This window comes from Acomys minous (genome assembly GCF_964271855.1).
Source record: "Acomys minous genome assembly, chromosome: 13".
Classification (NCBI taxonomy): Eukaryota; Metazoa; Chordata; class Mammalia; order Rodentia; family Muridae; genus Acomys; species Acomys minous.
Genome location: NC_140495.1, coordinates 42,710,058 through 42,781,933, shown reverse-complemented (window position 1 = coordinate 42,781,933; position 71,876 = coordinate 42,710,058). Strand labels below are relative to the sequence as shown.

General features: G+C 44.7%; 1 protein-coding gene across 1 annotated transcript; it reads left to right on the top strand.

The window, feature by feature from the left end:
* The first annotated feature begins 14,690 nt into the window (after nucleotides 1-14,690).
* GCLC (glutamate-cysteine ligase catalytic subunit) lies at nucleotides 14,691-57,070 on the top strand. The gene is made up of 16 exons (XM_084753468.1): nucleotides 14,691-15,134; nucleotides 34,787-34,899; nucleotides 35,850-36,032; nucleotides 39,114-39,227; nucleotides 40,734-40,792; nucleotides 40,905-41,038; nucleotides 46,425-46,499; nucleotides 46,849-46,965; nucleotides 47,789-47,927; nucleotides 48,353-48,465; nucleotides 49,033-49,125; nucleotides 49,411-49,515; nucleotides 54,284-54,365; nucleotides 54,444-54,547; nucleotides 54,617-54,737; nucleotides 55,599-57,070. The coding sequence occupies exons 1-16, from the start codon at nucleotides 14,985-14,987 to the stop codon at nucleotides 55,808-55,810; spliced, it is 1,914 nt and encodes a 637-aa protein (XP_084609594.1). The 5' UTR covers nucleotides 14,691-14,984; the 3' UTR covers nucleotides 55,811-57,070.
* The last annotated feature ends 14,806 nt before the right edge of the window (nucleotides 57,071-71,876 follow it).

Genomic DNA, 71,876 nt, shown 5'->3' with positions numbered 1-71,876 from the left:
CACACGCAGACACAGAGAGACAGAGACAGAGACAGAGACAGAGAATGATAGATAGATTAAATTTAAAACTACTAATGGGAGACAGGTACTGTAGCACATGCCTGAGATTTCAGCAGTTGGGAGACGAGAAGAAAGGACAAGGAGCTCAGGGACAGCCTGTGCTACAGGACACTGTCTCGAAACTAAATGAAACAAAAATAGAAGAGCCAGAATAAAAACTCAGAAGCCTTCTCTTTGAACACTGACCCCTTCACAACATTTTGGGGAAATCAGTGATAAAGCACACAAAATATTTCAACCTGTTGCCCTTGGAAGAAAGATGTCCTTCCATCTCTTTGCTTATCTCAGCCAAAAGGCTCTGTAAAAGGTAAAAAAAAAAAAAAAAAAAAAAAAAAAAAACCATTAACAAAAAGAAACAGTCCTTCCATCCTTATATGGGAAAAGTCACAGGTGGCTCAAGTCCCAAGCATGGTTTCCTTGGCCTGTTATCCTGAGCAAATCCTATTCACTCAGAGCGGCGGCCATTACCCCTGCAACTACTGACTGTCTTGCCCCAATGCCTCCCATCTCTTGAAGACGGCCTTACCACATTCCTCAGGTAGGTTTCAAACTGCAGGGCTCAAGTGATTCTTCTAAGTGACTCCAACTAAAGGCATGTCGCCACACCCCCGTGGACTTACTGTTACGTGACAGGAAGGATGTCTTTGTGGCAGATGACAGAGTTCTAATGTGTGTCACTGAAAGTAGAGTAGGTTGATGTGAACTGAAGTTTCAAGAAAGAAAAGCCACACTTTGTTCTAAAAATTCTACGAGGCCAAATGACTGCACTTCACGATTATGGAGAATTGAATATTATAGACCAGAACCTAGTTATCTTGATCTACTTTTAGTTTTTCAACTGGTGTCTTTTCTTCCTTTCTTCCTTTTTTTTTTTTTCTTTGCTTTTGGATATTTGAGACAGGGTTTTTCTGTGTAGCCCTGGCTGTCCTGGAAATTGCTCTGTAGACCAGGCTCACCTCAGATTTGAAGATCTGCCTGCCTCTGTCTCCCTAGTACTGGGACTAAAGGCGTGCACCATCATGCCCAGCTTAACATTCCCACCAATCCAAACGCTAAGAATGCCTTCAGACAGCATGTGAAACCTACAGCAGAGTCTCCCCGCAGAGTCTAACTATGCGTTTGGTAAATGCCTTGAGTTATTACTTGCTCTGTTCTGTAACTAATAAAGTCTCACCTTACCACTTCCACCCTGGAACGTGGTACTTACTTGGGGCAACCTGAATCTGTTCCTGAGCCATGATTGCTCATATTTGGCTACAAAATAAACTTCTATTCCCTGTGAGCTGAGAGCTTTTTATGCACCAAACACTGTAAATGTTCTGTGCCTCCTGACGTCCATGTAAGAAGCTGAGAACAGGTGATGTTGGCAGGTGCTGGAGGGCAGAAAGAGGAAAGAAACATGGCAGGCAGAACCTTCCATAAAAGACTAGGAGACTACCTTTGGCTTTGTTCAGAACCACTCTCAGACCACCTAGGGAAAGCACTTGAGATAGGTACCTCTTGCCCTCCTACAAGAGGCGTCACCAGGCATCCAGAAACTACACATGGTAAGTACTCTTCAGTCAACCCAGGAAATCTCCCTGAGTGTCCTTCTAGCCATAGGAAGTGAAATGGTCAAGGCTGGAAACTACAGCAGGGAGGTGCGCTCAAGGGCCTGTGCATAAACCCAGAGGAAGTTCCCCTATCCAAGACTCTCAAAAAGTCAGACAACATAACCAGGTAGCGAAGTGGAGGGTGGGGCAAGGCTGCGGCCAAGCAGGCGCGTGCTCGGAAGAACACTGGTGAGTTGGATATTAAAACTTGATCAAGTCTGCACGCCTTCAATTCCAGCATTCGGGAGGCAAAGGCAAGCGGATCTCTATGAGTTTGAGTCCAGGACAGCCAGAGCTGTTGCACAGAGAAACCTGTTTCAAAAACAAAACAAAACAAAAAAAGTTCTGATCAGGAAGTGAGGAATGCTGGCTTCCACTTGTAACCCAGCACTCTGAAGGTGAAAAGAGGAGGATGGCTTAAGCTCAGCGGTTCAAGACTAGGTAAACAGTAAGGCAAGACCTTGACTCAGAAAAAAAAAAAAAAAGAAGAAAAAAGCGCCAGTAATTTTTTTCCCCTGATAGATGAAACCAGGAAAGCAAAATTATGCCATATTTTTGTCATTGGAAATATGTGAAGCCTAAAATGTACTAATTGTGCATCAGGTTAATTAAGATTTGAGGGATACACTGTGTTTTTTTTTTTAACTAATACATTAATCATAAACAACAGTTATAAAGCAAAGCCAATTTTCAAATATAAGCTTCAACGTGTGTCAGAACAGAAGAAATATATTTCTGTCATCTAACAAATTGTAAGTTATTTGACAAATAAAATATTTAATACTGTAGAGGAATTTTAATCTAGCAACATGGCTGCTCTGGCAAGGGATCATATCCAAAGACTTTCTAGGTCTATGTGATCAGCTAAAATGAAAACATACCTCACATCTTTAATCTCTCTGGCTGGAATACAGACATGCCCTTAGTACACAACCTTAATCCCAAACTATGTAGATAAAGTTAGCTTGTAGAAGGCAGCAGCCATGTTTGAAAGTGCCAAATCAGTGAAAGATTCGAAAGAATGAGTGAGAGACAGAATACATCCAATTCTCATGAGGACAGGAAAGAGGGGCAACTTAAGAGAGCAAGAGAGGGAGGATGCAGTTTTACCGGGACAGTTGTACAGAGACAGGTTGCAAGGGGAGACAGAAGGAGCCAGAAAATTAATGGAGCAAGATTAGAACAGATTGTTAGAGTTAGTTTGAGGCCAAGCAGAGCAATTCAGTCAGAAGCCAAGAGAAACCAGTTTGAAGCCGAGAGGAGTTTTGAGCCAAAACAGCTAAGTTGAACCAGTCAGCAAAAGTTCAGAAAGAGGTAGAAAGGGTGAGCTTATTCAGCAGGAAGCCTGTAAGATGGCAACTACATCTGTCAAGTAAAAGATACTTTTACATAATACTTAATAGTTGTAAGATTCATTGAAACCCTTACATTTTATTATGATATAATTTTCTTTGAAAATTTTTCCCAGAGGTAAAGAAAGAATATAGAAGATCTTGGTCAATATTCTTTCTTACTTAAAAAAAATTCTAGAGATAATTGTGGCAGTACACAGTACATGCCTACATAGTAAAACTGTCTGTTTAAAAAGAAAGTGGAGTAATTCTAGGTGCTTAATGTGGTCACTATTAACAGGTTGTCATCCTACCCATCTTTTTTATATATTTAAGTATTTAGGATTTAAACAGCATTCAGTGTTTAAAGAAATGAAATAAGCTTTGAAATTGATATGTCTACACACTGTACAATTATACCATTAAAACAGACATACCATCCGGGAAGTGGTGGTACACGCCTTTAATCCTGGCACTTGGGAGGCAGAGGCAGGTGGATTGCTGTGAGTTGGAGGCCAGCCTGGTCTACAAAGTGAGTTCAGGACAGCCAGGGCTACACAGAGAGACCTTGTTTCGAAGAACAAAAACCAAAACCGAAAAACCCCCAGGCGTATCGATTACTTAGTCCAATTTGCTTTCTGTTGCTGTGACAAAACACTGCCCAAATCCAATCTGAGGACGAAAGGGTTTATTTGGCTTATCGATCACAGCCGGTCTTTGAGGGAAACTGAGGCAGGAACTTGGAAGCAGGAGCTGAAGGAGAGACTACAGGGGACTGCTGCTCACTGCCTTGCTCCAGGATCACATTCAGCGGGGTTTCTTGTACTGCTCAGGCCCACTTGCCCAGGGAGAGTGCTGGTGTGTGTGTGTGTGTGTGTGTGTGTGTGTGTGTGTGTGTGTGTGAGAGAGAGAGAGAGAGAGAGAGAGGGAGGGAGGGAGGGAGGGCGGGCGGGCGGGCGGGCATGCTGGATCCACCTGCATCGATCACCAATTAAGAAAACTCCCTCAGACACATTCCTGTGGACAGTGGATGGAGGAGATTCCTCAGCTGAGGTTCCCTCTTCCCAGATACACCAAGATACCACAAATAGTAAAGGGGGGTTTTACTACAGGGAAATAACTGAACCTTCATTAAGGAATGTTAGAAATGAGAAGTCCCATCACAAAGCTGTCTTCTATTTACTGTAAAGATTGGTAACGAGTGTCACTTAGTACAGGTAATAAATACAATGAAGACAGTTCCTGAACCTTCACAGCTAAAGCAAACACAGAAAAGCCCGCTTTTAAGCTGACATTTACTTCTAAGACAAGTGGGGGAAATGCTTGTATGTTCTAGAAATGAATTTCCCACTGCAATAATAATTCCATCAAGTCAACAGTTGCATTATCTTAGAAGCATCAATATGCACACAGTTCAGTATCTAGGTTACGCTCCCATGTGAAGCATTTTCTCACAGAGACCTTTTCTGAAAAACATCTTCCCCATTTGTCTTGGTTAGGGCTTCAGTGCTGCGAAGATACACCACGACCATGGCAACCCTTACAAAGGAAAACATTTAGTTGGGGCTGGCTTACAGTTTCAGAGGTTCAGTCCATTGTCATCATGGGGGGAAACATGGCAGCGTGGCAGCCGACATGGTGCTGGAGGAGGAGCCAAGAGTGCTACATTGTGATTGGAAGGCAGGCAGGAGGCACACTGGGTGGAGCTTGCGCATAGAGACCTGAAAGCCCATTCGCAAAGAGACGTTCTTCAACATGGCAACGCCTTCTCCAACAAGGCCACACCTCCCGATAGCGCCACTCCCCACTGTCCAAGATTCAAACACATAGTCTGTGGGAGCCAAACCTACACAAGCCACCACGCCATTAGCCACACCTTCCTCTCCTCGTTCTTTGTTATAGAACTCTCCTGTCGCCCTAAAACACCATTCTCAACCAATTCATTCATGAAAGTCTTCAACACCAGTCCCTTGTCACCCAACAACCCTGTAGGATGACAGCCACCCTGCCTTGTGTTTGTTCCTCTGTCTCAGCTCCCAGCTGAGTACACGTCCAGTACACGTCTCAGTAGTTGACCCCTAAGGAGGGTTCACAGCTTACAGGAACTACTAGACTGTTAGGGAGAAGCAGAGTAACTGCACAGCACAAGTGGTGAGGGGACCCTGACTCTTCTCAGAAGCACTACAGAAAAACGGGAAGGACGGAAGGAAGAAAGATCACTAGCCAGGTGACCTCCAGGACAACTGGCTTTGCTGAGGAACCCTGAGCTCAGTGCTATTATTCTCCTGTGCTATTAAGAAAGCACTGGAAACCAGGGAAGTAGAGATGTGAGGCAGCAGAGAGGGGGATTTGCATTCAGATTCTGTCATTTACTAAACAGGTAAACATTAAAACACAAAACCAAAGACAACCCCCCCACACACACACACACAAACAATGCTTAAACAGCCAGTGGTTACCTTTTCAACTGCAAAATGAGAAATTGCTGATAACCTCGTGGGTGCTGTCGTAATTAAAGGAGAAGGTGCATCAGAGTCAGAACACAGTGAGGGACACACGCTAAGGGCCCAGTGATGGAACAAAGTGATCGGGTACTTGACTGAGGTCTGTAAACTTTCCAAAGGTGGTGGGGGAGGGTTGTAAAAATAGTTCATTCGACTAGATGATTCAGCCTCTTGGTAGATTATTACCTTGTAGAATGAATCTGCTTTTCCCCAAAGAGCTATTACATCTTCAGTAAGCACAGTACTTTCCACGTCTTCAGTAAGCACAGTACTTTGCGTTATCTTGCCACAGACTTCAGTGATAATGCTCTGTGGTGCTCTTACTGCGCAACCTGAGGACTAAGGCATTAGCTCTCTCAGAAGATAAGGACATTGTTCATCCTGCTTCCTATCACTGGGCTTGAGCTCCTCTTGTAGGCTGCTTGAGATAACTTAAATATGCCTGTACAAATAAGAGAGTCCTGGCATACCCCCCCCCCCTTAAATCAGTAATAGCTACAAAGAGCTTTTTTTAGTAGGGACAGTTCTCCATGTTTATGTGTGTTACGTTCTAGAAGCACAATGACCGAGACCAGACTCAGATGTCCCATTTTATTTGTTTGCGGGAAGCACCATTTCATTGTGTAACTCAGGTTGGCCTTCTGCCTCCGCCTCCTGGGTGTCAGGATTAAAGCTGCATGCCACACCAAGCCTGGCAGATTATTCTTTTACTAATCTGTTCCCAGATTTAAGGCTGAGAAGTAAACATATTTAGCCAAATTCTGATCACATTTACACTCGTATTGTGAATGGCAGAGTGAGGTAATAACCATGGGCTCTGGACCACTGATGCAGGCTCTCTCCCTCTGTACTTCTTATCCCTTTCTCTGCTTCTCTTTCTCCTTGTCTGGTAATTTTTTACTATCGCCACGTAAATTTCTAACATCATTCCTCTGGGGCACTGGAATTACTGATTAATAAACGCAAAGAACAAAAAAGCACACCAGTCACCGTTTTTACATTATTTGAACAGTATACATTCCAAGTAGCTGAAACAAAACAAAACCAGCACCCTTTAATCATGCAGCAACATTGCAACCTAAGCTGAGCTGTCAAAAGACATTAAGAGTTGAAGTAAATACTTGCAGACCTATGTGGCTGTTTCTTTTGCCTTTTAAGCAAATTATTATATAAATATCTGAGTATAAAGTAGCTCTAAACTATAAACTGGTCACTACTTGCAAACTGAAACTTGGAAATAAAATTAAAACATACAATTAAAAGATAATACCATGAATCTCTGCTTCCATGTAGAAAATAGAAAGATAAACTATTTTAATAAGGATTCCATTTTCACCAGCAGAACTTTCTACTTCTTGTGAGCACCACTCCCAGATTTACAAACAATTTTGAGCATGATACAATTAATATGGCTTTTTTTTATTTCTTATAAATGTGACATCATCAAATGTCCTAACCCAGGATTATTTGTACTTTTTCATTCTAGATTTACATTCTCTTTGTCTTCCACCATTTTGTGCCAGGGACCACTGTAGGCCTAAGGTTATTGTGTACTTTAAATTCTGAATTCCTGTCGAAATGTTGTGTAAACTCTGCTTCCCAATTGACTCCAACGCAGCTTATAGACAATCGAGTTGAGAAAGAATAGGGCTGGGCTTCCTGTCAGCCAGGGGAGGAAAAGTTAGGAAGAGTTAGGAAGAAGAGAGGGGATTCAGCCATGGCTAGAAGTCCAAGGAAGAGCAGAAGGAAGGAGCTGGAGCCCAGGAGAGCTAGCTACATGGTACAAGTAACACTGGGATGTTTGCTGGGAGAATGTCAAAATAACATAGCAGGTCAAGACTGTATTGTAAAGCTCATTTTAAAACAAAAATATGAGTCTCGATTAGCTGTGTGATAGCTGGGTTAAGGAAGAAACTAAGAGAAACAAACACAGTTTTATAAAAATAACCTCAACAGATGGCTCTTACAATTTTTCCCTAGTAGAAGTGGGTTAGGGACGTCAGAACAAGGATGCTCCCGCAGGCAGACAACTATACATATGGTTCCTTCCGTTCTCTCTCCTACCCTGGCTAGCAATGAGAGCAGAGATGTTAAGGAGCAAATCTGAGGATCCCAAAGTCAAAATCGGCACCGTGGGGGGTCACTCAGACTCAGCTACAACCAGGATCAGGGTTACTGAAGTCCAGAGGTAGACTTTTCCATCTGGATGCTAATGATGACATCCTTCTGTTGTCTTTTCTTCAAGGACACTCAAGCCCTATGGCCAATTTGACCAACTCTTATAGTCCACAAAGGCAGACTCACTCTGCCAGCTCTGGGATTTACCTGCATTGATTTAGCTGTATCTTTTGGAAAACAGTGATATATTATACCTGGCTCACCTCACACTTTCAGGGATGCTGCTGAGAAAGTGTATCTCATTCTATGGTTCTACCTTTTCCTATTTTAAAAGATGATTCCCTTAACCAAATTGTCTACTTAAACCCATTTGTTTCTCTTACCTCATTTCTTAACCCGGCTATCACACAAATAACTGTGACTCTCTGGTATTTGTTTAAACATAGCTTTACAACACAATCTTGAGCAATTTAAGTCTAATCTTAACCCTCTATGTTACTTCTGTCTTGCTCCCAGGAAACATCCCAGCAGCGATACTATACTCCAGCCCCTTCCTCCTCATCTTCTTTGGACCTCTCCCTAAGGAGATCCAGCTTTAGATCCAGTTTCCTGTCTGGACCTTCCCAGTTCGGAGGCTTGAGGCTTTTCAGTCAGCCTCTGGCTCCCGCTTCCAAGAGAGGCTTATTTCTGCCTCCCTCACCCCTGAAGAAACAAATATCGTTTTATAAAAATAACTTCAACGCACCATGTTTTAGCATTATCTCCCTAGAGAATATTATTGCATAAACTATCAAAACCATGCCATTAATTCATTCATCCCAAGTAGATTTGTAGGGAAATGTAGTATGTCAAGTCAACTTATAATATAAAATATTCTGTGACAACTGACACTACTTTTGAAACACTGAATAAATCCTATTATGAATCTCTCATAGACCTGTAGTTAGGTAACTATAATATTTATAAGTGTATAAGCAAGGGTACAGTGAAACCACCGCTGGACCACTCCATGTATAGACAGTAAGGTTTATTGGGAATGAAACTGCCAAAGCTGCCCCTCAGGAGACAGAGAGAAGAGCAAACTGGTGGGAAAAACAAGTAGATTTTATATGACATTTAGCAGCTTTTTGACTAGGGAACTAGATGCCTTTGCCCAAAGTAGGTGACCTTTAGGGCAAATTAAGGGAGGTTCCTGATAAAGGGAGTATCACCCCCCCTTAGGCCTCTGTTTACCCAATAACAATTTTTCTGTTTACCCAGCCAAAGTCCTCTGTTTAGGACACTGTCACCAGCCCTGCCTCCCCCCCTTCCCCCCCCCCCACAATGATGTAACAATGAGGACCTGTCTATTCCTAACAGAATTTAAGAAGGATGTGAGATACCCTACCTGAAAGAAAGTAGTGAAAGCTTTTCTACTTGGCTGACATGTCACACCCAGGAAAAAAAAGAAAGAAAAAAAGAAAAAGAAAGGGAAATTCTCTGAGGAGTCTGGCAAGCTTGGCAGCATGCAAGATCACAGCAGCCATAGCTAAGCTTTTGGCAAACTAAACAACACACGGTCAGATAGATGAAATAATAGGCGTTCTCTATAATGTTCAAGAAGACATTAGCTTCTTCGGTCTTATCCTTCAAAGAAATCTTCATGAGAACACCACGGGCTGAGTCATAAAACCATGAGATTTCACACACCAAACTTCAAATTAAGTTCTCTGTGGCCCAGATCAACACTGCTACTCAGTTAGTTCACAGCTAATGGGTGAAGATATTTAATGCAAATCTGAAAATAATAATGGTCATTTGTAGGAAGATCTCAGCTCCACCTAGACTGAACGGAGAGCCTCAAGCGTACGTAGGCAAGCACTTCACCACGCAACTCCCTTCCCAGCCCGTAAAAGATTTTGCAACTACTTGTTTATAGTTAATAATAAAGATAAACTGTGCCAGCTGTAACCTCAGTCATAATTTACTTTCTAAGATTCATCCTCGTATTTGGGCCTGTAGCTCCTGCTATGACCACTGCATCTAAATTATGACTCAGGAAGGCAAGATTTCTTCACCACGCTTGCCTGTAACTACAGGGCTGTTCCCGATCCTACCAAGGACAATGTAAACACTGGCTTATTCCCAGGATGTGGAAATAGCTCATGATCTGTTATGAACATCACATTTGGTTTTTTTTCCTGGAGCGGGAAGAGTCTTACTTTACAGTGACGTTGAAAGACATCTACAGACTATCTCACTTTTTTCCTTATCCATAAACTTATGGTGGAAAGCATTGGTTTTTATTATGGAGTTAGGGTGGGGGGGGTTGTTTGCTTTTGTATGATGATTTTCTGTGTTACACTACACTACGTCTAGGAGCTGAATTAACCCACAGAATTCAGTTCTTGCAGAAATATGGAATTGCAGAAATTGCACTCGGTATTCTAACCGAAAGATGGCATAAATCAGATTCAGCCTGTCCTGTCCCAAACCGTCATCTTGGCAGCTGTATCTCCTTCCCCAACGTTTCATTAGATAGAAAATAATTCTATAGGGTATGGGAGCTCGCCTGTGTGTTCTGCATCCCGCCTATCAATCTCTACGTCCTGGGAGAACTTGCTTCTTAGAGCATCGTATCTTGCTCTCACATATTTTACAATTTCCTACGGGTCTTCATCACTCCTCACTGATCTTTGTAACTACATGAAAACAAACACATGTCCATTTTTTTTAAATCCAAATAAACTGAAGAGAAAAAAAAAGAGAGAGAGAGAGAGACAGGATGTTTGATGTTAGAGGTAGAGGCAGGAGGATCAGGAGTTCAAGGCTATCTTTGGCTAAACCGAGTCTTGAGGCCAGCCTAAGCCACTTGAAACCCTATCTCAAATGACATCACAAAAGCTTTGCATTTTCATGAAAATAACAGCACATCTCAACAGCACGAGTTCGAATACTACACAGTACAAATAGATTTGCATGTCTTCAACTCTTTTAGTAGTGCTGGTATCAAGAATGTTTAGGATGAAAGGGAAACGTCATCTCTAGACTCTCATAACGGTGAAGATGGAGAGGTCCCGTGACAGTACATCATACAAATCTGTGAAATCCTGTCCCTCTGGCCTCTTCCATCGCCTTGGATCTGAATAAATCCTAAGTATAATAAAAAATGGCGGGTAAACTTCAAACCTCTTCCATATCATCGGTACTTTGCTACCTCACACACTGAAACTGGCTGCTTCCACCGACTAAGAAGAAAATTAAGCTCTTCCCTAGTGAACTCGAGAGCTTTGGAGAAAGGGTGTGTGTCAAAGGAGGTGTGCAAGTTAAGTGCTATCACAGCAGGAATCCCACTGAGGGCCTCACGCAGGCTGTGTGTGCTGTGTGCTGTAGGAGAAAACAAGAAGACTTAAGTCACAGTTCAGTTCCGCACAGGTGTAGTTGGCATATTACTGGATCCCGGTGGCCTCGTAGAGAAAACCTGGTAACTAGGTCCATTTTTCGGCTTCCCCAGGGAACTGAGGCGCGTGGCATAAAGCAGATGCAGCACAGAGTAGCTTATTAAAAAAAAAAAAAAAAAAACACCCGCTGGAGACCATTAGGCACGATCTGACCCTGGGGAGCTTTTTCCCCATACACTCCCCAAGGCACCGCGCCTCCGCTTCCCTCACGGGATCTCAGCAAAGCGCGGACGAGGAGAACGTAATCGCGTGACGCCGGGAGGAAAGGCGCGCAGTCCCGGCTTGCGTATCCGAACCGGCTGCTACGACAAACGGCCTTCCTTGTGGAAGCCGCGGCAGCCTCTGCACGGGACCGGACCCTCACGGGCTGCCAGCCAGCGCAGAGTGCTGAGTCACGGTGAGGCGGCACGGCGCGCCGGTGGAAGGGCGGGCCGGCGATCACGTGGCCAGCGCTCCCACAACAACGGCGGGCGGGCGGCGACGCCCTTAGCGCGGCGGGGCCCGGTGCCAGCTCCGCGTCCGGGTTTTCCCGCGGCCTGTGGGCGGGGCCTGTGCGCGCGCCCGCTCGCTCGGTGGGCGCGCGGAGTATGCGCGCGCTAGCCTGGGTTCGCTGCCAGCCTAAAGCCTCTTCTCTCTGAAGAGCTGACCCGGATGCGCCTGTGATCGTGGCGGAGGGGAAAGCTGGTTCTGCAAGCTGGGAGCTCTTTCTCCACTTAGCATTCCCCGGAAACTATCCCTCCTCCTTCCCACCATCTCCCCGAGCCTGCTGAAAAATACGCTCGTGAGCTGAACCCGACCGGTGGGCAGTCTGTGCTGTGCAGTCTTGGAAACTAGCAGGTGTAAAGAAAGCTCTGGCAAGAAGGGAGCCACTTGGTGAACGTTGGTTTCGTGGCGGCGGCTCTTAACAGCTAAAGGCACTGCAGGGGGCATCGACTTAAAATGTGGCAGATCTATCCACTGGCGCCACAGTGCCCCGGCGTCAAAGTTGTTGTCCCGGGACTCTGAGCCCCTCGCATGGGAGTGGGCGTTGAAAATTCAGACTTAGAGCACGAGAGCTCCCTGGGCGGGATGCGATGGTGAACTCTAGTTCAGGGCAAGGCCAACTCAGATCACAGAGTAAATCCCCGGGCCGTTCGGGTAGCGCGTCGGAATTTGACTGCGCTAGAACTTGTCAGTTACTGAACCGTGCATATCTGTTTCCTCCTGACACTGAGTTGACATAGACCGCTTCATGGTTTCTCTGAGAAAACAGCAGGTGTGTGGGGAAAGTACTTTCCAACAAGTAAACAGAAGTCTACAGCACTAGCTCTGTTTCAACAAAGTGGAATACCGGCCACAGACATGTCAGACTTCTCAGTGGCCACCTTAAAGAACTGAAAAGATCTTGGTAGGGCAATGTAAATAATGGGCTATTTATTTGAACGAAACCTATCTGAAATCTACTGTGTCAACATGAATATGCATTTACATTGACACACATATATCATATGTCAACATACACACACATATGTTTTTGTTGTTGTTTGTTTTGAGAGAGTTTCTTTAGTAACCCTGGCTGTCCTGCAACGCACTCTGTTCCTCAATTCACAGAGATCCTCCTGCCTCTGCATCCCAAGTCCAGGCATTAAGAGTGTGTGCCACCACTGCCTGGCTAAATTTTTTTTAAAGGAAATATTTTTATTTTTGTAGTAAGTCTTTGACTCTGATGTCTCCTGGGTCACTAAATTTTCATCAGAAGACTTCATTTGCATTTCAGTTTAATAACATTTACAGTTGAGAATGCAGTGAGTGCACTTCCCCGACTCGTTCCGTATTTATGTAAAAGTGTCCCAGTTACCAAGAGAAAGAGGAAATCTTAGTGGCTGGGTTATTGCCTTGCTGTAACGTAGGCTGGCCTCAAGTGTGTGGTGGTCCCGTCACAGCCTCCAGTGAGAGGTTAACAGACGTGAATTCAATGTTGAAATGTATTTAGAACAAGTACGTTTAACACAGCTAAAAATTCACTGTTTAAGTCACGTCAGTGGCATTCCAAACGCTTAATGGTTACTCGAGGTTGGTGGCCGGCATGCTGAATCCCGCAGGTGTATGAAAATATGAGATGAGACTTTGAGAATAACCAAATAGTCTTCGGGATACTTTACATATAGGTGAAACATGTATTTCTTCCCCCCTTTTCCCAATGCCAGCTCTTTCCCTCGGAGAAGCTAGCACTAACCACTCCAAAAGAAAGTCAGTATCGCACAGACATAGTGTGTAAGCAGAGGTACACTCAAATCCAGGCCCAATACAGAGTAACCAGGACTCAAACTGAGTGTGTCAGGTGGAAAATCAGAAAAGAAGGACGAATGAAGGGAGGATCAGAACAGAGTTAAGGGCCAAGGAAGGTTGGTGGGGATGGCACAATAAGGTAGGGGGCAGTAAAGAACAGAGGTTGCGGGTGGGGTGGGGTGGGGGGAGAGGAAAATTAGAATGAGGTGGTTTTGTTGTTGTTAATGCCAATATTGCTAGAGATAGATGTCATTATCTGTCTCAGATTCAGGTATCACCTAACTTACATACACCCCACTGTGGAAACCACAGCCGTATCTTCAGCATCCGTGGTCCCAAGCCCTTTGATGGAGACATTCATAGTCACTGAAGGCGGTGAGAAACTATTCCTACTATGCAATCATTGCTTACTGTTTATTGGATGTTGTGATTAGTGTTCATTAAATAGTAAATCTAAGACAGGTGTGGAAGTTCATACCTCCAATCCCAGCGCTCAGAAGGCTGAGGCAGGCAAGATGGCTGCCTGGAGTTCAAGGCCAGGTTGGGCTACATAGTGAGATCTTGTCTCTAAATAACTACATAATAAAAGCGTAACTACAGTCTAGGAGAAAAGATGTAGCAGTAAATGTTCTCTGTCCTCTGTACGGGAATGGATCATCTAGTTACTGCATATATTTATCCAGTTGCAAAACATTAATTGAACAATTAATTACTCAGGGGCAAGGTACCACCAAATCCAGTTCCTGGTGCCTCCAGCACTCAAGAGTAAAGTTCTGAAGGTGGGGAAACTTCTGAAGACAACTTCTCACAGGGCCCACCGGAGATGCCCCCCAAGAGCTCTTCTGCACAAGGAATGATGCCTGCGCCAACCAGAGATCCCACTGGCAATTAGTTAATTTAGAGGATTTACGATGATGACACACATGTCTAGCCCCTTGTAGACACATGGATTCATAGAAATGACCAGCAGTCAACTTTATGCACATCCATGCCACGTGGAGCCGTTAAACATCCATTAAAACGTATTACTCTAACTTGATACAGGTACAAAGAGTAGATATATCAGCAGATTCCCAAGTTAATATTTTTAACAATACATTTGTTTCTCTCTCACCGTTTTGTAAGCGTGAGGTCTTTCCCATCTAAAAAGTAATCCGGTCGGCTTTTCATTAATTCAAACAATGGGTTTTTTTTTTCATGACCCGGAATTCATCTCTTGGGACCAAGACTTCTCAGTCCTTATTCGCAGATGGCCAGGCCACCCGAGGACGCCTGAGACCTCAGCCCCGCCTCTCTTAAGGCCCCGCCCCCGACCCGCCGCTCTGTTTCCCCGCCCCCGCCCCGCTCACCCCCCCCGCAGCCTATAAAATCCGGAGCGCGGCGCGCGGAGCGGCAGGCGCGGAACTGGGCATGCTCGGTGTCGGCGCAGCTCTGGGTCGCAAGTAGGAAGCCCGTGCACGACACCGGCGGAGCCGAGTGGAGCGCTGCCGAGGCGGCCTGGGCCGCAGGTCCGGCGTGGGTGCGCGAGCCCCGGGCGGCGGTGAGAGACCGCGTCCCGGGCTGTCACCCGCGCGGCGGGGTCCAAGTCGGAGCGGGAACGGACGGGACGCCCGCCGCGCGGCCCGAGGGCGCCCCCCAAGGCGGAGCTGCGGCCGGGAGGAGGACGGGGCCATGGGGCTGCTGTCCCAAGGCTCGCCGCTGAGCTGGGAGGAGACCCAGCGCCACGCCGACCACGTGCGGCGGCACGGCATCCTCCAGTTCCTGCACATCTACCACGCCGTCAAGGACCGGCACAAGGACGTGCTCAAGTGGGGTGACGAGGTGAGCCCGCGCGCCTTTGTTCGGCCAGGCCGCCCGCGGCCCCCGCCGCCGGCCCGGGGCTGGGCGCTGCGGCTCCGGCTCATTCATTCACGTCCGGACGAAAGCGGCTGGGGGTGTGAGGGCCTGGGCGGGAGGGGTGTGTGTTTGTGTGTTTGTGTGTGTGTGTGTGTGTGTGTGTGTGTGTGTGTGTGTGTGTGTGTGTGTGTGTGTGTGTGTGTCTATCTCCCGCCGTGTGAACGGGACCAACTTGCCCCGGTTGGCTTGCTTTCAGGTTTCAAACCTCCGGGGCGTTTGCTTCGGCCCTCCATCATCTAAGTTCTTTTCTTTAAACGGCTGTCACATCTCACACCTGTCCGCAAACTTTAGAGATATACATTGAAACAAAATAGATTACTAAGTCTACGGGCTTGTGGCTGTCTTCCTAAGGGACGGGAGGCCTCTTTATCTCGTTTAACTGTAAATGCTTCCAATTTACAGGTTAGGTAAGACCGGTTAGATCCTGCAGCTAAGCGTTACCAGCCAGGGCTAAAAACTGGTGCATAATCTCTGGGGTTGGAGTCACCTGAAAGCGGCAACGCTAAAACTGTTGTTAATTTTATTTTGTGTGTGTGTGTGTGTGTGTGCATTCCCTGTTTTTCTTTTTAAAAATTGACATAAGATACATGAAGTTGACCTTTTGAGGAGTCTGTCCCTTTGTAAGTGTGCGTTTGTTACTTACCATAGATAGCATGCCACTTCTGTAATTTGTCGTTTAGTCAGTATTATCATCCATGGGCTAAGTTTCCAAGTGTGTCTGTACCAGGATAGAATATCTTGCAAAAAGTTAGTTTTTCTGTATCTGATGTTGGTAGTCGACTCTGCCATCTGCAGCTGGAAGAATGACGTTTGGACTAGGCAAGTATAAGGGCTAATTCGCATTTTCTACAAAAAAAAAATTCTACAAAAAAAAAAAGTCTAACATGACTTTTTCAGGAAAGAGACACAACACATTTGACAGTTCTTCAGTCTTTAGTGTAAAGTGTGTTGTGTATTTACTACAGTTGACAGTTACACATTTATATTTTGTGTGTCATTTACAGGGCAGGGACGTTCTTTCTTGGTCTCCAGCTTTCCCTAGGTCCTAACGATGTGCCTGGTATGGTTGGCAGCAGGTAATCGTGGCCTCCCTTCATTGTTGAGCAATCAAAAATTTATTTTTTTTTCAACCTTTCAACATTTAAGTAGGACTCCATACTCCAGGAAAAGAAAAAGGAAGGGCAGTTAGTGTCACTTTAATGTTGTTCTAGGTAGATCTTCATCCACAGATGAAGCACAGCTGTTCACTCCACAGTCCCCTTCCTCCTTGGCTTTTCTCTGCGGAACCAGGAATCTTTCAGACCCCTTCCTTTATTTCTCTTAAAAAAGAAAAAAAGAAGTGCTCCCCCTGTTGGTAGGGAGAGCATGTACAACTACCTACCTGTTTGAAGTGACTTGCTCTTGCTGAGTAAACCAAGCTGAGAGGAGCTTCAGAGTAGGTGGACCTCAGATGCAGTGCACGCATTTCTGTCACGTCAGGCTTGGTGGATACAGAGTTGGTATTATGTTTGCCTGCCTTCCTCCCCACAAAAGATTAAGGGAAGTAGAGAAGACTGGCAGCCCTGTGCCCCTGTATTCTGTCTGTGTATGGGGAGAATGTTGGGCCCAGCATGTCAGCCAGCTAACACTTTTTTCCCCCTTCAAGACAGGGTTTCTCTGTGTATCCCTTGCTGTCCTGGAACTCCCTATGCAGACCAGGCTGGCCTCAAGTTCACTCAAAGATCTGCCTGCCTTTTTGTCTGAGTGCTGGGGGTTAAAGGCATGTGCCACCACTGCCCTGCCCAGTCAGTTAATACTTCCTAAAAAGAAGATGCTGGGCGGGTCTGTTGAGAAGTTGAACTCCAGAGATGTACTCCTCCAATAATAAGTTACCTGGCTAACACTGCTCCTGCATCATATGGCGTCAGGGATGTTCCTCAAACACTCAGTGGGTGCTGAAACTGCATTTCCAAATTTCCTTTTGCAAATACTCTGTCATAAATTAAGTACAAACCTATAAATTGACTTCCTTCATCCAACCTTTCAGTGTTGAGAGTTTACTTGGAAGTAGCCGGACACACAAAGAATTAGAATTGTGAAAAGTTCCTGGCAGACAAGGAGGAAGAGTCCCTACCCTGCTGTTACTTCTGAGATGGCACTTGAGTGAAGCCTTGGTCTCCTCCTCCAGGGGCTCCCTCTCCTCCTCTGACCTTTGGGGTACAGATACTTAGCCTCGATTGCGGCACCTCTACATTTCTTCTGGCAACCTCGTGCCTAAGGATTTGTTGTGTCAGCCTTATGGTGCCAGAAGTCAGCACTAGTCAGTCCTTGAGCACTCGGAACTTCCTGTTGTTTACACTCGGGGGAGTGTCTGAAGGCCAGTCAGGATCTTACCACAGCACCTGTAAGGAGAAGCCTTGGGGAGTAACAGAAGCAGACTGAGAGATAAAAGTGTGGCGAGTGCCATGGGCCCTGGAGATGAGGGTACCCATGCTGAGGAGAAGTGGTTTAGACGTAATGTGTTGCACTGGATAGGCATGGTACCAAATACAACAGTGGTTCTCAACCTGTGGGTCATGGCCCCTTTGGAGGTCACATATCAGATATCCTGCATATCAGGTGTTTACATTTTAATTGGTAACAGTAGCAAAATTATAGTTACAGAGTGGCAACAAAAATAATTTTATGGTTGGGGGTCACCACACTGTGAGGACTATATTAAAGGGTCCCAGCGTTAGGAAGGTTGGGAACCAGTGCTTTACAAGGATGGGGCCATGGACTTGGTTGGAAAAAAACAAGAAGAACTACAGCCAAACCTTAGAATTGGTCATAGTTGTGTTTGGAAGAGAGCCTGTCCCTTCAGACATGTCCCGCTCCATATACAAGGACAGTGTTTCTATCTCCACAGCACACCAGAAAGAACCTTGTGGTTAGTGTTTGCCAGGCTGCCACTTGGGTCTTGAGCCCACTTACTCACTTTCTACTCTCCAAGCTTTTACAGGTTGAGTATGGACAGTTTGGATAGGGCGTTTGTTTGTTTGTTTGTTTGTTTGGCTGCCCCTTGGATCCATGGCTGGCTTTGTTTTGTTTGTTTCCTACACATGTTTGTTTCACCTTTAATATGACAGACCCTAACTCTGCTCACCATTTATTATGCTGTTTCTTTGGGAAATGGACGTTTTAACTTGAAGAACCAAATACTACGTATCCCCAGACAAGGATAATGTGGGAAGGGAGGAGAAGTATTCAGGTTCAGATTTTGTTTATAGCTTGGTGCCTGTATTTTAAAATTCTGATAGAGGAAGCTGGGCGTGGGGGCATATACCTTCAACCCCAGCATTCAGGAGGCAGTCGGCCTCTGAGTTCAAGGCCATTCTGGTCTGTGTAGTGAGTTCCAGGACAGCCAGGGCTACATAGAAAGACCCTATCTCAAATGTGTGTGTGTGTGTGTGTGTGTGTGTGTGTGTGTGTGTGTGTGTGTGTGTGTACATAGATAGATAGATAGATAGATAGATAGATAGATAGATAGATAGATAGATGGATGCATGCATGCAGGGCAGCTAGGGACATAATCCAGTTAGAGAGTTCTTTCCTAGCTTGCATAGGGCCCTTGGTTTACTCTCCACTGTTGGCAGAGAATAAAGACTAGTCTGGGAAATCTGTAATGCATATAGCAATAGCTACTACTTTTATTTTTCTTAATGTTGCTATCTGTTGCACCCAGCCTTTTCAGTTACTTAATAACAGAATTGAAACCTGGTTCTAAAGTTTTAGATCATTTGCAATGCTTGGCATGCTACCAGATCCCCTTTCACAGCACTCACGCTGTGCAGGTCATGGAGCTGTTCAGGACACAGTCCAAAAAGTAGATGTATGAAAGATATTAGGATGTGCAGGGAGTAAGGTTCTCAGAGAATGTGTATTGTTTAACTAGAGTCGTGTCAGGACCAAAGCCTCAGACTCATGGGAAATTGGCAAGGCCTTTCCCAAACTGGCCAGGCTCAGAATTGGCAAAGCCTTCTGGTCTAAGTGTGAATGCTGATGGTACGCACAAGTAGAGTGTTTTTACATCCTAAAACCGCTCGCCTACAGAGACCTCCCACAAAACTAGCTAATTCCCTGCCCCAGTGCGGAGGTCCTTGCTTGTTGCTGTAGTTGGTTCCACACAGAGCAAGCACAGCTTACCTGAGCTCAGCCTTTCTGTATTTGTATCTCTGTTCTTTCTTCATTCAGCCCCAGATGTAGTAAAGATGAGACCTTTTAAAAATAATATATGTTAATAAAAATTTAAACAAAAAATTTAATGCAGGAAAAAGAAAATAAATATCTTCAGGTTTTTAACTAATTACAGTAGTTCTCAAAGAATACGTCCTCCCCAAACCCAGTTCTTCCAAGTTTGCTTCTTTGCTTCGGTAGTGTGATCAGCAAGCACACTACCGCTGAGCTTCATATCCCTGGCCCTTTTTAAAAGGTTTTGAAAAGGCAGTCCTTGGAGTTGTAACCCTCCTGCTTCAGTCTTCCAGGTGGGCAGGGAAGAAGGCCTGTGTCACCAAGCCTTACTTTATATCTCATTTAAATTAGCATAATCATTATGGGTGAGACATACCACACTTAGTTGTTTTGTTTTTGCATTCTGTTTCATTAGCTTGGATGGAATTTTAAAATGGCTCAACAGTTAAGAGCACTTGTTTCTCCCGAGGACCCGGGTTCTATTGCTGGTCGCCATATGGCTTCTCACAGCCATCTGTAACTCCAGTCCCAACACCCTCTTTACTACACTCATGTGATGCACGTACACACAAAATAGTAAAACGACAGTAAATAGTAAGATTGGATTTCAGAATCTCAATTGCATTTCAGAACCACATTTATTGATTTATTAGAATAAGCTATTGAACACATTTTTCCTTTTTTGAATTTTATTTTAAACTTTATTGTTTAAAAAAAAAAGTTACAAAAAAGAAAAATGTCACACACCAAAATCAGACCAGACCCAAAGACCCAGTGAATTTATATTGCAGTTAGAATGATGTCACCGCTCTAGAGGCAGTGGAATCTGGGAGAATGGAGCTAATAAGACTCCTGCCTTGTTTTTTGGAGTTGTCACACAAGCATTGAGAATTCTCCTCACATGATTCCATTCTTGGACCATGTTATGACAGAATAGCTATTCAGAACATAACCTGAAATTTTATGTTGGATTTTATATTTTGACACCTGAATAACTATATATCTACTACTAGGAGTGAATAGAACTAGAAAAACAATTAGTTTCATGCGGTTTAAATAAAATTAGTTTTATATCCTTTCGTAATTTGTGTTCATTACTTGCATTCACTCTGTTCTTATTCCCTAATATTTAGCTTTTAAAAATTCTCTTTCTACATATTATGCTGTACTTACATATACATTTATTGGCATGTTATTGGGTAGATTCCAAATATAAGGGAAAAAACGCGGAGTGTTTTCTTTTGGAGATTGTATGCCCTCATCTAAGTCCATCCATTTTTCTACAAGTTTTGTGATCACAGTTTTGTTTACAGCATGTATGTATGTATGTATCCATAATGTGCATATCAAATTTTCACTATCTGTTCCTCTGTTTGATGGACAGTTAGGTTGATTACAGTTCCTTTCTGTAGTAAACAAAACAGTGGTAAACAGGGAAATATCTCTATGGTAGGGGATGAAGTTTTGTGGGTAAATACCCAGGAGTGAAATAGCTGGGTCATATGGTAGTTCTATTTTTAATTTTTTGAGAAATCTTCAAACTGATTTCAACAATAGCTGTATTAATTTTCATCCGCACCAGCAGTGAGTAAGGGCTCCCATCTCACCACGTCCTCTACTATTTGTTTTAGATTTGTTGATGGCAGCCATTCTGACTGGGGTGAGGTGGTATCTCAAAGTTACTGTTTTTAATTTACATGTATTATTTATATTGTCTGTAGACCCAGCTAGCAATCAATCAAGACACAGACACTTGTTAATTTTAAAATAGTCTTAGTTAATGTGGGGCAGGGCAGATATCAATCCTCTAAACTACCTTCCATAGTGGGGCAGGCATGGGATCCCTACCTCAATCCCATGCCATCTGTTTTAATAACTTAAAAAAATATTTTATTAATTTGTTCATATTACATCTCAATTGTTATCCCATCCCTTGTATCCTCCCTTTCCTCCCTCCCTCCCATTTTCCCCTTACTCCCCTCCCCTATGACCGTGACTGAGGGGGACCTCCTCACCATAACTTTTATCAAGTTACCTCCCATCTATAATCCCAAATACTTGTTAATGTTTTTCATCTGGGCTGGATTTTTTTAATCTATTCTAGCCATGTGCTTCTCCCCTAACTAACCCATGGCAGTCTTTCTCTCTTTACTTTTTCTCTTCTCTCCTCATGATGGTCTCTATTCTTTCTAGAATTTCTCTCTCTTAGCCCCATCTATCTCCTTTGCCCTGCCCAGGTGGGATGGCTTTTTATTAAGCAAAAGGTAAGTCACACAGACAGCAAGCAGTAATTAGCATCAAAATACATCAAACCATCCCCCAACACAAAGTAGTTTTAATTAGGATGTTCCTGATTGCTAGACATATTGAATGAACACTTTTAAAGATAGTTATTGGCCAAAAAGATACGTTTCTTTTTTGAACACTGTCTATTCAGTTCTTTGTTCATGGACTGACAGTTTTACTTCCTTGGTATTTAATTTCCGCAACTCTTGTAAACTCTGAATATTAACATCTTGTCTGAATGAAGACAATTCACTTCTTAATAGCCATTACAAACATTCCAGGTTGTGTTCCTGCCCTACCCCCTGAATCCGTCCGTCCATCCGTCTGTCTGTCTGTCTACCTATATTTCATAGAAAGGCAGCTTGTGTCTGTGTATAGACATGTATTGATGTGGGATGCTGCTCCAGTGTTTGTTGAAAGGACTGGCCTTCCTATGCTCCCAAAGGTGAACTTTCTCACTGCGAGGTGTGGTTTTATTTCTGTATTTGTTGCACTGCCTACTGATTTGTCTTTATCCCAATAGTATTCTCCTTTAATTTCTGTGGAGGATGAAGTCAGGAAATACCTTCTCTCTTGTTTTTGTTTGATTGAGTTTTTTTGTTTGGTTGGTTAGTTTTTCAGTTTTTCAAGACAGGGTTTCTCTGTGTTGTCCTGACTGTCCTGGAACTAGCTCTCTAGACCAGGCTGGCCTGGAACTCAGAGATTCACCTGTTTCTGCCTCCTGAGTGCATATACCACCCCTGCACTTTGTAGATACATTGATTTTTCCATGAGTTTTAGAACCAGTTTGCATAAAAAATAAACCCTCATGAGATTTTTATCTCATTAGGACTCTGTTGGGTCCACATATCTATTTGAGAATTCATGCCTAAACAATATTAAATCTCATGAACGAGTAACTCTCTTGTCTACATCTTAATTTCTCAATAGTGTTTTTTTCAGTTTTGATGTATTTGTCTTGCATATGTAAAATCATATACACTGGTTGGTTTTCTAAATTTGTCTTTTATCCTTCAATCTGTCTAAATTCACTTTTCTGGACACACTGAACTATGATAATCAGTGTAGTTCTAATGATGACTTTTGGCAACTCAGGTCATTTGCCATTGGTTGACCCCCATCACACCCCATTTTGAGTATGCTTCCAATTTTTGAATGACAGAAGTGAATTTTATCTTCTTAGGTGCTTCATGTTTATATGTTCCTGTATGCATTCACAATACTTATGAAATACAATTATTTAAAGAGATGATCCCTTTTCTTTTTTCCCAGTTTTTCGAGGCAGGGTTTCCCTATGTAGCCTTGGCTGTACTGAACTGGCTTGGTAGACCTGGCTGGCCTTGAACTCACAGAGATCCGCCTGCCTCTGCTGGAATTAAAGGCGTGCGCCACCACCGTCCAGCTGAGGGAGGATCTTTTAAAGAAGTTATAGTTACTGAGTAACTCCAGGAAAGTCTGCCATATTTATGCATCCTCTACCCAGCACTCCTGAATTAGAACTTAGTTGGTGCTTCTGCATAACATTAACTTACGTAAGATTGGCTTCTTGAGGAGGCTGCAGCTCCTGAGGGCTTTTCCTGAGTGTTGGGGTTTTAGATTCATTTTTGTTTAAGGGTAGGGAATGGAAGCCTGCCCGTGCTGTTGTCCTCCCAGGACTGCTCTCTTTTGACTGTACTCCGTCCAAGCTGGCTGTCTTCCTGCTTCTAAGACACCCAGTAACCAAGACTCAGTCAAGTTTTTCTTGTTTGTTTTGGTTCCCTTTTGTTTTTGTGGTGCCAGGGATTCGAGTCAGGGCTTTATGTATACTAGGCAAATGCTTTTAATACTCTTTAACTGTCTGAAAATGTTTTAAATGCCATATAAGTTTTGAAGATCATGGAATACACACAACAAATATTTGAATTCATTTCCTTTCCCTGTCAGGACTGGGTTTTAACATTTTCTCCGAAGCAATATGTTTCAAAGGCTACGCTCTGATTGGGTAGCCATGCATAGTAGTAATCTTGTGACGTTTTGTATATAGTAAGTAAAGAAGCCTATTTGAGCCCTATAGCTCTTCTAATGAACAAGGGAAATAAGTGGCACAAACTGCTCTTCAGAAAAATTGAACAAACTTTTCTGACACGGTAAGACTCCAAAAGCCATATTTCCATAGTGGGTTGCTTTCAAATTCAGGAGTATTTATTGAGTATTTCCTGTATACCAAAGGCTCTCAGCCTTCCTAATGCCTTGACCCTTTTTAATACAGCTCTTCATGTTGTGTTGTTGAATTCATGTTTTTCAGGGTTTTTTAAATTAATTTATTCTTGTTACATCTCAATGGTTATCCCATCCCTTGTATCCTCCCATTCTTCCCTCCCTCCCATTTTCCCCTTATTCCCCTCCCCTATGACTGTTCCTGAGGGGGATTTCCTCCCCCTGTATATGCTCATAGGGTATCAAGTCTCTTCTTGGTAACCTGCTGTCCTTCCTCTGAGTGCCACCAGGTCTCCCCCTCCAGGGGACATGGTCAAAGGTGAGGCACCAGAGTATGTGAGAAAGTCATATCCCACTCTCCACTCCACTGTGGAGACTGTTCTGACCCTTGGCTAGATCTGGGTAGGGGCTTAAGTTTCTCAGGTTTTAAAGCCTTTTTCATAGGCTGTACAGGGAGTTGTGTGGTACTGTAAGTTGTTGCATGAGACTTTGGGGAACAGGAGTGAGCAAATATTTGTTCACCCCAGATAAAGCACAGGTGGCAGACCAAAGAAACAACCCCACTGAAGTCCCGCCGGACAAGCCATTGTACTTACTGGGGCCACTTACAAGGGCCTGGGTGACTTTCAGAAAAATGGGCAGCTAGAATGCAGCTGTATCATCGCAGAGGCCACCAGCCGGGGTGTTGATGCATGAAAGCTGCGATCTTGGGGCTTTCTGCAGGACATGAAGGCAGGGAACAGTTCCCAGAAGCCTCCTCTCCAGTAGTTGACTGTTTCCATAATTTTAAAGATGAACCTATGAATTTAGCTAATTTCAGGAATTTCCTGGATCTCAGGAGCAGCTTCTTGAGGGAAGCTTGTCTATAGGCCTTGCTCTGTCCTAGGCCTGTGCTGCTCTGTGGGACTCTTGGAGTGCTCTCTTTATATTGTGTCTGCTATGGTCAGGAATTTGTAGTTTGAATTTCCACAATAAGATTGCAAAAGCATCCTAAAGACAGATGTTCCGGATGACACAAGTGTCCACACGGATCCACTGTTGTCTTTGCAGTTTTCTTGCAAAACCCTTTTAAGATTAAGTAAGTCCTTTGTTTCTAAAAGGTGTGCTGATTTAGCTGAAACCCTAAATTAAGAGACTCCCGAATATTTTCCTTGAAACTCTTAGAAACCATTAAAAATGTGAACTGGGGGAATGACTCAGTGAATAAAGTACTTAGCATGAAGTGTGAAGACCTGAGTTTGAATCCTGTGCCCCATGTAAAAGCCAGGTGTAGCAACACAAGCATCTGTGATCCCAGCTCTCTAGCAAGGGCATAGAGGGCGAAGGCAGGACAATCCTGCAAGGTCATGGACCAGTTAGCCCGGCATACAGGGTAGAAAAGTGCCAGAGACCGTCCCAAGCAAGATGGAAGAGAGGCACTGACACGTGAATGCACCCTCACGTGTACATACTACACACACAAAAAATCTGGGATGTGATTTTTTTTTTTAATCTCACTGGAATTAACTGCAGGACCGTGGAGCTGGTTTTCTTAGGGCGTCGTGGAGATAGGCATGTGCCTAAAGATCTGTGAGGTGAGCGCTCTTCTCTGCAGTGTTTAAGATAGCAATAGCAGCAGTCACTAGAAGCTCGAAAAGTAAAAGATAGGTCCTCATGGAACTCATTCTCTGAGAGCTGCAGGGAATTAAAGGTACTTCATTGTCTAGCACTCTTGAGGGGTCCTGCCTGTGCTGACGGGCCATGAGTTGCCTATGTCTAGGGCATATGATCTGCTGACCCTTCTAATGAAGTAGAGTAAGTCAGGCTTCATGCGCCTCACTCCCAGCCCCTACCCAGAAATCACTCGCTCTGTACTCAGCTCTGAAGAGCTTGCCTGTCTTGTTGCCTGGCTCCGAATGAACTATGGAAAATGGATTGAATGGAAAATGGATTGAATGGACTGAGGTGAAAAGGAGCAGGAGTCAGCCTGGCCACCCCTCGCAACTCCAAGTGACTTGCTTCATTACAACTAAAACAGTAAATGCAACTGCCTAAAGAAATCTGAGGACCTAATACAAAGTGAAAGCTTGTGAGTGTCTTACAGCTAACAGCAGAGTGTACAGTTGGCTGCAGATCCCCTCTCATGTATATGGAGAGGTTTGTAAGCCTGTGTTCTAAATGACAAGAGTACATTTATATGAAGAGGGCTTTTGGGAAAGCAGAGTGGCTAAGGCAATTTATTTGTTAGCGTGTGAGTGGCCACTTTAGGGGGGCTCAGTGTACGAGGCCTACAGCGTTCCCCTGAAGAGGTGATATAGGAGTGCTTTGGAGACCCGGCATGCTTACTTGGGAAGCAGAAGAGCAAGTGTGCCTGCAGCATGGTGGAAAGGCTTGGCTGGAGGAGGACAGTTGACCTGATGCTCCTGCAAGGATAGTGGGGGTTTTCACTAAGAGCCTTTGAAGGGTCTGGAACGCAGGCGTGATTGGTCTTCACAGTGAAGGACCCTGGGTCAGCTTGTTAGCACATTCTGTACATAAGTAGCTTTCAGACCAGACCCAAAATAAAAATCGGGGTGAAATAGTATTTGTGCCACCTGAATACATATTCAGTATGCAATAAATACATATTATCTAGTATTAACCATACCTTTCACTACCACCAAGGTGTTACAGTCAACTTTTGAAAACTTAATGCTCCTGCTGTAGAGCTAGAAAACAATGAGCACCGGCCTGTGATGGCGGTGTGTTCAGTGTCTTTCCTCTCCAGCATCCCATGAAGTTGCTCTTTTCTTTGTATTACTTAAGACAAAACAAAAACACAGCAAAGTGAAGAAGCATGTGGTTCCCAGGTTCCAAAAGGTTTGTCTGTTCTCTTTACTCTCCCCCTCCCCCAAGTAGCTGCCCAAGCAGGCAGCAGGAACTGGTGTTGTGTACAGACTTCACCACAGAGGAACGAGGAAAAGAGGAATAATAAGGCACGCGATGGAGTGCCACTTCTCACAAGGACATCTCAGAACCATGGAGGCACACTTAAGCCTAAGCATTCTTATGCCAGCGGTCTGAGAATGACACTGTTTATTGCATACATAGTAAATCCTCGGTCCAGAGGACAAAGGCTGACAAGCTGAGTATGTGACTGCAGCCTTCCCAGCCAGTCTGCTGGCACACTGACCCTAAGAAAAGGCAAAGGCTGGACCAGCCCTTCCTTCATAAAAGGCTCAGGCTGAGCTTGCTTCGCAGCTAGGCAGCCTCCGCTGAACCCAAAGGCTCTTGACCTTTCAGCATGTCCCAAGCCTGTCTAAAGCAGGCTGGGATGAGTTTAGTGGTCAGTCTCTAACAGCAGGCACCGCTTTGGAGTAGGACATGTGATTTGTGATTCACAGAGTGTCTGTGTTCAGATTCTTGACATTTTGGAGTGCACTGCACTGTGTGTGTTGGGAGAAAGGGTGCTTGTATTACTGTCCCTGAGGCATGAGTCCTGAGCACAGCAGGTGCTTTAGAGTTACCTGTTTGGGGGCCCTGTTACTCGTTGCATGATTTGGTTCCTATGAACCAAAACTCCCAAGTTTCTCCTGTTTCTCACAGGATTTAGGACAAAGCAGATAAATGGTACAAGGGGATGTGTCATGTCTCTGGTGCCTCGGGCACTGAGTGGAGTGCCACCCGTAGAGAGCACGCACGAGTGATCTCTCTAGTAACAGGCATGCTTCCACCTGAGGCCTCAAAGTTTCTTGCACTGCAGGGTTCACAGTTCTCGACTCTTAAGATGGCGACCTCAGCTCCCCTCCAGCTCTGCCTGTTGCAGGCCTGGTGACTGAAAGCGGCCTCTCTCCACAGACTTGTCACTGGAACTGACAGGAGAATATAGTTTGTTTTGGGAAAGTGCTAAGGAATTCGTTTGTCCTTAAGTTTAGATGCGAAAGTTCCGAAGCACAGTTGCCTTGAGGTAAATGGCTACTTATATTTATAATATTGCAAGCCAGTGGTGGCCAAAACAAATAGCACTTTGGTCACCCGATATGCTTTCTTCTTGGGTCTGAATAAGAAGACTAGTTCGGTTCATAAACAAAGTAGAGTTTCATACATGCCAGAAAATTTAAAATAACATGCTGAAAGTAATTGCATGATTAAAAAAATAGCTAACATAAATTCAGAGGCCCAGAAAATAGATGTTTTCTGTCATCTGTTAATCAGGAAGATCAGAGGTGGCTTATTGGGTAAAGGTTGCTGGCACCATAACCCTGGCAACATAAGTGTGACTCCTGGAACCCACATGACGACATGAGAAAACCAACTCCTAAGCATTATCAGTTATTCTAGGTGTACACAGGCACCATGATACGCCCCAAACCATAGATTAGTAAATAAACGTGGAAAAGCTGTAAGCATGAGGGAGGAGAGTGACATTCATGGCTTCTTCCGTGCCGCTGTCAGCACGTCCAGGTCAGAATTCTGCTCTCTCTTAGATTTTGTCCTTTCTAGTTTTAATGTTTAGTTGAGACTAGATAACTGAAATTTTACTTTAGATATATAATAACTAAAATCTAAATAACCATATGGAAAACATGATATTTTCCTTTTGTGAGAATTGCAATCCTATTTTTCTTCTCTCTTTTAAAGTCTTGATTTTTCACATGGACCTCTTCTCACTAAACTAGGCATGAGGAGGATTTCCTTTCTGAGCCAAAGTGACTCACAGAAGTAAGAAGAGAAGTTCACTTACGCAGTGCTAAGATCGATATTCATAGCTAATATGGTCTAAGGTAAACACAGCCAGCTATGGAAACTGCAGCCCTGACCAAGCATGCTGCATGCCAGCCAAAGACCAGGGCAGGGTGAAGCCAACTTCATTCTGATTTCTAAAGATCTAAACTTCCCCTAGAGTATATTGTATAATTCTGTGGCATAAGTTGATATCTTGAAGTATGCGCAAGGAGGAAGGGGGAGCAATTGTCCTATTGTACATGAGATGCTTTAAGATTCCACTGAAAATCTTTCCTTTTTAAGGCATGAGCAATTTATTACAGTATCTTATCAGTTTACAGTGCCATATTACCACAGGCAGAAAACCACAGTAATTTGTACTTGGTACTCCAAAACTGCTAAAGCATTACCAGAAATGCATAATTCTGATACTTATGATAACACTAGAGTCCTCCTTGAACCAAATCTGACCCATCTCTAATTTTGGCATGAAAATTTCTGCGTTAGAATTAAGTCTTAGTCACTGTTCTGCTGTGAAGAGACACTAAGACACTAGTAGCATCGCTGTGGCGTGCACCTTTGGGTGCTTTACGGTTGTGTATCATGCTAGATATGGAAATGGTGCTGTCCACCTTGATGGCTGAGAGTGTGCCCCTAAAGTGGGCTGTTAATATTTTGTGTGTAGGCAACCTTGTTTTCGCGACCCCAGGCAAAGTCCCAGGGTTCAGAGTTTATGATTTAGATGGGAACTGTTGTGCAATGATGTCTGCTGGGTGAGCTCATGCTACGTCTACTGGGCAGAGAGGAAGAGCATCCTCAAGGAAGCTGTGTATATGTTGAAGAAATGTTCTGTAGACACTTGCCTTTGTGTGGCCAGTGTCCCTTCCAGGAATTGGCTTTAATATAAATGGCACATCCTCTGGGAAGCCTCTGAACCCCTAGATTTGGGTAGGCTCTGACACTCCACATACATTTTGAGTACCTTAAAGTAGTTTTCTTGTGTTATTGACTGCCTTTCTAGCTGAAGTGTAACCTTGAGAGCAAAAGCTTCATCTCCCAGCTCTTCAGGGTTACCAGGATTACCTAGCTCAGCTCAGGATTTTGTTGAAGGATAAAAGAACAAAACAACCAACAAAAACTAGTATTAGCTGGACCATGCTTAGATCTAGAAAGGTTTCCCCATACAACAAAAGACTAATTTTTTTGTGGGGGGCCCGGGGGGAGAACTCCCAACCACCAGCCTTGACCATCAGAATGGCTATGGAGTTGTCCAGGGTTGGTGCAAGGAGAAAGCTGGGTCTCTGGGGGAAGGCTGGTGGGTCTAGCGTAGGCTAGAAGACAGCCAACAGTGGCAGGGCTGGTGATGGAGACCTGTCTAAGCTATGGGAGACATTGCCTTCTGCCCTCCTACACGGACCTTCCCTAGAATACAGTCTCCCACACACTGCGAGGGGAGGGAGATCTAGTACTGTGTGGCTCCTTACATGTCAGGGTCAGGTGCGTGTGGCATGGGATACATACTTTTGAGTGTGGAGATTCTTAGTTGTCATTCATACAGAAGCTGACAATGGAGGCTTCTCAAAAGTATAATCTTTCTCTGGAAAGCTTCCCATTAGTCCTAGAGAAATGGCTTACTTGCTCTTTACTCACCTCAAGAGGAAACCAAGAAGGGAGCATTTCATAAAATGCCCAGCCTGCCTCAGCCTCCAGCTCCCTCCCCAAGGCCTTCAACATAAAAAAAACTAAGAGGAGGTGGAAAGTTTAATTTGTACTTCTGGTAAATGCTTCTTACAGGATTCATATAATTCCTATGATTTTGAATGTTATTACTGTTATTTTAACCTTTATTTTAACAAATATTTGCTCTGTGCCAATTCTGTTTTCAGTATATTGCAGAGTATTCACATCACCCTCAATTAAGATTCTTTATTTTTATTGTATAATTTCTCATGAACATGAAGATGCTCATCTTTGCTCAGACCTGCATTATGACTTAGGGTCAAGTCTGGTTGCTCCTAGCAACATGAACACATACAGCAGGGTTCATAATAGTCTTTTGTGTGTGTCTGTGTCTTGATTCAACAGCTCATGGATATTAGAGACTAGATCTTTATTTCTCTGTTCTTGATTCAACTGTTGAATCAACTGGTTTATCTAATGGCATAAAAATTACTCTCAGTTACAGAAGTGTAAGGGATCTAAGTGGTGATCTATAGAGAACGCAGTGTACATTTAAAAGATAGCAAAGTGGGCAAGCATTTTTACTGGGCCTGTTCTCCATATGGAAGGATAATGCATAGGTGCTAGACAGCCTCGTTTCAAATTCTGTGTAGGGAGTTATCTGTGCACTACAGAACATAGGCGTCTGGTGCTAATGTGTGCTGTGTGTTTTGTTTTCCCCTGCTTCAGAATGGCATATGCAGTCATTCTGCTTATGGCATGTTGCTGGGATTCTGACCTTATAGCCCAGGAAGGGTTAGAGAATTGGCATATTCACTTCTCTACTATTAGGGTTAGTTACCAAGACAACCTTCCAGAGGTGCCTGAAGCCATCTACTGCATTGAACCCTACATATGATCTTCCTACACATACATAAGTATTATCAAGTTTAATTGCTGCTCACAGTGAGAGAATAACAAATAATTATAATACACTGTAATAAGAGTTATGTAATTGATCTTTGTCAGTACTAAAGACAGCTTTTGGGAGTGCGGGTAACTGAAACCAGAGAAAGAAAGACCTGACGCAAGGTGACTACTGTTGTTAGCTGCTCCAGGTGCTGCCTAGGTGACCTGGCTGAATCTCCCTGCTCTTAGAAGTCCCTGTTCGGGTGGACTGGCTGAAATTGGTTCTGAGATGGCCATCAGACTGATGACAACACCCCCACCCACCTGTAGCCTCAGTACCCCAATACCTGGGAGTTGCCATGGCAGCCACTAAAAAGAACATAGAAGTAGAAAGTGGCATTTGATGAATCTCTCTGTTCCTAGAAAAGGCATGGATGTTCATCCTTCCTCATCTGGCCTGTCCCACCTCCTATTTCTGTTTCCCTGTAGCCTCCTGGCCCCAGGTGTTGAGAAGGTGTTTTGTGTGTTTATCTAATACTTCCACTTTTATGCTGTTGTGAATTTTGTCTTTCTGATAATTTAACACTTCCGTTCTTGGGCATCTTCTCTTCTCAGTGGCACCCAGTCTTGTTGGTCCCATATTTCTGAGGGGTAAGAATGACCCAGTTTGGTGCAGTGACTGGTAATACCTTGGAGTCACATTGCGTAGAAGGCCTTCACACTGTTGCATTATTTTTTCTTTAGCTTTGTTTCTCTCTGTTGTATTCAAGGCAACAGTTAGGAAAGGGGTGAAATCTGGGTATCATGTAAATCATGGATTGTGGCTTCCGAGTCATACGTAGGAAAGCTTTGGCTTACTATATCGTTTCCTTATCACTCCTTTAGATGACTGGGCCAAGCCACATTTTGGTTAAGGATTCCATTAGTGTTTTGAGGTGACCAGTGCTGCCTGGAGTAATGAAATGAGCAATTCTGTAGGCTACTTTTGAAAGGCAAGAGGACAAAAACCTCATTTTGTTTTATATTCACTTATTTAAGATTGAAAAGTACTCAGGAACTTTTAAACCAAGGCATTATAAAAAAGAAATTAGTTTTTCTTTCTCATGTAGTACATATTCTAGTATTTTCTATTCTATTTGCTTGATGGAACCACAGGATGATTATTTCTCAATTAAGAGTCTGGTTTGTTAGAACCTTCAGGGTTGTTCGCTTGGCTGATTTAAAACAGAATGAGTTTGAGATCTTTGTCCTTTTGCCTTCCTTGATGCTTTAAATTTGAGGCTAGGATTTCTAAAATTTAGGATTTCAGAAAAACTGGGAAACGAACCAGTCATTTCAGTTTAGTCATTAGTATAATGACCACAGATAGTCTTGATTATTTTGCACACAGATAAATGGTGCAGATACAGTAAACTAAGAGTTATTTCTCAGTTTTTCCTTTAGAAAGCTTATTATCTGTTCAAGCTGTCCATAACTGGTGATGCCAGGCAGATGTGTGCAGCCAAAGAGTAAAGGAAGAAGATTCCCTCCAGCTAGGAGAAGCAACTTATGGAGAACTTTCCTGGTCTGTCCATGGAAGTGGGAACCTATAATGACAGGGTGGTCTGTCCATAAATTGGGATCTTATAGTGACAGAGTGGCCTGTCCATGAGGTGGGAACTTTTGGCATAGGACACATAAAGGTGGGAAGCACAGATACCAAGACCAAACCGGAAGCAGATACAACCTTTAAGGCATGCCCCAAGTGACCCACCTTTGCCGGCCATAACTTTAATCTCAAAGGCTCCATGATCTCTCAAAACAGTGCTATCAATAGGGACCAAGTGTTCAAGCACCTGAGACTTTGGGTAGCGTTCCACATTTAATCTGTAAGAGAGATCTATGTATGAAAGCGTCACAGGCACCCTTTCCTTGTGCTCATTTGCAGACGACTTAACATACCTGTGGAGACAACAGAACCAATTCAGGGAGTAAATTTCCCGCACCCCTCAGTTCCAACAGCTTAAGCTAAGGAGTCCTGGGTCTGTGGGTGCTGTCTGGCAGTCTGTCACAGGGACAACCCTTCCACATGCTTCAGCCTTCTGCTTTCACTACACTGATCTAGTACTTACAACATTTCTCTTTCTCTTTCACATACCTAAACCAGTATGTCACCCATTCTTGATAGGAACCTAATTTTGCCAATTAGATGATTAGTAATATTAACTGCAAGTGTTTACTTAGGTGGTCAGTTGGCTAGTTAGTTTGCTTTTGTGTTCTAAATCAACATGCCATTTCCTGTGCTTATAAATGTTTATTCCTCTGTATGTTTTAACTGAAAAACAAGAGCCTGTTAAATTATTACTTCTGCCTGGTACAGTGGTGCATGCCTATACTTTCTGTACTAGGGAGGCTGTGGCAGGAAGATTGTGAGTTTGAGCCCACCTTTGGCTACATGGTGAGTTCAAGGCCAGCCTGGGCAACTAAGAGAGACCCTGTCTGAACAACAAAATAAATACCAATAAATCAGTTAGTGGGGTGGTTGGCGCAAATGCCCACCAGTACTGAGCTAAGTCCACATAATTTAAAGAACAGGTACTGACAACAGCTGTGCACTCTCGGAAGGGAGTAGAGAGGCTGTGGCTGGCTTCTGGATGTGCTTAAGATTGAGGTGCTGAGTTTATGTGAAACATCAAGAGAAGAAAATACAGTCTCACCTACCTTTTCTTTCCTCCTTCCTCCCTTTAATAAAAATAAACCATGCTAGATTATATTGTCTGGGCCTGGTTTGTCTTGTGGACCAGCAGCTTGCCATATCTTCTGCTGCCCTTGGAAGAGTCAGCTAAACATTTGCTTGAATAACGCAGTTCCACATCTTCCCACCTAGATTAGATAGTAGCTATTTTATTTCATCTGCAGATAGTTATTCATAATCTTAGCTTTGCACACCAACTCTCATTGTTGTAAAGCATGCCATTTCAGAGAAAACAAAAGCAAGCTCAAGTTGTACTCTGACCACAAAAAGTCTCTCTTTGCTATTTGACCTATGATTTTTCTTTTCTTTTCTTTTCTTTTTTTTTTTTTTGTAATAAATGGTATTGAATTTCAGGTCAAGGAAATTGACTTAAATTACTTGAGGTATACCAAAACTAAATTGTTGAGTCACAAAAATAATGTCTTTACATTGGTGCATTTATGAGTTTAATGCTTGAAGGATGGTGGGGAATTACAGGGCTGTGGAAGGATCTGACAGAAAGTGTAATCTATCTTGACTCAAATGTCTAGAGCCTCTTTGCTGACGCAGTTGAGGGAGCGAGCAGTAGGATGCATCCTTGTTGCACGTGCAGCCCCAGGCCTCCCGGCTCTGAGGGTGCCTCCGTTAGCGCTTGTCAGATGGACCCCTTGACTTTTCTGTGGGCTGTGGAGCAGGACAGAGGAAAAGAGGGATCCGAGAGTGAGTTCTCATGCTCTCACAGGGAACCGCGGACAGACCGTGCTCTGCAGGTTTATAGTATACAAGAGCTGTGTACAGCACATACGACTTTCCTCGGGTTCTGTGACTCCTCCCACCCTTCACTTTGCTCTGCTCTGTTTCTGAAGGTCATGAGTTCAAGTCTGGAAAAATGGTCATCCCTTTCCTTTATTATGCCCCACAGGTGGAGTACATGTTGGTGTCCTTTGATCATGAAAATAGAAAAGTCCAGTTGGTCCTGAATGGAGAAGACGTTCTTGAAACTCTGCAGGAGAAGGGAGAAAGAACAAACCCCAAGTAAGCTGATGCACCCAGATGTCTAGAAGGCAGGATGACGGAAGGTGGGAATGTTGGCGTGGGTCCCCAGTTAGAGTATCCAGTTCCGGTCTGTCTGCTTGGGAAGTGAGTAGGTTTGAACAGGTCACCTGACCTTTTTGTGCCTTAGTCTCCTCATCTCTATAAAGTGTGGATAACAATGTTACTGCGCAGGCACTTCAAAGCACTGACTATAGTCAGCTACAGTGTGGATGCTTCCTTCTTCTTCTTTTTTTTTTAATTATTTTTTTTTTCTTCACTTCCTTCTTCTTAAAGACACATTTCTGAAATATGGTTGAGATCCACAGCAGAGCGCCACACAAAACTGGAGGCAGTTTTGTTTCAGCAGCAGGATGCTTAAGTAGTTCTTTCTTCTTTTTTGTTTTTGTTTTTCAAAATAGGGTTTCTCTGAGTAGCTCTGGCTATCCCCAAGCCAGTCTCAAACTTGGGGTTCTGCCTGTCTCTGTCTGCCAAGTGCTGGGAATTAAAGGTGTGCGCCCACACTTGACTTTTTTTTTTTTCTGGTTAAATATTTCTTTACCTAGGAGCATAGAGGGGCCAAGAGTATCTGCTTTTCAGCCCGTTTTCTGTTAGTTGTTTGGGAAGCTGCACTTGAGGTCCTTGACGTTGAACTGAAAGCCTGCAAGGTGTCGGTTCCTTCCTGGTAAAGCGGACTAGCTTTGCCTGGGCATAGTACCTGTGTGCATTTTCAGTTATTTATAAATATTTTAACTCAATATATTTAGCAACCTTAAGTACTAAAAAGCTACGAAAGGTTTACAGCTTTTAATAGCCTTTTGTTCATTTGTACCTAAGACCTCTAAATTTTTTAAAGCAACTTAAAAAACAAAAAAAACAAGCAAAAAACTTATAAAAATTGAGTGAACTACGGAAAAAAAAAAGCTGAAACTAAAATGACTTCTTCTCTATAGCCACCCGACCCTCTGGAGGCCGGAGTATGGGAGCTACATGATTGAAGGGACACCTGGCCAACCCTATGGAGGAACGATGTCTGAGTTCAACACAGTGGAGGACAACATGAGGAAACGCCGGAAGGAGGCTACGTCTGTATTAGGAGAAAATCAGGCTCTTTGTACAATAACTTCTTTTCCCAGGTTAGTTCCTATATCAATGTGTGATAGTAGGAGTGTCAGACCAGAGGTGGGGAAGAAAATTAATCATGACCGGGTATCCTGCTCTACAGTTCTCACACTTAAAGGTGGTTCGTACTGTTGGATTGTGCAGCACTATCATGGTCAAAGTTCACGTTAAGGGACTGGAAAGCTGAGCACCCACTCCCCCCTACCAAGTCTCATGTTTTAAATGAGTTTACAGTCTTCTGTTGGCCACCTTCACAGCTGACCTGTGCTAACCTTTGAAGCACTTACATTAGAGCTGCTACAGAAATTGCATGAACTCTCCAGTTGGTGGGTGGTGCCTGTACACATCCGGTCTGGGTCGGGGTGACCTGGGACTGGGACTGGCTGGCAGTGTGGGGAAGAGTGTGGCTCCAGCTCACTGGGGAGGGGCTCAGTCTCCTGGGCTCCTGTCACGGGGCTGTAGCAGTTGCACTTGCACGTTCATTCTCAAAGGAGCGTCTGCCCTCCCACACTCACCGAGGCAGTGTGCGTGTGGATCCCAGCCCCAGACTGCCTTTGAACTTTGAGGAGGGAGCATACTTTCACAATCTGGCAGATTCCAGTGCAGATAAGCGAGAGCACGGGGCACACCTCGGGCACTGCTGCTCCGGCTGGACTCTTGCCAGATACTAGCTGAACAAGCTGAGTCACATTTGTGCTGTGCTGGAAACTTAGGGGTTGTCACCAAATCTAGTTATGACAGTAAGTAAACATAGTGAAAGGGGTACACAAATACCCAACACTAAGTCTAGTGCCCGTATGTAAGGCTGGAGTTGTACTCACAAACCTCATTCATCCGTGCTAGACGCCTGCCTTCTCCACCAGGAGAGCTGTGCACGTGAGCATCCACAGCCTTACGACAGCCCGCTATGTGGATGCTGCTTTTTCTTCTGAGAGCACAGGCATTCGGAATCATACCACTGATCTTAGAAGGGTGTTATTTTAAATAGAAATTATTGTTTTTAAGCTCCCTATTGTAAATCCCACATATAGTAATTAAAACGTTAAGTCAATTATCAGACACTTAGAGACTCTGAGGGTTCTGTTCCAGACCCAGGCAGGCTTTGCTCTACAGAGCTGAGGAGACAATGGAGATTAATCAAATACCTATTATGCAAATATGTAATGGCAAGTCAGGGAATGCCGCGGGGGGTGAATATGGCTATGTGATGGATTCTGGGGTGGAGGGAGGCCTCTCCAAGGGAAAATGACTGTAGTCATGTCCAAAGCTCTAGAGGAATTTCACAGGAGACGGAGTGAAGGGATATTCTGGGAAAGAGGAGTCAGGAGAGCCTGGTGGGTAGCAGAAGACAAGAAGTTGCTGCCGTGACCAGGAAGCTGGGGAGCAGGTGGCTGGTGGGGTTGGGCAGGCTGTCTTGAACTTTGATTGTTATTCTGGAAGCAGGAGAGACCTTGGGAACCTAGGCTGGGTAGGTAGTGTCACGCATTTGCCTTGTAGCCTTCATCTGAACTGTTGGCACGAAAGTGTCAGGGCATGCCACGAGAGGGGACAGGGAACTCCCTAGGCACTGGCGACCTGGTTGGTGACACTGGAAAAGTGGATAGATCATAAAATAACAGAATCAGCTAAGCTGCTGGAGGGGAAGAGGGCTGAGAGGGACAGTGCTGTAGGTAACCCCTGGGAAACTGTAGGGTAATGAAGGGACAGCCTGAGAATTAGGCTGTGGGTACTAGGTGACAGCTTTTAGCAAACTTGAAAATGCCGTGTCTTATATTTTCCTTTCTCCCCTTAACATTAGGAGCTATACATTTCACTTTAGCAAACTAAAGTGGGGCGGGAGGAGGAAGCACACACCAGAGCTGTTTCAGAAATGTAAGAAATGTGTAGCATTGAGGGTAGTGAGTGTGCTTTCTGGGCCACAGTGTAAAGGCTTTGGCTAAATGCTTCTGTGTCTCTTGCCTCAGTTAGTGGTTCTATATGGAAAGTGCTCTCTGGAGAAAAAAGGTTATAATAATATGTTCTATCCAGAAAGTCTGTAATTCCAGACAGGGTTCTCTGTATGGCCATGGCTGTCCTAGAACTCGCTCTCTGTATCAGGCTGGCCTTGAACACACAGATCTGCCGGCCCCTGCCTGGTTCTAGGAAGCTAGGATTCCCCCCAGGATAATATCTGTCACTCTCCTAAAGATAATTTTTAATTTTTTTAAAGTTCATGGGCTCAGAAAAGATACACAATGGCTGCATGAATGCCCAGAAAGCCTTGGTGCTAGGAAACACTTTCCAGACGAGAGCAGCAGCGTCAGCTGTTTACAGGGTGGTGGGCAGCCCACGAGGACATGACTTTATGACTGGCAGGAGTTGAAACAAGTTCTGGGCTAGTAGTTCCTACCGCTGATCTGAAACCCCGTCAGGAGCCTGGCTTGTTTTGCTTTCACTAACTTGGAAGAACCGCCTTATTCAAGTGAGGTGGGAATTTGAGCTTTATAGAGACCTGTTTTGAAATTAGAACTCTTCTTAAGGTTAAATAAGACAGTACACTTGGATCTTGGATATCAGAGTCACTGGTGTAAACTGGGGACATTGGAGACACTGCTTAACCTTGAAGGATTTCTGAGGAGATTGCAAAGACAAAAACCAGGAGACCTGGTCCAGGTTCATACGGAGGTTAGAGCAGTGTAGTGGTGGGTTTGAAAGGTAATCTGAGCATTTATAGCTAGTGAGGAAGCACCATAGGGCACCCACACCTCAGAACACACGTGTAACCACAGGCTCCGTTACACATGTGTAACCACAGGCTCCATTCTGTTGAGGGGAAGCTGAGCAAATGTTTCTAGATGCCTAATGGACACTGATAAAGTCAATCAGCTGGAACAAATAAGTGAGACCCCAGTGCAAGACCGCAGAGTACAGAAAAGGGGCACAAAGGGGCCAGCACTTACATTGCAGCACTTACATTAGTTTGGAAATACTGCTGGGCCCTCTGGAGTGGGGAGTAATGGAAAATACATGTTTTTAACAGTTGCAAATTATGGTGAGACTATCGCTAATTAGTTCTTAAACTGTTTCCCACCTGCTTCTTTCTGATTTGGCTGCAGACTAGGCTGCCCTGGATTCACACTGCCGGAGCACAAACCCAACCCAGAGGAGGGAGGCGCATCTAAGTCTCTCTTCTTTCCAGACGAAGCCATAAACAAGCACCCCCGCTTTGGGTGAGTGAGGCTCAGACTGCCTTCTGGGGCGCAGTGTTTGCTCTAGGATTTCCTCTCAGGCAGGTACTGGGTTCAGAGGTGACAGCAGACACAGCTGCTCACGGTGCTTCCTACACCAGGGTTGCCTTGCTCACTTCAGGGTCGTCCTGACAGTCCCTGGCGCATTTCCTGCACCTTATTTTACAGATCTTTTTCAGTCCTAATTCTGCAAACACTTGTATTGCAGAAGTTCCTTTACTCTCTAAGTTACCACCAGATCTGTCGTCAGCCCACGTTAGTCTGTGTGCTGTGACAAAGTCCCATTCTGTATACACCTAGCACAGGTATCCTTGTGTCTTCTGGGTCTGTAGTTTGTACTTTAATTCTTAAGTTTTAAGTTGTTTTAGGTCCTGCACCAGCTTAATCTTGGCTTTCTTCCTATGAGTTTACCTGACCCAGCATGGGAGCCACTAGGAACTCTACAGGCCCTTTTACAGGCCCGCACATCTGTCGCATTCAAAGTCTTTGTACGGTAGACAAAGACTGACTGACTTTGGTTTGCTTGCTTGCTTGTTTGTTTGTTTGTTTGTTTGTGGCAGGATCTGTGTACAAAGCCTTGGCGGTCTTGGAACTCACTATATAGACCAGGCTGGCCACAAAGAGATCCCCCCTTGCCTGACTCTGCAGTACTGGGGTCAAAGGCATGCGCCACCACATCCTGCTAGACAAAGATTATATATACAGTTTCCAATTTAAGGCATTATTATGTGTTTAAAGAGAAAAGTACTAAGTTGCAAGAAAAGGTGGACCGTGACAGTTATCAAAAGCTAGCCCCAGAATCCCTCACAGAGCAGGCTCACACAGGAGGGCCTTGCGTCGTGACTGACTGAGAGGTCAAAGCAGGCATCAAAACAGATGTCAGTCACAAACTAGGCCACTCTTCTAGTAGTCATACTAGCATAAAAAAAAGTGAGCCTGGTTTTATAATTTATTTAATCTTATCTAAAGTGCTACCGCAATTTATAATCAGTTTCTAAAATTTGAGGAAATATTTTCCTTTTTTTGTACTGTTAAAGTTGTGCGTTTGAATTAGGACTAGTCACTGCAAGTGCTCAGAGGCTATAGTGTGCGCACCAGGTGAGACTGGGGGAACACTGCGAGACTGAGGAGCTGAGGCAGGTGAGGAAGGACTGAGGCTCCAATGGTAACCAAAGCCTACGTTCTCGAAGTTGACTGAAATCACCTGAGTTTTCCTGAGAAGTGTTAGAATTAGCCAGACAATGCCGCCTGGGACCACCTCAGCTGGACTCGGGGCTAACCTAGGTGAGCAGGAGAGAATGGTCCAGAGGCACGGAACTGCTGTATTCCACGCCTCGTTCAGAACCCCTTAGGGTAGCACGCCACATGTGCCACAAGGCTGTCATGGAGTTTTAGTTTGAGGTAGGATTTGGTTCCATTCCTTTCAGTGTGCTCAAATTCAGTAGTGTGGCAGTTCTTGTGACCTTTTCTTTTGTTTGGTTGTTTTAGTACCCTAACAAGAAACATCCGGCATAGGAGAGGAGAAAAGGTCGTCATCAATGTGCCAAGTAAGTCTGGGGGCGGGGGGCGGGGGGGGGGGGGGCCCTGGGCTGGGGTAGCATGCCGGCCCATTACCCTTGATTCTCAACTGTATCTTCTTTTTGTTAATTAATAATACAGTCTTCAAGGACAAGAACACACCATCTCCATTTGTAGAAACATTTCCTGAAGATGAGGAGGCATCAAAGGCTTCTAAGCCAGACCACATTTACATGGATGCCATGGGATTTGGGATGGGCAATTGCTGTCTTCAGGTATTGCTTCTGTTCGTGAAAAGGCTAAAAATTCTCTGCTTTCTGCTTACTGAATTTATGCATGTTTCTTGTTTAAAAATCACCTTAATTTGATTCAAAAGATAGCTTGCCTTCCTGAAAAATGAGATTGTTTAAGTAAGTCTTTTGTACCTATCTTTTGAGAGTTCACAGTTTACCACAAAGGTGTGCAGTTGTTACTAAACTTAAAATGCACAGTATTTGCCAGTGCCCTTTCTAGATGCCTGATTTTTACTGCCATCTGGTGACAGCCTTTGCAGATGTTAATAAAGGCTCTGATCTCTTTATTTCTGAAAATGATCTCTGGTAGGAGAATCCAATGATTTTTATGATCCAAGAGGAGAAAGGTTGTTTAGCATTTAAATTTTTATGTTTATTCAAAGCTACCTCATGGTTTTTAAAATGAATGAATATTTAGAAGCCTTTGCCTTGCCCCTGGCTAAGTTACACAGGCAATACAGCAGTATTTCTCTTTTCACACAGTTAAAGTTTTTGTTGGGCCTAACCAAATAACTAATGTCCCCTGGAAGAATTGTGCCCAGCTCACTCAGGACCGGAAAGGGGAAAGCAGAGCTCCCACTCCCACGTGGGCCCGTGGTCGCTTGTTAACTCAGCTTCCTCCATGCTGTTTTGACTCATTGACTAAACTGGCCTTGGCACAAAGGCCACAAAACTCAGCATTCTTTTCTCAAGGCTGCAGGTGAACACACATTTATCACATAAGCTTCCTGACTGTTATTTTCAAAACTACAGATAATCCAAATTGACAGCCTGAGTCAGACTCTGCTATGCTGTATAACATAACATGGTAACGGACACGCTTAGGTAAGATCACATATGTGTCCTCCAGGTAGAGGCTGGTAGGTTCCTTCAGAAATGGTCACGCTTCGTTAAAAGGAGGCTGACTTCTGACTGCATTATCTGCTTTCCTTTTCCTGTCTTACATACATATATTTCTAGAATGGACCATTAAACTCCAGCACTTAAAATACATGGCTTCAGAATTCTGTGAGTGCTCCCGGAACCCAGCCTTTCCTTGGTTTAATATTGAACAGGCTCTGTCAGGGAAGCACGGTCACTGAAACACCATTCCACAGGGACAGTCTCTCTCTCTCTCAAGACATTTGGTTTATGCAAACAAGTGAGGCCTACTGCTGGGCAAACGTTTTTGTGTGTGGGACACAGCTCTCTAATCTACTTAAGGTATGAGTTTAGTGCTGCCTCCCCCGACATATCCAGCGACAGTATTCCACTTTAAAAACTGTAGTCACTGATATTTCTAATGTGTGATGAATGAGATGAATTCACAAATAGCTGCCAAAGTCCCTGCTCTATCTTCTGACTGGGACAGAAGGAACTCTTTAGTGTAGAAAAGCTCAAAAAGAAATGCAAGTAATGTTTCTAGTTAATGGAAGACTTAACTCGACAACATAAAACACTTAACCACCTTGGAATCTGTGAGCTTCTTGGTGCCAGTGGTGGCCTGTGACCCAGCACTACAGAAGGGTTGAGTTCAGGGCAGCCTGGACTGCATAAGGAGACCATCTCAAAGGAAAGTAAATCTTCACTCTTCAGGCTTTTTGAGAATCCTTTAATAAACAATAACAGCCATGGCCTGCACTGGGTTTTTTTCCTTCTTCTTAAGAAAATTGTGGTTTAAAAACTGGATTCTAGATACATTTCAGGTTTGGTTTCTAGCATCCATGTTTTTATAGTTGCTTCTTTACCTCCTTGAGTGTCACAGGGACGTTTCCTCCTGTGTGAGCTTCCAGAGCTTCCCGAGCTCTTATCTGTGTGAAGGTATCAGAGCCCTGGGTTTTCCTTTCCCCACTAAAGGCACCATATTCAGCAAAGTTCTGTTTGACTTGATGTACATAGTTTCAACTCTAGAGCCAGGAAGGTGGTTATGAAATTGACTTAAAATAAGTGCCCTTGTTATAAACAGAGCTTTCAAATTTCAGTCCCTGCTTTTCTTAGATTTTTTTCTAAAGCTGGGTTTTCCAGAGTGTACCTATGAATCCTCTGCTATGTCCCAAGCTACCTAAGAAAAGTCAGTCAGACACCATCCAGGAAGTGCTCATTACAAAGATATTAACACACAGTAACATACTTAAAAGCCACAGGACGGACATAGATCAACTAAGAATGCATCTCAACAGACTCTGTCCATCACAACATCCGGAAATACTTGGGTCTTTTTCATCTCAGAGGCTTTTAAAGTATCTCAACATATCTTTTCCCATGTGCCCCTCTTTGTCATCCTCTTTCTTTCGTGACCCTCTGTCACTTCGGCAAGTAGGTAGCAGACACTGCCCCATATTCCTGGGCTAGAGAACGTCAGGACACAGTCCTGTCGCTCACCCCAAGGTGATAGATAGGGCCTCAGCCAGCAAACAGTGCTCTGCTTATCCAGTCTCCCTGTTCCACGTAGAATCCTTACTAAATGAATCTGCCTGCCTCTGCCTCCCCAGCTCCAAGACTATAAACACCCGTCACCACACTCCAATCTTGGGGTTCTAGGGGTCAGACTCAGGTTCCAGTGCTACCAAGGCAAACACGTTCCCGTGAGGTCTCCCTGACCTCACAAATTAGTTTCTAAGTTTCATGCCATTAATGACGCTGCCTTACCTCACTTATCAGTGGCCTTATCTCCAGCCCTCCTTAATTTTCGCTCTACCTTTGCCGCCCTTTCCCTTAATGGTGACAGCACAGCTTCCCGTTGTCTTAACCTGTAGTGGTTAGTGACTTGTCGTGACTTATAGCTGAAATGTGCTACTCACTTTAGCATTAACAGTGAAACTCCAGGCAGATCAGGACACCTAGTTGTTTAAATAATTGCTTCAGCAGGCAGTTGCCTTCTGTAATTCAGCAGGTGTGTCCCCAAGGAACTTGTTTGATGTTATAAGAGACAATTGAGATAATACAGTTAAGCCACTGGAACTAAGATTCTTAACAGTACCACTGAGATTCTTAACAGCGCTCTTACCAGCCACTATTATTTCAAGGTTTAAGCACATCAATTATTTCCTGCATCAGGACCAAACGCAAACGGCCATAATGGAGGAAGTTAAAATTGTTCCCAATTTGTGGTTATAACAGTTGTGCTGTTACACACAATGTATTCCTTGAACATCACTACCACCCTTCCCTGTGAAGGAACACAAGACTTTGTTTCTTTGGGGTAATTATTTTAGAGGATTTGTGTTAACCAATTGGGTGGTTTTTCCTGTGGTTTTGTTGTTGTTGTTTTTTCCCGTTCCTGTTTGCCCCTTGTGAGGTTTCCTGCATAGTATTCCTGAGCTTGGGCATTGTCTGAACGTACTCTCCAAATATTATCCAGTTCAGTTTTGCCCTCTGAAGTTCAGAGTCTTGGAGACCTAGCTGCTTACAGGACTTTTTCATCCCCTTACACCCACTACCCGCACATCCCAGCACTGGCACCTCCATGTCTTCTGGGTCCTAGGAGCACCCATCATGCTCTGCCTGCCACTCCCTAGAGCCCACTTCCTGCTTCAATTGTCCACTGCCCCTTCTGCCAGCCCTGAGTTCTCTCCTTCTTAGACCATTCCCTTCTGGTCTTACCTCCTTTCACAATTGCACCCCACGTGTTGCCTCCAGTATATTTGGAAAGCTACCCATAATGTCACCAAACCTTTCTTTATACCAAAATGTATGTAAGCCCCTCCACTCTCGGAAGCCAACAGGAGGCTAAAGTTTTACTGCCTTGTACATGTCTCTGTTATCTTTGCTGACGTCATGTGGTTTTGGCTTACACTGATGGTTGTGAGGGTTGACCCTGTGCAGTGATTTTCTGGTTAAATTCACCCAAGACATCTTTTTTTTTAATTTAAATAATTTATTCAGATTACATCTCAATTGTTATCCCTCACTTGTATCTTCCCTTCCTCCCTCCCTCCCGCTTTTACCCTATTTCCCTCCCCTAGGCCTGTGACAGAAGGGGATCTCCTCCCCCACTATATGATCACAGCCTATCAGGTCTCATCTGGGTAGCCTGGTTACTCTTCCTCTGAGCGCCACCAGGCCTCCCCTCCAAGGGAAAGTAGTCAAATAGGGGCACCAGAGTTCATGTCAGAGTCAGTCCCTGCTCTCCACACAGCTGGAGAATGAGCTGTCCATTGGCTAGATCTGATTAGGGAGTCTAGGTTTACTGCATGCATTGTCCTTGGTTGGTACAGTAGTATTTGCAGGCCACCCTGGGTCCAGATCCACCAGCCTTGATGGTCTTCCTGTGGGGCTCCTGGACCCTCTGAGGCCTTCTATTTCTCCATTCTACCATACCTCTCTCACCTGTAGTTGCAATAAGGAGTCCCAGCATCTGTCCCAATCCCCCACTGAGGGAAGATTCTCAGAGGACATCCATCATTCACCATGACTAAGTAGGCTTCATTCCAGGCATGCAGGGACGGTTCAATATACGGAAATCCATCAATGTAATCCACAATATAAACAAACTGAAAGAAAAAAAGCCACATGATCATCTCCTTAGATGCCGAAAAAGCATTTGACAAAATCAAACACCCATTCATGTTTAAAGTCTTGGAGAGATCAGGAATACAAAGCACATACTAAAACATAATAAAGGCTACATACATACAGCAAGCTAATAGTCAGCATCAAACTAAATGTAGAGATACTAAAGGAAATTCCACTAAAATCAGGGACTAGACAAGGCTGCCCACTCTCCATATCTCTTCAATATAGTTCTTGAAGTTCTAGCTATAGCAATAAGACAACAAAGGGAGATCAAGGGGATCCAAATGGGAAAGGAGGAAGTCAAATTATCTATGATATGATAGTGTACATAAGTGACCCCCAAAATTCCACCAGAGAACTCCTACAACTGATAAACACCTTCAGTGAAGTGGCTGGTACAAAATCAACTCAAAAAAGTCAATAGCCCTCCAGTATACAAATGACAATTGTGCTGAGAAAGAAATTAGGGAAACTACACCCTTCACGATAGCTACAAGTAATATAAAGTATCTAGGTGTAACTCTAACCAAGCAAGTGAAAGACTTGTATGAAAAAAACTTCAAGTCTCTGAAGAAGGAAACTGGAGATGACATCGGAAGATGGAAATATCTCCCTTGTTCATGAATCGGGAGAATTAACAATATAAATGGCCATCTTACCAAAAGCAACTTAGAGATTCAATGCAATCCCTATCAAAATACCTACACAGTGTTTTAACAACCAAGACAACTTTTAAACCAAGCTCATACCCGGAACCTTCTCATCCGTGAGGTGACCCCCACCCCCCACCCCTTTTTCTCCACCAACCTCACTTGTGGGACTTACTGCTTGTGGAGCCTGATAATGACTTGTTTTAATTTTTATTCCTAAACAGGTAACATTCCAAGCCTGCAGCATATCTGAGGCTAGATACCTTTACGATCAGCTGGCCACTATCTGCCCCATTGTTGTAAGTAGAAAGTATGTCTTCCTTTAAAAATCATCCTAGTAGAAAATGAGACCACATGTACCATTTAATGCACACATAGAAGGCGAACTGGGGAGCCAACCTATAGTTCCCTATTGCTGCTAATACTAAGTGTGAGTATGACCAGCCTTTCCCCTTCTGTTAGTATGTCCTCGTGTGACAGAGGTGTGATTGTAATAAGTACAAGATGGAGTTCTTTCTCGTACACCTGTTTATAACAGCAGCTGGGGTGCGTGCAGGAGAACCTCCAGGGCTGCATGGGCGATGAGCAGGTGGGCCTTCCCTGAGTGTGCAGCCCTTTGACCCTGCACGTGCTGACTTGTGTTTTTAGATGGCTTTGAGTGCTGCGTCTCCGTTTTACCGAGGCTATGTGTCAGATATTGATTGTCGCTGGGGAGTGATTTCTGCATCTGTTGATGACAGAACACGGGAAGAGAGAGGATTGGAGGTAGGAATGCCTTTTCTCCTTAACAGAGCTTTTACACTACACAGGTGATGTGCGCGTGTTATAACCACTCGGCATTTTGAAGTCTCCCTTAGATGTTTACCTCTGGGTGTTCTCGTAATGCACGAGAATACAGGTGGTGAGCCTGGCTTTGTTTTAAGTGGGTACGTGAAGAGGAGAGTAGTTGGTTAAGAAGTAGTTTTTATCTTTGCTTGAAGTCTGTATTAACTGTAGCTTCTTTTTAAAATAGTGCCTATTTTGTGTTATAGCAGTCACATTGACGGTTGTGTTACCAAAGGCTCTGGTCACTGTGTGAGCACTTTATACCCAGTGGTTCTGCTAGGAAGTGCAATCTGTTGTCGGATGATTGTCTCATTGGAAGGCTTGGGCGTTGCTGTGTAAAGGCAGTTAGCATTGGTAGCGTTTCTCACCTGTGCTGAACTGTAGTAGTGTGTGCTTTTAGCTCTGCACTCCAGGATTGTGCATCGCTACCAACCGCAGAGAGCCAGGCACCCGGGATCATCCCAGGCAGCGTCTCCAGGAGAAGGACCAGGCTTCCACCAGGGGCAGTTCTGCACTGGTCCTTTCATAATGATTCACAGATTCTTGAGCACATTCTCTTAAGTAGAAATAAACATGCAGTTATATTATGGTGTGTGAAACAGAAAGGGGTGGGGAGGGCAGCCGCGCCTCTGTGTGCAGGGCAGAGAAGAGCAACCTAAGTCAGTTTGTGTCACCATGAGTTCCAAGGACTGAGCATGGGTCCGCAGCAAGTGTGCTCTATGTGACTGCGGGCGCTCATTTCAGGCTGCCTCCTCTGTTTCAGCCCCTGAAGAACAACCGCTTCAGGATTAGTAAATCTCGCTATGACTCAATAGATAGCTACCTGTCTGCGTGTGGCGAGAAGTACAACGACATCAGCCTGACCACTGACAGAGAGATCTACCAGCAGCTCCTGCAGGAGGGTGAGCAGCCTCCCAGTCCTCCGTCAACCGAAATGCACCTGTTATTCTTCAAAGCGCTTTAAACCTTTTGCTGACTCCTGGTCTGGTTTCTGTTTTTAGTGTGAAGTCTCTAACTTTTCTTATGAGGCTGCTTGTTCCTAAAGTTTCAAGTTGCAAATACTTGTGAGATCTTCTTGACTTTTAGCAAAAGGAATTTTTGGAGCTCTGTATCTAGGTCCACACCAGTGCCCAGCAGGCATTGTGTGAGGAGTGAGTCAGCCCCGACTCTTCCCCAGTGTCATAGGATAAAACCCTGGGCAAGGTGAGAACACTGAACCACCCAGCACTTCCTACGCTTCTAGACGCCCTTTCTGCAGTCTGTGGACTTAGATCTCTACATGGTGCCCTGCCCTTGGCAGTTAGCCCCCTGCGGTCTGTCTTTGCAGGCATTGATCATCTTCTGGCACAGCACGTTGCTCATCTCTTTATTAGAGACCCACTCACCCTTTTTGAAGAGAAAATACACCTGGATGATGCCAACGAGTCGGACCATTTTGAGGTAGCTCCTACTCAAACGTATTTCACTCCACAACTGAGGCAGATTTGTTTCTGTGCCTGTGAAGATTAATGACAAAACAAGTCTATCTTTTTTTTTTTTGAGACAGGATTTTACTGTATAGCCTTGGCTGTCCTGAGACTCCCTCTGTAGACCATGTTGGCTTTGAACTTACAGAGATCCACCTGCCTCCATCTCCTGAGTGCTGCCATTGCACCGAAAATCCATCCGTCTTTCTTTACCTAGTGCAATACAGAACCCCAAAAAACTAAAAATTAATTTAAAGTACTCTTTATTATTCTTACTAGTTATTTCTCAATTCTATGAAATCAAAACATAAACTGCACAAAGTGTTGAAGACATTTCCTGACGTCCAGGAAACACACTTCATTTTCTAACAGGCCACAGACAACAGTCTTTAAGTTGTAACTTTTTTGTTTTTGTAAATTGGGAAGTTTAGGTGTGGATGGACAGGAAACATTCTTCATCCCTAACTAAATACATGCCACCCAAATGTGTTCTAGAAGTGTGGAAAGATGGTTTTTATCCTGTTTCTTTGTGTTGTTACAGAATATTCAGTCCACAAACTGGCAGACAATGAGGTTTAAGCCTCCTCCTCCAAACTCAGACATCGGATGGCGAGTCGAGTTCCGACCCATGGAGGTGAGCCTCGGATTTCAGCTCAGAAGGTGCTGCCTGGCTGCTCCCTGCCCTTCTAGTGCTCTCTGGGAGGGCTCTGAGCTTACGCAGAGGCAGTAGGAATCCAAGCGTGCCTATGAATAGCAGCTCCAAAGCCGCTGGGAGCTGAGATCAGAGCATGGGCCTGGATCGAGGGCTTGCAGCCTCAGATGGGGAAGATGAGAGTGCTCGGGAATCTGTGGTGTGAGAGGCCAGACCGGGGAGCTGGGCAGGCGGTTGATTGCTATCATTTCTGGTCTCCGTCTACAGGTGCAGTTAACAGACTTTGAGAACTCTGCCTATGTGGTGTTTGTGGTTCTGCTCACCAGGGTCATCCTCTCCTACAAACTGGATTTCCTCATTCCACTGTCCAAGGTAAGGATGCTGTGGCTATAGCAGTGAACACAGACCATGCAGATTTCACTGCTGGCTTGTAAAGATGCTATGATTACAGCAGTGAACACAGACCATGCAGACTTAACTGCTGGCTTGTATTCGCTTTCCAGATCCAATACGTCTTTACATTGACATCTCTTACCCATTAGGATAAAAAGTGTCTGCCTTGACTCTGGCTTTCCTCGTTAGCCTGAATTCAAGGCTTTGTTTAAAAACTGGCTGAGGTGGTCTCCCAAAGTGGAGCCGTCTCCCTGACGGCAATCTCATTGGTCTACCATGTCAAAATTAGGGTGACTGGTAGGCTTGCTGGTAGAGTTAGGGAAGGTCCTAGTGCAACCAAACTTGGCGTGTCGGTGGAGGATGTGATGGCATTGGATTACCAAGTTAAGAGTTACAAATCCCCACCCCACGAAGGGCAGAGGAGGGGCTTTCTGGAGGAAGCTGGCCAGCCAAGCTTCTGAGCATCTCCTTGCTCCGGCCACAGAGCTGTGGTTTAGAGAAGCCCTTAAGGTTGTCAAGGCCGTGGTTTGGGGACGTGGTCCTCTTGACATAGTATCGGTTGGGAGGACCGCTAAGTGGAGTGGGGGCTCTGCTGCCGTGAACTCCTGTCAAGGCACAGAAGAATTGGAGCAGCTGTGTCATAGCAAGCCTGGCAGGAATTCTAGAGGCTTGTGTTACTGTGGGTGTGTGTGCTGCTTAGGTCAAATCCACCCAGCGAAAGTCTGTGAGCTATTCATCCAGGTGTCTGTTTGTGAACATGGGTACATGTCACAAAGTTGACAGGAAGTTAAGAAAAGATATCCCTGGAGAGGATTCCTCACTTGGACAGGCCTCAGTGAAGCAGCTGACCCAGAACCCAGAGCTAGGAATTACCTCAGCAGAGGTGTTCTGACAGGAGAGACTTGGTCAGCACACCTGCCAGCGAGAAAAGGAACTGGCATCACTTCTTTACAGAGGGTAATAACCTGAGAGATAGAAAGAGCACTGTTTGTGTTCGCTCCCCAGGAAGTGACCTTGTCTTTTGTGTCCTAGTTTGCTTTCTGTGACTGTGAGGAATGTCATGACCAAAAGCAACTTTGGGAGAACAGGCTTATTTTATCTTAGGATTCTCAGTCATAATTGGTCATGAGGAAAGTCAATTTCTCAAGGCTTTCTTGCTTAGCAGCCTGCTTTCTTATATAACCTAGGACCATTTGTCCAGGGTGGCACCATCCATGGTGGGATTGCCGCTTCTCCTGCATCAATCAGTGATCAAGAAAATACCCCCCAGACTTGCCTGCAGGCCAGTCTAATAGAGGCAGTTTGTCAATGGAGGTTCTTCTTCCAAGACGACCTTAGCTGTGTGCCTGGGTGAGGTAGGGAGGCAGTATTTACCACATGGTTCATGTGTAAAAGTCAGAGGACAGGTCACAAGACTTGCTTCTTTGTCTCCTTCCATGTGGGTTTTGGGAATTGAACTCAGATTGTCAGGCTTAGCAGCAAGTGCCTTAACCCCCTGAGCCATTTGCCAGCTCCCATCTGAGTGATTTCTAAGAAAAATTAGTTTAAGTCTAAAAGTGTTCTAGAATTCCTGTTTAGCATTGTCAGTCTCTTCACGCTGCTGTGCCCAAAAACTGAATGGTACTAACTGTGGAAATTGGTACCTCACCCTCCTTGGGACTAGACGCTCCAGATCACAGCATGCAGGTCTGTGTGGTAGGGGCCACTTTCTCGTTCTTAAATGACACATTGTCCCTGTGTGACAGAGGGGCCTGGCTAGCTTTGGGGAGATCTCCTTTGTTTGTGGTTTTCCTAGGACCGCAGGCTGGGAGCAGGGACTGTGCAACTCAGTGACCCCTCGTTGTGCTCTGAGGCCTTGAATACGGTCTGTTCCATTGAGAAGGGCAAAGCTGCCCAGGGTTCTATCCTGTCACACTGTGGATCAGGTGTCATGGCGTGGGTCTAGAGGTGACACAGACATTCAGATTTGGGCAAGTGCATTCTAACGCTGGACATTTAGAGAACAGTACTTTCAAAACTACTATTTTAAAACAAAATGGGCTGGCGAGATGGGTCAGCAGTTAACAGCACTAACTGCTATTACAGAGGACCAGGGTTTGCTTCTCAGCACCACATGTCACCACCATCGGTCACTGTAGTTCTGGGAGAATCCAGTACCCTCTTCCGACCTCAGTGGGCACTGTATACACATAGTACACTTAAAATCATTCAGGCCAAACACAAAAATAGTCAATCTCTTTAAAAAAGATAGAAGAAAGCAGGCCTGCAAGATGACGCAGTGGGCAAAGGTGCGTGTCAGTGAGCCCAGTGGCCTGAGTTCAGACCCCTGCAGTCCACGTGGGGGAACACTGGAACTGACCCCTGCAGTCCACGTGGGGGAACACTGGAACTGACCCCTGCAGTCCACGTGGGGGAACACTGGAACTGACCCCTGCAAGTTGTCCTCTGACTTCCACTTGTGTATCATGTGGCACATGTGTTGCCCTATACACACTCTAAACAAACAAACAATTTGAATTTAAAATAAAACATCTTTGAGTAAAGCTCACTGGCGGAGCCCTTGCTGTCTATGTGAGTGGGTCTTACCACCACACAGGTTTAGAAGCAAATACTTAGCCATTACTCATCCGTGGCAGGGTGTGATAGTGAACCTCACATCCCAAGCACTGGGGAGGCCAAGGCAGGAGGGTCCCAAGTTCAAGGCCACCTCGGCTCCATAAGCAAAATCCCATCAACCTAAAAAAGAAAGAAAGGAAAACAAACAGTATTTTAAAAGTGTTTGTTAGTTCTAAATGAAGAGCAAGAAATGAAGAAAGAAAACTTAGTACTATAAAAAGTGATGTAAGGAAGAGAATGTGAAGCCAGCCTGCAGAAGAGGACGGCAGGAGAGAGAAGTGAGAGATGGCTGTGCAGGTAAAGGCACTGCCCCAGGCCTGGTGACCTGAGACCCCAGGAGCCAGGGCAGTGACATTCTTAAAGGCATTTAATGTGACGGCCAGGAAACGCCTGAGATAGGAAACTAAATGTGTAAGCTGTTCATACTTTGAACAGGACGCTTATGGCTTCAGGGCTTCCTTCCACGTAGGGAATAGGGCCATACAGTTCCCTCTGTGTAACAGGTAAAGTGCTAAGACTGTTACATATAATCACTGGCTGAAGAGCCATAAGGAAGGAAATGATGTGTTAGCAAGTTTCGTCATATAGGTGTGTCGTGCCAAAGTGTATCTTTTGTTCACATGCCTTAAAGATTGATAAAAATCAGTCAAGAAAAATCTTCACTTCTCAAAAACAGACATACAAAATGTATTCCTACTAAAAGTCAACAAAATAATACTCAAGAAAAATTCCCTATTGGCAGTTTAAAATGCTTTTCATAGTAGATCTTGAAGTAAGCTGAAACTTGAATGACTGATGGCAGGAAAATTAATGGTGTATATGTTGGTGGAGCGAAACTAATAAAACTCAAGTATTATAGGACCCCAAACCTTAGTGGTGCCCGCAGTGACATTGCGTTGTAGCCTGTTATCTCAGTGTCCTATTGAGGAGGTCCTGCGCTATGGGTTAAAACAGCAGAGGAGTAACAATAGCATTCTTTCCATAATGAAGGTGGGAAGAGCTTACATAATCACAAAAGACTTGGTAACCAGGAGATGGCTCACTGGGCACGGACCCTCACCACAAGCAGGGTGTGGCGGGGCACCCCTGTAACCTGAGTTCTCTGGGTGGAGCCCAGGCTCAGTGCCAGTGAGTCTAGCAGAAACTAAGAGTTCCAAGTTCATAGAGAGCCATGATTGAGAAAGGCTCCCCATCATCAACTCTGGCCTCCCCCCTGCTCTCTAGCTTGGATTTGTATTATATATTGAGGCTGCATGTAAGGTAGCATTATAGAGAGCTGGAGAAGTCACTCGGTTGTTAGCGCAGGCTGCTCTTTAGAGGACCAAGGTTCAGATCCCAGCACCCACATGACAGCTCACACCCATCTGAAATTCTAGTGTGATGGGATCTGACGCCTTCTTCTACCACTCCAGAGCACTTCACAAACATGGTGGGCAGCCACACGTGCCGACAAAGCACCCATACATATAAAATGGAGCCGGGGTGGGGGATGGGAGATAAAGATAACACTGTAGAAAATGCAGTTACTAAAATACTTTAAAAAGTTTACCTTCAGAGGGTGTGAAGAGATGGCTCAGAGGTTAAGACCACTGTCCGCTCTTCCAGAGGTCCTGAGTTCAATTCCCAGCAACCACATGGTGCCTCACAACCATCTAGAATGAGATCTGGTGCCCTCTTCTGGTGTGCCCGTGTACATGCAGGCAGAACACTGTATACATAATAAATAAATAAATCTTTTAAAAAAAAAAGTTTACCTTCAGGTCTTAAAAATTATTGAAGAAATTGAGAATTCATGAATGAGTTACCAGGTAGGAAAACGGCATTGGTGACTGCCACTCAGTACTACACACCGAACAGCCTCATGCCCTTTGCTCACATGGGAGAGCATTGACTTTGAGACTTGGAGAGCCAAGATCTTAGGTTCACTTTCTATTTGGTTTGCTTAGTAAAGTAAACTTCCCTTAAATTCCTATTGTTTTTGCACAGATACTCTGTAATGGGGCATGTGGTCTGCCTTTCCCCGGGAAGAACTGAAGGGAACAGAATTCTAAGGGGAGCAGTGAAGGCACTGGCTTGTTTGATCCAAGATGCTCTGACTTAATCCTGTGTTGTTGTTGTTTTTCTCCATTAGGTTGATGAAAACATGAAAGTGGCACAGAAGCGAGATGCTGTCCTTCAGGGGATGTTTTACTTCAGGAAAGACATCTGCAAAGGTATCACGTATTTGGGTTTCTAGGGTCAGTTTATGCTGAACAAGCTGCTGAAGCTCGTCTGTGCCCCTTGGTTGGCAGGTGGCAACGCTGTGGTAGATGGGTGTAGCAAGGCCCAGAGCAGCACTGAGCCGGCAGCAGAGGAGTACACCCTCATGAGCATTGACACCATCATCAACGGGAAGGTATGGCCCGAGCGGGGCTCCGCGCTGTGCGCGCCCGCTGGCAGAGTTTATACTGTGTTCTTCTTGTAGGAAGGGGTGTTTCCTGGACTCATCCCCATTTTGAACTCCTATCTTGAAAACATGGAAGTAGATGTGGACACCAGATGCAGTATTCTGAACTACCTAAAGCTAATTAAGAAGAGAGCATCTGGTATAGTAGATTTGTTTCCTTCTCTTTGTCTGACTCCTTGTTATGTTCAGTTTTGTAACATGCTTGACAGACAGTAAATCACATTTTAGCTGTTTTACACATTTTACTAACTCTACAGCTGCATACACTTTACAACCTTAGGATCCCAGTGTAAATTGGGAGAACTTTTTTTTTTCTTTCTTTCTGGCCTATGAAATAGTGATGCATTTTAAAATGTGGCATCTTCAAGAAGGTGTGGTGGCTACAGTGTCAGTCTGGTGTCATCTATGTGTATTGCACATCATTGTGAACTTCTGGCTCAGCCAGGCTGTACCACTGGCGCGTGCAGCCATCAGCTCCTTCGGTACAGGGCGCGGACGCTATCCCTAGGACCTTTCTTTGAGTCAGTTTTGAGATCTCATTTACAATACCTCACTGGCCTTGCTGCTCCTTGCAGCAGCTCAGTGGGAATGCTGACAGCATCTGGGCAGAGGCCGTCACCGCCAGAAGGTTGTACCTACAGCTCCCCTTTTGTTCCATGTACTCATCGCTGCAGGGAACCTGTAGTCCTTTAAGTAGTTACAGAACAGCATCATCTATAGACATAGCCCTCTGCCCAAGGAGAATAACCCAGCTCTTAGAAGCAATACTGACCCTCTGTCCCTCATGAGCTGGAAGTGTCAGCCTATGGATAGCGTCTGACTGCGCATGTATATGCGTGTTGCTGTCCTGTGACCTGCCATTCATCCCCGCAGGAACCTGTTGAATGAATGAAAGCCCATGCCGTGTGACACCCCACGGTCATGCTGATCTCATTTTAGAGGCGTGTGTTCACTAATCATTAAATATCTACTGCTTGAAACACGTAATTTTTTTCTTCAGGAGAACTGATGACTGTTGCCAGGTGGATGAGAGAGTTTATCGCAACCCATCCTGACTACAAGCAAGACAGTGTGATAACTGATGAGATAAACTATAGCCTCATTTTGAAATGTAACCAAATTGCAAATGAATTATGTGAATGTCCAGAGTTACTCGGATCGGGATTTAGAAAAGCAAAGTATAGTGGAGGCAAAAGCGACTCTTCGAGCTAGTCGTCCGGTAGGAAGGGGGTGTGTCGCTGTTGGTGAGTGACAGAGGCAGCACTGACTCCTGGCCGCTCAGAGGCTGTGAAGACCCAGACCTGCGCCAGTGGCTAGAAGTAACTAGAAGCTTCCTTTAGTAGGTAAATCTGAGTTTGTATATGTGTATACAAAGTATTTTTATGATTAACAATGTATTTTAATAACATTGTATCTAAAGTCATAGTGAACTGGCTTGTACATTTCTGAATTCTACTCTGGAGCAACTACTGTCTAAGCAGTTTTGTAAATGTAATTGTACAATAATACCTGCATTCCAGAGTTTCAAATGTTTACTATAAATCTTCTTTAATACTACCTGGGACCTGATTCACTGAAATTTACTTTAAAAAGCAAAAAAACACTTCCTCGTAACTATTTTTTGAGTTGCCTCCTTTGCTATGTATGTGAAATCACTGGACTGCACTGACCCTGCGAGGGTGTGAGGCAGCTCACCTGTGATGTCTCCTCTCCAGAGCAGCCCATGCTCTCGCCACTGGACTGAACTCTGCTGGTTCTTAGAAAGGAGCTGCTTCAGGATTTGTCTAAATACAGACCCAGAGTTCGTGCATAGAGAATACTGGAGATTCTGCTTCATCTGAAAAGGGGAAGTCATTTCCTTGTATGCACACCAAGAGCTCGGTCAGAAACGCGGTCTGCTCTTCCATTCCCTGTTGTCTGAAGGCTGCGCTAGTGACCGCCAGGCAGTGCAGCAACCAGCGTCTCGTTACTCTTTCTCTAGTTTGCAGTAAGCGTGTTGGCAGGCTGTCTTCTCCCAGTCATTCATTTCATTCCAGATTGTTCCTGGGGAGCATTCTGCATTCTGCTTGCCTTCTCCTTAAAACTCACAAATCAATCATGAAATGCACTAATTTTTGTGAATCAGGACCCTAGATGTTTAATTGTAAATAATTTGTTTCATAGATTGCTTCAGCTTTGTGTTATTTTTTTTTCACTGTTAACTAATTAACTACATCTGAAATAACTGTACTGTAGATTAAGCCAGGCTTTATGGATATAAATATTTACACTGTAATGCTAATTTTGAAAGATTGCAATAAAGCAGCTTCAGCTTAAAACTTTAAAAACTGGGGTTGGCTCTATATCTCATTTACTTTGGAAAGTTTTCAAAAATCTTTTTTTTTTTTCTCTACAGTTCTCTTATGTAAACCAGGTTGTAAAAAGGATAAAATGTAGTATAAGAAAATAAAAGAATTGAATTCATATTCAAAAGATAGTACGTGTATGAATGGCTTCAAGGGATTTTTAGTTTGGGTTGGGGGAACATTTTTTGTTGCTTTAGTTTTTGTTTTTGTTTTTTAAACTATGTCATCTGGCTGCTGGTTTATACCCACTATGGAGACCAAGCTGACCTTGAACTCAGAGACCCACCTACCTCTACCTCTTTAGCACTGTTAAAAGCATGTGACAATATGCCTAACTTTGGTTGGGAGGATTTTTAACTAGGCTAGATTGTGTGATGTCATTTCATCATTGTAGCTCTTCAATTCTCTAAGAGGAGGACTGGTAGTAAAGTCATAAGCATCTCCCTCAGCCAATGTTCACACCCACTGGATGGGCCTCCCTCAGCCAGTGTTCACACCCACTGGATGGGCCTCCCTCAGCCAGCATTCACACCCACTGGTTGGACCTCCCTCAGCCAGCATTCACACCCACTGGATGGGCCTCCCTCAGCCAGCATTCACACCCACTGGATGGGCCTCCCTCAGCCAGGGTTCACACCCACCGGATGGGCCTCCCTCAGCCAGTGTTCACACCACCAGATGGGTCTCCCTCAGCCAGCGTTCACACCTACTGGATGGGCCTCCCTCAGCCAGCATTCACACCCACTGGTTGGGCCTCCCTCAGCCAGCGTTCACACCCACTGGATGGGCCTCCCTCAGCCAGCGTTCACACCCACTGGATGGGCCTCCCTCAGCCAGGGTTCACACCCACCGGATGGGCCTCCCTCAGCCAGTGTTCATACCACCAGATGGGTCTCCCTCAGCCAGCGTTCACACCTACTGGATGGGCCTCCCTCAGCCAGCATTCACACCCACTGGTTGGGCCTCCCTCAGCCAGCATTCACACCCACTGGATGGGCCTCCCTCAGCCAGCATTCACACCCACTGGATGGGCCTCCCTCAGCCAGCGTTCACACCCACTGGTTGGGCCTCCCTCAGCCAGCATTCACACCCACTGGATGGGCCTCCCTCAGCTAGCATTCACACCCACTGGATGGGCCTCCCTCAGCCAGCATTCACACCCACTGGATGGGCCTCCCTCAGCTAGCATTCACACCCACTGGATGGGCCTCCCTCAGCCAGCGTTCACACCCACTGGATGGGCTTCCCTCAGCCAGCGTTCACACCACCGGATGGGCCTCCCTCAGTAGCTTTCACACACAGCCCAGCCCCCTTGGAGTGACACAAGACCTAAACTGTAGCTGATACGTTGCTTTGTAATTTGAAGGTGAGTTTATCTTTTACTCTCAGCCCCCCTCGTGCTTCTGGGCCAGCTGTGGCCTGAGAGGTTCATTCCACACTGGAGACACTGAGACTAAAGCGTCATCCAACGTTACAGAGCTGTGTCAGCCTGTCTGGATCAGTGTTCATATTTCATCCCTAACACACCAAGGTCATGTAATCTTTTGTTTTCGAGACAGGGTCTCTCTGTCTTTGGCTGTCTTGGACTCACTTTGTAGACTAGGCTGGCCTCGAACTCACAGCGATCCGCCTGCCTCTGCCTCCCGAGTGCTGGGATTAAAGGCGTGCGCTACCACGCCTGGCTCATGTAATCTGTTTTTATTGGTCAACACCTTGGAGCATCAAAACTTAGACAAGTGCAGCACTGCCTGCCATAAAGGAGAGCCTCAGCACCCGTAGCCGGAAAGCTACTTTCAAAGAGTGCTCTCTTCAGGCAAAGGAAGCACAGGAAAGGATTTTATTTTGTTCAAGAACCTCATTCAGAAGAGTGCTTCAGGAACATTTGCAAGCATGCTTGATTTACAGTGTCAGTTTAAGAAAGAAAATGGGTGTGCTCAGTTCGAGATTATGGTACACAGGTTTGAAAGGTTGAAATGGAAGACGAGCACCTTTTAGAGTACTGGGCTTTCATCAGAATTTTAGCTGTAAATAAAGGAAAAGACAAGTACAGAGTACATTAATGAATGGATGTGTCCCCACTACAGAACTTTCATTTGCTCACTTTCCTCTAGGCAGGACACTGAGAGCTATAACTTTTTAAAATGGTCCTTGATAGCACTTAACACTAATCTACATAACCTGGGGTGGAGTCTACAGTTCTGCATTACTAGTGAGCTCTTTATGTAATGCTGGTCTGTCTGCAGATCACGTGAATAACAAGGCATTACCAACTTACACCCGTTACATCGTCTTAAAGCATCAACACATGCCTTCAGTATGTGTCTAGATTGTTCTCTTGGCCAATTTTAAGCCAGGCAGATTTCACCTCTGCCACATGCTTTTCCCTTCCACTCCCAGACAGCAAGTACGGCCCACAACTCGTGAGCTTTACCATTCAAACACAGCGTTCAGGGTTGTAAGCTGAATTATAAACACTGACATGAGCAAAAGATACTTGTCTTTGGTTAATATATATATATATATATATATATATATATATATATATGTATGTATGTATGTATATATATATATATATATTTTTTTTTTAAAGAAGCTTCGTGAAACCCCACTGGTTTGTAAGCTAATACAACATAATTTTAAAGGAGTTTGGATGGATGTACCACATATTAGTGAACAATGCTGTGAAAACAAGTTATTAATTGGAAATTTCAAGCCAGGCATGGGTTACTTTGTGTGAGTTACTGGTCCGAGAGGCCCCAGAGGAGCCCAAAATGATGCAGATCGTCGCCGTTGCTCTTGGTTGCCCAGGAAGGCAGTAAGACCTTATTGTTGAAGAGTCCACACTCTTTGACTTCAGGACACAGAAAACTTAATCTTAAACTCACCAGGAAGCTCTCTCCCTGCTCGCTTGCTTGCTCTTCCAGCTCCAGAAGGAGCTGTGTACGCTTCTGGGGGAGAAAAAGACACCAATCAACTCGGATGGAAGACTAGACTTTTCATGCTACAGTGCCCATCTGCCAGGCCAGATGTGCCCACTGGAGCAACAGTGGTAAGACATGATTGGATTTGAGGCCTGCTCCACAGGAGGGAGGCCATGCATGCCTGATGCTGTAAACATGCTTAAAACCCAGGGCCGGGGCAGTTAAAAAGCCCAGGGAAGAACCTAGCACTGCTTTTCTAAATCATTATGTCAGCCTTCTGCTTTAAACCCATAGATGGTGCCTTCGGTCTCAGAGAAGCTTCTTCCTGCCATGGATAGTGGTCAGATGGAGTGCTAGGATAAGCAGTGGAGTGCCCAGCTATCGACGGGATAGCTATATCAACACCCCTGCCCTAGGGCTCAGAGGAGCAATATATATATATATATATATATATATATATATATATATATATATATATATAAATATAAGACTATAAGGAGGGCTGGAAATGCTGTCCTCTGGACGTGACATGGCTGTTGCACACAGGAACTCACAGCAGCTGTCAATTACCTGCTCAAATCAAGACAGTTCAAGATTCCAGGAAGAGGATGGGAGGGTCTTCCTAGGTCCTCGCCTCTAACAGAGGAGCTATATGCAGCTGATGGATGCTGCAGCGGGGGGGGGGGGGGGGGGGGGGGGGGGGGAGGGGAAGGCTGGGGGGGAGTTACTTTTTGAGAGTGTGGCCACTGGTAGGTCCAGTTGATGACCACACATATGGACAGCATTAGTTGAGTTAAAAGCAAATACGTAGTTATAAAGCTATGAGGTTGGCAGGGAGGTGTAAAAGGGGTTCTGTAGAGAGCTGCAGGCATGGATAGGTGGTTAGGGCCAAGCTATGTTCTATACATAATCAAAGAATATAATAAAAATTAACATTAAAAATGCCAAAGCCATGGCCAAGCCTGGACTCCACGTTCTCTTTGATACTGCCTTTCTTACAAGCTCCTAACCGCTTGGTCCTATGGGCATATCCTTGTGATGAGCAGATTCCCCTTGTTTCCAAGGTGCCTCTATCATCTCAAAGACTGAGCACCTGCTGGCCTCCTAAAGCAATCCCTAATTGAAAAATTGGGTGTCACAGATGTCTGGGTTTTGGCATGGTTAGGTCCAAGTCTTGGGGTGCTAGGAGAAAGATCCCTCAGGGTTAATGGAGAAGGAAGGTGTCCGCGAGCCTGCGATGCCGGAGCCTTTTGAAGGTAGCTTCCAGCAAGCCGCTTGGCCACAAGGCTGTCGGAGATGTTAGCCATGACTCCCCGTGAGGTTAGTTAGCGTCATCGTCTTTCTCTGAGGACAAGTACCTGAGATCCACCATCTGCCGTCCTCTTCTGTGCAGGCGTTCCATCTTCTCCGTGAACACTTTCGGAGTTCACACCAAACGATGCTTAGGAAAATAGAAGCTGGAAGTTGCCTCGGGTTAGATGCCAGAACAACACAACAGCCCATCATTTCTTGGTTTTGGAGATTGGAAATCCAGGCTCAAGCATTGGCACCTGGGGCTCCTGGTGAGAGCTCTTCCTGACTTGCAGATTAACTTCGTTCTGTTCTGATACATGATGCAGGTCTCTTCTGATAATAGCACTAATCCCATCCACGCAGGCTGCCGCCACTATCGGAACCTAATTACTTCCTTAAGGTTCCACCACCTTGTAAATCCCATCGGGATGCACATGCAGTCTGCAACAGGAAGGCAATAGGAAAACCAGGACTGGAAGTGAGACTTTAGTCCAGCTTTGGCTGGGAAAGGTGCATCCTTGAGCTGCCTGATAAGCAGAGGCCAAAATGTGATCATCCCTTCTCCCTCTGAGCATCTTTGGGATGCATTATAGACAAGTATGGAAGGTGCACTAAGATAGAACAGTGAAGTGAACTGCACTGTTGTAACATATGTTGTCCCCAAGTGAGAAGAAGCCAGATAGATACAGCGTGCACTGTGTGAACTCCAATTATGATTCAATATGTAAAGGCGAGTGGTACTGGGTCCCTGGTAGTCCCCTCCAGAGGGGACAGCACCGGCCAGAAGCCATCAACTCTGGCATGCTAGGCTTGGTGTCTTCCCTAATCTGGGTGATGAGTCAGTGTGCTACACAGCTGGGATGAGAGCACTCTACACACTCTGTGGCAAACAGAAAGAATGGGTAAAACTTACAGAGTGAAGAGGGGGAAGGCAAAACCTACTCCGTGGTCCTCCTGTGGTACACGTATAGAGTAACTGCCGCCACCTCCTCCTCCTCCTCCTAAATTAGCCTCCAACTCAGCCCTCTACCTACTGAGTGCGGGAATTACAAATGTGCCACCACACTTAGTTCCCAAAGTGAATATTTCTGTTGAAGTTGTTCTTTCACGTGTGTGTCTATAAGTGCATGTGTGTATGAGTTTTTACATGTGTGGGGGCAACCACATACATGTGTGTATATGTGACTGTGTGTGTGTGTGTGTGTGTGTGTGTGTGGTGTGTAGGCCTAAGGTTAATGCTGGAAATCTTCCTTCATCATTTTTTCACCGTATTCTTTGAGGCAGGCCTCTTAATCAAGCCCAGAACTCATCCATGTGGCTAGTCACTAGTGAGCTTGCCCCGGGACTGTCCTAGCTCTGTCTTCTGAGCAGAGGAATTACCAGCCATGCCCACCCAGCATTTATATGGATTTGTCTTTTGAATATGCTCAGTCTATTCACACAGACATCCCATATAATATCATGACAATATAAAAGTTAAACAGGAGAGGCAGGGAGATCTCTGAGTTCGAGGCCAGCCTGGTCTGCAGAGCAAGTTTCAGGGCACAGCGAAACCTTGTCTCCAAAACAAACAAAGGCTAAACAGACTTGCCACCAAGCAAGAAACAGTTGATTGGGCAGAAATGCCACTACAGGGGTCCACTGGGGACTCTTCTGGAAGCTGGCAGGATTGGCCTATGTTCACCTTGAAGTCTAGCTGTGACTGACTAGGAGGATGCCACTGATGGAGGTCAGTGAGACCACTGACAGGCAGGCCTGTGGGGGCCCAGCCTCATCGCCAGGGCCGTACACAGAGCTTTGAGGCCTCCTGCAGATGGGTATCAAGGCAGGGCTGGGGAAGCCATGTCCTGAGAGCACAGCAGTACAGTCCTAGAGACCGTTTCCAAAGGTCCAAGTGTTGTGTTATTTCATGAGAAGGGGGGTGGGGTGGGGATGGGGGACAGCCATGGTTTTCTGTTCTTAGGGCTCACAGCTTGGGGCTGGCTCACTGGCAAGTCACCCCACCTTAGGGTTAGTTCATTAGCATAGCAAGGCCAGTCCTGGGCTAGGTTTCTATCTGAACTTCCCATAGCCTGCCTGGGACTTATCAGATCTGCCCATTAGCAAGCTCAGGCCCTCACACTACTCTAAGACAAAGATGGTTTTAACTATGTTCTTCACAAAACCATAATAAGTTTATATGCTAGTTTGATGAGTAGATAAATAGCAAATCTAACCTCTGGGTTTCTAAGAGGACATGGATGTGAAATTCAAAATAAACACAGCCTTCTTCTGTGGAGCTGTCCTCCCTCTGCTGCTGCCCTCTCAGAGGGTGCTCTTTGGTTGTCTGTGACACACCCTCAGGACCCTAGCCAGCCCAACTCATGTTCTTAGGAGCCTCCTTTGAAATCGGAGATGTTTCCAACAATGCAATGAGAAATCAGAACAAGAAAAAGACCCCAGCTGTGCTGGGAAGGAAGCCAGTGACAAAAGTGCGTTCTCATTTTTAGTCACCTCTTTAACATGGGCCTAGCGATTTCCCTAGAGCTCTTCTTGGTTTACTTTGTGTCATAATTGAATTACATGTTTTGAATGCTCTCGGCCCTATTTTGGGAGACGGAGGTGTTGGGCACGTTTAGAGCTCTTGGCTATAAGTGGCAGAAAAATCCTGGTGCCTACTGGCTTGGAATTCAAAACAAAACAAATCTGTCTGCATGGATAGTAAAATGGCCAAGGTGTGACTCTATGTCCTCAAGCCCTGGGCGGCCACAGCTGCCCTGTGTTTTCTTAGAGCACAGCCCCTGGCATCCTTTGAAGCAGCCCCAGCAGCTCCAGCCAAAGCCTGTCTGAGTGTACCATGAAGAGCCCCGAAAGGGGCTCTGGTTCCGAGTCCCCCCAGGACTTCTTATATGACCGCTGACACCTGCTTCCTCTAGACTGCCATTTTCTCCTTTTCAAATGTATATAACATCTCACTACTCTCTCAGCTTTACTTCAGGGCAACATGTTTTCTATGTTAAAACCTTATTCCTCTTGAAGCTAGATGCCATTTACTCAGTCAGGGTTAGAATTAGGTGCTTTTTTTTTTTTAAATGCAATTTCATTCAGAGTTTTGGTTTGTCTGTTTTGGTTTACAAATACTCTCCAATTCATGGGCCTATTCTGAACAGCTTATTGTAATGTGAAACACCATATTGCGCTTTTATTTTTATGCGTGTGGAGTTTGGTTTGCATGTATGTCTATACATCACATACGTGCTGCCTGGTGCCCCCAGAAGCCAGAAGAGGGCACTGGGCCTCTGGGACTGGGAAACTTCATATGGAGATGGACTTTATGTTCTTCTTCTATTTAGAAATGACCCTCGCTCTGACACAGGCTGGTGAGTGAGTCGTGAGCTCATTTTCACTATGGCTTCGGATGCATCCCTGTTGTTTTGTTATGCTGTATTTTTCGCGTGTGTGTGCGTGCGCGTGTGCACACACACACACACACACACACACACACACACACACACACACCCCTCATGTACCATTGCGTACACATGGAGGTCAGAGGACAGCTCTCTTGACCACTATAGGATCAGGAAACTAAACTCAGGTTGCCAGGCCTACATAAAAGCATCCCTGTGCATTGAACCATTTACAAGGCATGATCTCATTATTCACTTATAAGTGGGGTGGGGTTTTTTGTCTGTTTTTTGTTGTTGTTGTTGTTATGTTTTGTTTTGTTTTTGATTGGTTCTTGTTTTTGATGTTTCTGTGTGTTTTGTTTTGTTTTGTTTTGTTTTGTTTTGTTTTGTTTTGAAACAGGTTCTTACTATGTACTGGCTCTGAATTCACCGAGATCTACCTGCCTCCGACCTCTGGCGTATTAGTGTTCAATGTGTGCACCATCACAACTGGCTGTTGTAGTGTTCTTTAATGCTCTTGAGAGTTTTTTCTTTGGCCAGGTGTTATTTAGAAACACACAGTTGGACCTCAAAAATTTTGGGAATTTTTCTAGATACTTTTTTTTTGTTATTCTTAATATCTAGCATGACTTCTTTGTTCACAAAATGTTCTGAATTTTTTCAGTGCTTTACATTTCTAAAAACACTTTTTTGATAGCTCAGCATCTGGCCACTCATGGAAAGCATTTCATAACCACTTCCGTACGATGCCCACTTGACACGTTCAGTGAGGGATTTTCATGGAGTCTGCTCAAATCTTGACATTCTTACTCTTGTTTTCTTTCAGTAATTAAGGTGAAGTGTCAAAGGTGATTGGGGTCATCTTCTCCACTTACTCTTGTTGTTCTCTCGCACCTGTGCTCTGTGGGTAGCTGCCTCAGCAGCTAGGCTTGAAATGCACTTTCTAGGTAAATTGTACTACAGCTGACTGTAATGGTATTGGGTCTTCTCTCTCTGGTGCCATTTCTGCTTTGATCTTTATATTGATTAATATAGTCCTATAACCTTCCTCAGATTGACACTTACATAATATTTTTTTTCATTCTTTTACATACCTATCTTGTTTTCTAACTAAGTCGCATCTCTTATTAACCGCTCATGATTAGATCTTAATTTGTGAAACCTTTTAACTGAGGTATTCTCTCTGCGGCCATCTATGATGGTAGCTTCAGCCAGGCCTAGGAGCATCGACCTCTTTTGTTTTCTTTTGGGTTTTGCTTTTTCCTAGTCCTTTAACTCACATTTCTTCCTGGTGTGGGTTATGTAATTTTTCTCATCTCTATTAACTCAGCTATGTCTCATTGGTTTCTGTTAAAGGTTCATCTTTACCTATGTCTCGATGGTCATGATGCACATTTCTAACATATCACAGCTGGGCGTGGATCTACACTGCCACAGTTCATGTGTAGTCTGAGTCACACGTCTGTGAACTCTTTGGATGGTGGCTGCTGTACGCTTTACTGAAGTGGGTAATGCTGCAATCCAACGTTGGTACTTTAGACTAAAAATTAAACATCCAGTGTCTCTGTAGCTAACACGTAAAGAGCTATCGATAGTGAGAGCTCACAAAAACTCCTTAGGGAACTGCAATCCCGTTATAAAACAGGTGAAAGATATGAAGGAATATTTTACCAAAGAGGTAAGACGAGCAGTGGATAAGCACATGAAAAGCTGCTCAACACTACTAGTTGCTACCAAAAGGCAAAAGGATGTGTCACAGTGAATGTTGCTATGCACCTACGAGAAACATTGAAATAAAAAATAGTAGCCGGGAGCAGTGGCACCCGTCTGTAATCCCAGCACTCTGGGAGGCAGAGGCAAGCAGATCTCTGTGAGTTCGAGGCCAGCCTGGTCTGCAAATCGAGTCCAGGACAGCCAAGGCTATGTAGAGAAACCCTATCTCCAAAAACCAAAAAACAAACAAAAAAGAAAAGAAAAGAGAGAAAGAATGAAAGACAGACAGACAGACAACTACCTTACTAGTCAGGACAATGGTAACAGCCACTACGGGAAACAGTTTGACAGTTTCTGATAGTAAGCATGTAATTATCATGCAACCCAGATGTTGTACTCTAAGGCATCTGTCCCAGAAAGATAGAAACTCCTGTTTACACAAAGACCTACTTATAGCAGCTTTACTCCTAGTAGCCAAACACAAGAAGCAACTCAGCCATCCTTCAAGGGATAGTAAGCAAACAGTGGCACATCTGTACCATCCAAGACGAGCTAGTGGCAAATGGGATGGACTGTTGAGCTGAGCTGCAATCTCTCATGAATCCCCACTGAATCATGCTAAGTAAACAAAGCCCTGTGCCATTTAGGTCCCTAGAGTCTCAGGACAATGGGGCCACAGGAGAGGAATTTAGTGTGGTTAGAGTGTGTGGGTCGGTGCAAGAGATTCTGTGGGTGATGGAATTGCTCAGTATCTTGACTAGGATTGTGACTATGTGAGCCTACCAAAGTGACAGAACTATGTGCGATAACACACAAAGAACAGTACAGGTAAGACCGCAGTGATGATACTGTACAGACTGGACATTGGAGACCATATGGTCAAAAGTACATGGGTTTTTTTTTAATATTATTTCCTATAACTGTATTAGTCTACAATTATGCCTGCTGACATTCACACTGGCTAACAAGTGATGCACAGTTCTACACGTTTGACACCCACCATCTCATTGATCTTTGACAGCCTTCTGCAATAGGGTATCATGATTGCCGTTTCTGGCAAGGGGACTAATAGCCAGATGAAATAACTTAGTAACTTGTCCAGTTGAAGGCAATCTTGATTGGTGATCATTAGTGATATCTTGATGCCACACAAAACATTGGATGATTTGTGGAAAATCTTAGGTTCTAGTCACACTTTCAGAAGTTCACATTTTAGTTTGAAAGTGACTTAAACACTTGGTTGGTTGCTCCCTGGCAGGGAGGAGGATGAGGTATGATTGGTTTTTTGTTGTTGTTGTTGTTGTTGTTGTTGTTGTTGTTGTTGTTGTTTATGATTCCCCGATTCTAAAGAATCAGGCAAAAAAAAATTCTATTTCATTTCCATTTTGACAATTAGCATCATCTCTGGTGCCATTAATTCTTTTTTCCAAGTTCCCAAGGCTTTCCAGAGCATCCTCTCCAGCAGCATGCTGAGTACCAACCTCATTGGTCTCTGGTAACTCTACCCAAACCACTATTCTTCCTGCATAACGTTGCTCAAAGGCAAAGTTGGTGTCAGATAATACCAACAAAGCAGCCATTCATTGAGTAATTTCCAAATACTAATGACTGAAACACTTAGCCAACACAAAACCTTGTGAAATGGGTTCTGTCAGTGGCATGTGTGTGCATGCGCACGAGCAAAGGCCATGGCCACCCAGGGCCTCAGGAAGCACTCTACCACAGAGTCGGAGCTATCCTATCAGAGGTTTGCTACACTCATAGTTTAGAAGACTGAAATGCCTGGTCTGTAGGTTTAGTCAGGTTGGTAGTCTTCCACTGTATTGAGAGACACAGACAAAGCACACTAGGATTCTTTGGGTCTGTAGTTTCCACAGGCTTCTGTCTACCTTGTTTCTGAGCTTTGGTGAGGCAGCATCATGGCTGGGCATGTGCTAGAGCGAAGCTGCTCACCCTTGTGACAGGCAGAAGTCAGGGAGCATGAGCAGAGGTGAGGGGAGATGTCGCCTTCAATGGCACTCTCCCTGTAACCTGCTTCCTTCAGCTCAGCCCCATATACTATAATCCATCTACCTATGACCTCACTAACAGAAGACTAGATCCAGTTATCTCTCCAAGTCCCCTCTGGGCATTAGTGCATTTGGGGGTCAGGACATCACTATACGGATCTCTGGAGACTGTTTTCATATTTTAAAAAAATCCAGACACAGATGCTGAAGCTGTTTACCCCTCCAAAGGCTCCCAGATGGCAAGCTGCGCCCTCGTGATTTTTGGTAAATTATAAATGTAAATATAATAATGTTATTTGAGTTATACAGTGTAATGTAAAATTAAGTTGCTCACTTTCACTTCTGAAAATGCACATTTTGAGACTAGAACAAAACTGTATGCCTTTATAATACTTATAAATACTTACATGCCTTGAAATCCCAGCAGCTGCCCCATGATGGCAGTATAAGACTGGTCAAGACACTGCAGCCCTCCTTCCTTCCGGGACAGCGAACTCACCTGCTGGCAATGGCAGCAAAATCAGGTTGCTCTGAAAGGGGGACCAAGTGCCTCAAGCATCTGGGTTGTTAACCTTTGAAACAAAAGAAATGCGGCACAATTTCCAGACAGACAAAACAGTTTCTTATAGGGGAAACAAAGCATCTATTTGGTAAGAGAGAGAGCCCTTTTCATAAGTCTTGGACAACAGCCAGCAGCAAACACAATAGGCCTGTCTACAAATGTTTTTCCCATTTCCTTTGCCCCCTGAAAGCAAGCATTTGAGAATAAACAGTCCAGTTCTCCTTTCCTGGTTGGCTCCTATGGCTGTAAACAAAGGGACAACTGGACTATAGAAATGTCACATATTTTTCTTAGTTGCGTATGACCTTATGAGCCCCTGCCTGGGAATTACGCTAACAGCAAAAACCATGGTTAAGGCACAGTTCTCAAGGTGCTTTGATGGGGAAATAATAAATACATCCATCCTCCAAACACACTAGATCATAAGCATTTGCTCAGTTATAGCAGAGTCCAGTAGACACCCAGCGCAGATAGGGTCTTTGTTATTGTAGCTGTTGGTTTGGTTCTTTAGCGATCGGAACCACTCACAGATCAACAGAATCAGCCCCCTCAGGTCTTGCTTTCCCTTCATGACTCTTGGTCATGGCTGACGGGGTTAGAGGCAACTCCCTAACACGGGGAAAGAACCCTCAGAGGCTCTGAGGCTCTGTGCTTTGAGAGTGTGGGTCAACATGCAGGCACAGGTTAGTGCTCCCGGCAGTGGACGGTTCTTAGGGAGAAAGTCCCAGGACTCCTGAGGCTGAGGCCACAGTTGTCCACCTTTCCTTATATTCCAAAGGGCTGACCAATGTCCTACCCAATAAATTTGTAACTTGGTGTAAACTTACTTCAAGTGAGTTTCTGATAGATGTGTCTCTTGCCAAAAAAAATACCATCCTTCTGTGCAAAGTTCAATGGAGTGTGTGTGTGTGTGTGTGTGTGTGTGTGTGTGTGTGTGTGTCCGTCCCACAGAATCTTCCTTGCTATCAAAATGAACAGATTCTCTGCAATTTAACCCCGCTTTGTGACCCCAATTTTTTCCCTTGTTCTCTGCATACAGAGAAGTGATAATATCTGGCTGATGAAGTCATTCGAGCAGGAACTGTTCATCTGGCCAGGTGCCCAGCATAACACGAGCCTGACCCCGTCTTCGTCATTCCTCTAAAGAAGAGGAGTCAGCCAGGAGAAGGTCTCCCTGGAGCGAGAGGCATCAGGACTGTGAGACCAAGGCCCTGTCTGCAGGGAAGGGTGAGTGAGTGCCTCACACGGTTGAAGCTGCTTGCTGGAGTGTAGGAGTGCAAAGCAAACACGTCCCTTCCAACACGCCACAGCTCCACTGGCCACTGGTTCCTCTGAGGGGGCAGAAAGTCCTCACCCCATCAACTCACTCTCGTGAACACAGAGAAGCCTGGGGTGTGTGCCCACACTAGGCACTTTCAATGAAGTCCGTGGGGGAAGGGGTGGCCGACTGAGAACCTCAAATCATGTAGTTTCAGACCTCACTGGGTTTTCAGGGGCGCAAGGTGGGGGGTGGGGCAGATGATCCCAGAGGGCAAAGTCTTGGCTCCCTCTTGCCTGTGGGTAACTTGTGCTTCTTCCTCATGGCCTTTGTGGGCATCTGTGGAGTCTACAAGGAGAATCACTATCTCATGGTCACATGACATTGCTCTCTCCTTGTCGCATCATTCAAAGGTGGATGCTGCCGCCATGTTGCCAGCGTGCTTAGAGATGATGGAGCGTCAGAGTGTTCAGGGACAGATACAGTGCTAAAGAGCTGGCACATGGGGGCGCGGGGCTGTCTATCTGGGGAGCATTGCTTTGCCAGTGGCTGGGTGCATGGTTCTGCTCTTTTCAGCTCTCCAGGTTTTATTGGATGGATTGTTTGGAAAGGAAAGAAAACGCCGTTTCCTTGAAGCTGTCAGACAGAGCTGACAACAGGCTCTCCCGTGGTCTAGCTGCCTTGTGTCCAAGATCTATGGAGAATGCAGAAGAGCTTTTTTTTTTCCCCCAAAGCCCTTCAGAGCAGCGGGCACTGAGGTCCTTCAAAAATTAATAGTAAGATTATTGTATGATCCAACAAACCTAATTCTGAGCACACGCACATCCTCAAAGGACTGAAAGCGTGGCCTCAGGGTGTATTTATATATAGCAACATCGTTCACAGCAGCCACAGATAGGGTACCACAAGTGTCCAGCAACAGACCAATGGGCAAAGGAAAGACGGAATGTTGCACGCAGTGAAATATTGGATACCTTTTAAAAAGAAGGGCATTCTAGTAGGTGCTAAAGCATGAATGAATCTTGAAGACACTATGCTGTTAAGTATACAGTTGCAAAAAAAACAAATACTGTGTTGTTCTTCTTAAATAAAGTAAAAAGAGCAGTCAAGTTCATAGAGACAGAGAGTGAGTCGTCCTTGCCGGGAACTGTGGGAAAAAAGAATGGGGAGCTGTTGCTTAATGAACCTAGGGTTTCAGTTTTGTGAGTTGGAAACGGGTTGAACGACAAAATAAATGTGCTTCACTAGAGAGCTGTGCACTTCGGCGTTGTTGCTGAGGATGTAAAACGGCTAACGTGGTACATTTAAGTTCTATATGCATTTACCAGCCAAAGATAAAAATACATAGTTAAAACATTTGAAGAAAGGAGTGCTCACGAGCGTATGGAACAAGACAAAGTCACATGTTTTACGTTTTGCTTCACTCAAACTCAGAGTTTGAAGTGGGATTTGCTTCTTGAAGCAAATCTTGTTTGCCAGTGCGACAGCCAATGCTGGCGTTGATGGAGCAGAATGGAAGTTCCCACTTCAAAGCCCAATGCCAATTGCTCTAAGCTATCTATTTTTTTGCCCTTGCCTTCTATTGTGGGGTCTGTCTTGGAAGGGTGACTAGAAATGCAATGCTTACTAAATGTGTACTTACATCTATTCAAAGAGCCTCTTCCTAGTGTTGGTTATAATTAAGAAAATTAGACAACCCAAAGCTTAGTAATAAATCAATAAATGGGTGCTTCCTGATAGAATGTACTTCATGTAGATCATTGTGAAACTGATAGAAACTATACTTCC

Excerpts from the sequence above, each read along its gene's own strand:
- GCLC (XM_084753468.1), top strand. The coding sequence starts at position 14,985 with ATGGGGCTGCTGTCCCAAGGCTCGCCGCTGAGCTGGGAGGAGACCCAG. Across the intron at positions 48,466-49,032 it reads ACGAGTCGGACCATTTTGAG|AATATTCAGTCCACAAACTG; the intron begins GTAGCTCCTACT and ends GTGTTGTTACAG. Across the intron at positions 54,738-55,598 it reads AATTAAGAAGAGAGCATCTG|GAGAACTGATGACTGTTGCC; the intron begins GTATAGTAGATT and ends TTTTTTCTTCAG.